At 35.4% G+C, this 62,178-nt stretch overlaps 4 protein-coding genes and 1 pseudogene across 4 annotated transcripts; 4 read left to right on the top strand and 1 right to left on the bottom strand.

Moving 5' to 3' along the window:
- Positions 1–1,342: 1,342 nt before the first annotated feature.
- Positions 1,343–3,937, top strand: LOC139884272 (metacaspase-3-like). The gene is made up of 5 exons (XM_071868328.1): positions 1,343–1,446; positions 2,467–2,796; positions 3,308–3,422; positions 3,638–3,791; positions 3,927–3,937. The coding sequence occupies exons 1-5, from the start codon at positions 1,343–1,345 to the stop codon at positions 3,935–3,937; spliced, it is 714 nt and encodes a 237-aa protein (XP_071724429.1).
- A 35,248-nt stretch (positions 3,938–39,185) lies between these two features.
- On the top strand, positions 39,186–44,266 carry LOC139884271 (metacaspase-1-like). Its single transcript, XM_071868327.1, has 6 exons — positions 39,186–39,406; positions 40,784–40,923; positions 42,355–42,685; positions 43,416–43,527; positions 43,763–43,972; positions 44,207–44,266. The coding sequence occupies exons 1-6, from the start codon at positions 39,186–39,188 to the stop codon at positions 44,264–44,266; spliced, it is 1,074 nt and encodes a 357-aa protein (XP_071724428.1).
- A 380-nt stretch (positions 44,267–44,646) lies between these two features.
- On the bottom strand, positions 44,647–49,270 carry LOC139884274 (outer envelope protein 64, mitochondrial-like; annotated as a pseudogene).
- A 128-nt stretch (positions 49,271–49,398) lies between these two features.
- LOC139884270 (tobamovirus multiplication protein 1-like) lies at positions 49,399–53,993 on the top strand. The gene is made up of 12 exons (XM_071868326.1): positions 49,399–49,648; positions 50,332–50,459; positions 51,303–51,393; positions 51,555–51,607; positions 51,674–51,766; positions 51,899–51,970; positions 52,095–52,167; positions 52,597–52,642; positions 52,764–52,827; positions 53,293–53,346; positions 53,444–53,521; positions 53,901–53,993. Exons 1-12 carry the CDS (start codon positions 49,399–49,401, stop codon positions 53,991–53,993), a joined length of 1,095 nt encoding a protein of 364 aa, XP_071724427.1.
- Positions 53,994–57,474: 3,481 nt separating this feature from the next.
- On the top strand, positions 57,475–62,166 carry LOC139884273 (calmodulin-binding transcription activator 2-like; the record flags this gene model as incomplete). The annotated part of the gene is made up of 10 exons (XM_071868330.1): positions 57,475–57,514; positions 58,065–58,184; positions 58,443–58,558; positions 58,738–58,826; positions 59,202–59,244; positions 59,354–59,522; positions 59,738–59,863; positions 59,954–60,177; positions 60,288–61,486; positions 61,593–62,166. Coding segments are annotated over exons 1-10 (2,700 nt in total), but the record flags the coding sequence as incomplete, so codon positions are not given.
- Between the last annotated feature and the right edge of the window lie 12 nt (positions 62,167–62,178).

Raw genomic sequence — 62,178 nt, 5'->3', positions numbered from 1 at the left:
AGCTACTGCCGCCAAAGCCACCACCAAAAAATTGTTCAAATATATCAAAAGGACTGTGACCACCGCCACCTCCCATTCCTTCTTTAAGGCCATCTTCACCGTATTGGTCATAGATTTCTCTTTTCTCTGGGTCACTGAGAACTTCATAAGCTTGAGCCAACTCTTTAAACTTCTCAGGATCTCCACCTTTGTCAGGATGGTTCTTAATTGCAGCCTTCTTATAGGCCTTCTTCAACTCCTTTGGAGCAGCAATCTTGGAAACACCAAGTACTTCGTAATACTTGGTATTATCACTGGTTTTCCTGGGTCCACCACGCCCAAACATGATTCAAGCAGCTAATTCACCTTACTTGCGTAATAGCAGGGAACGTATAGAACATACAAAGATCAAGTACAGAGATTGTTTCAGTGAAAGAGAGAGCTTGAGAGAGATTTATAGTGAATCGCCCCACTCCCTCAAGTTTCTCTACTCCTGAATCGAAGAATAGAGAAGAAGAAGAATAAACAGTTGCTTATAGTACAGAGAAGAAGAAGAATGGGTGTTGAATTGAAGTGAATTTTGAGGGAGTAGTCGATCTATGAATTCGACGACACCACAAGCACGAACTATGAGATCTAGAAATTGAAAAATAGATTAAAAAGAATGAGGAGAAACGAAAATAACCTAACGAAATCGAAGACTAATTGACTGAGATATTGACATCAAAAGCCATGGCAATCAGTGACGATGAAGACGGAGAAGAAGAGATGAAAAACAAATCAGGATCAAATGAATGAACCTAAAGCTCAAGATACCATATTGAAATTTGGAGACGGAAGAACAAATTGAGAGAAAGAAAATCAATCTAACACAATTTGAATTTTACAACACAGAGAAAAATAAAAAAATAAAATTTGAACTTAACATTAACACACAAAGATACATGATTATATAGATTGTGTAGTGAAGATTGAGTGATTTGGTGAAGAGAAAAACAGCTTGAAGTATGGTGGAGTTGTTGGCTTGCATAGAGGAAAATATGGCAATGGTGGTGAGTGAGCTGTTCATGATGGCGTGAACTCCATCTCAAAATCAGAAAAAGGCATGTTGGTGAAGTGATGTAGGAGACGGGCTGAAGTTGTGAAGTGGGCCAAGGGTCCAAATTTAAAAAAAAATCATTCTCATGCATCAAATGCCAGAGCCAAATAAGCCTAGAAAGCTTGAAAAACCTGACAGCTCGATGCCCTAATTGCAACTCTAAATCCTAAAAACAAACTTGCCAAACACGTCCAAACCCGAGTAAGGGAGACACGTGCCGATTTTATGCATAAGGTTCTTGGTACTCACTACCCGAAAGGAATTATGACCCTCAATTGCTCGCCGTCGGCTTTGGTTTCCTCCGTCGCCACGAAGAAACATCCAAGGAAACGTGCATTTCTATGTGGTGTTGGTTATAGATGGAGCAAGTACATGCTTACGGGAACCATTACAGATGTAGTCAATATGAAAGACTTGTTGGTTAAGTTCTTTGGATTCATGGACAACAATATTCTCGTCATGACAGGTATTTTCCATATTTATTAACAATTTGTTTTATTGAAAATTCTTAGTTTAATTTCATATGATAGATTTAGTTTTAGGTTTAGTTTTATTAATAGGGAGAAGTTGAAATACCTAATTTGTAATTAAAACTAGCATAGAATAGTTATATTTAGAAGTGGGTGGTCTAACACCAGAATTAGACCTTGTAAAGTTCCATAAATTTAAAGGTAAAATATCTCAAATTCGGAAATTCTAATGAGATGATATGTGAAATTTTGATTGCATAAAATCCTAATTTAGAGATGCGATTTATATCTCATTTAATATTCTAAAAAAATACACTAACTTTATATCTTAATAGATGTGACTTTGACACTTCTCACACATACCAATATCATTAACTCAAATACATAAATTATCCTTTACAATTTTGTCATTTCTCTTTCTTTATTAAATTATTAATTGTAAGTGGGTGCAAAATTAGTAGAGCGATAAAAATGAAAAAAAATGCATCGATATTCTCAAAACGTCAACTATTTAAATACAAAAGAAAAAAAAATCAAAAACGTCATATGTTTGTATACGGAGGAAGTATTTCACATTCTTACATTATATTTATTAATTGAGGTGGTGAGTCACGTTGTGACGTTTAGCAATAATCTTTGAATAAAAATCTAATCCTCTAAAGTAAGATCATGAAGGGGTCAAAACTATAGTAGATGTGATTGTCATTAACATTATCCATAATTCGACTACTTAAAGGATAGAATGATTATTGAACAAAAAAAAGTTTAAGGTTACAACTTACAACGGAAAGTCATCAAAAGTTCTTGACAATAGTTACATATATATACAGCCATATAGAAAAGTCACTTCCTGTTGAATTGATTTTCCGTTTCGTTAATATGACGAAAAAGACAAACCGAATCCTAATTTTTGAACAGATGCAGAAGTAAGTGCAGAGCTAAAACCGACGAGGTTGAACATAGAAAAGGCTTAAAGTGGCTTGTACATGGCAACTCCTTCGGCGATTCACTTGTATTCTACTTTTCGGGACATGGCTTACAAAGCGATGACGAGGATGGGGATGAAGTCGATGGATCTAACGAAGCTATATGCCCTCTTGACGATGATGACAAAGGAGTCATTCTCGATAATCAGATCAATTCCATGATTGTTAAACCGCTAAGAAAAAGCGTCACGCTCCATGCCATAATGGATTGTTGTCATAGCGGATCTGTGCTTGACCTCACTTCTATTTACCACCACAAAAGGTAATTGGTTAACTTGTAAGTCAGTGTTTTGAGTGACCTTTTCATTTATTTTCATTATTATCACAAGAAATTTTCACCCTCCGGTAGGATTACTATCTTTACTAATAGTCAATACACTGTATATACAATTGACAAGTGACACTCTCCCTATCTAGCATTTTTTCATTCCTAACCTGACACCTGAACAATAAATTAAATATCTAGTAGGTTGCACGGACCCCTGATAAAACTAAATATATAGAATTTATAAACAGACTTTTCTGTACATAATTTCAAAATTGCTCTAGTGAAATGTAATTCTTTCCTTCCAGTGGGTATAAGCAGAATTTTCTCTCTCAGAATAAAATGGTAAATTAACCTCGATGAGCTAAGTCTCCCTACTTTGGTATAGGGCTAGGAGGCCGTCTAACAAATACTGGGAAAACAAATGCAAATTAAGTTTTAGTAAGACTTATCGTGTCTGGATCGACTTAAACCTTTTAATCGTTCCATTTTTTCGCTCCGAATTCAGGAATCAATGGGTGGAAGAGTTTCCACCAAATGGTACTTTCAAAGGAACAAGTGGTGGCTTAGCGATCTGTATCAGTGCCTGCAAAGATGATCAGAATGCATATAATGAACAAATGGTACGTAGCATCTTTATGATGACATGTTAGGAAATTTATAGTTAAGAATTTCTTCTTTTACTAACTAATGATATAGATTTACGTAACATCTTATTAGTAATTAATACACTTGCTTGAAGTTTGTTCTAGTGTTTGTATCCGGTTCTATTCTCAATTTCTTATTATACATGAACTTAATTATAAATTTATCGAATGACTATGCATATCGATCCCAGACTTACACTGGATTAAAGACAGCAGCAGGTGCCTTGACATATTCTTTCATTCAAGCTGTTAAGAAGAACCCTAGGACGACATATGCTGCTCTCGTAAACTCAATTCAAGACGGAATCGAGGAATCAAGTAAAACACACGGGCGTAAAATCATAGGCAAGCTTCTCCCAAAACCATCCCAGCTAATTATTTATCAATATTTAATTAATACATTATAGCCATTGATTCTAGCATGCATGACTCGCTAGATTTTTCTTATTTTCAATTTTGTTTATGAATAAACTTCATTAGCCACACTATGAAGTTATGGGAGTGGGTTATTGAGCGTAGAGTGAGGTCTACCACTACAATTTCCGAGAATCAGTTTGGATTTATGCCCGGAAGATCGACTATGGAGGCAATCTTTCTTGTGAGGAGCCTGATGGAGAAGTATATGACAAATAAAAAAGATTTGCACATGGTTTTTATAGATCTTGAAAAGGCATATGATAGAGTCCCTCGAAACATTCTTTGGTGGGCTTTGGCCAAACACGGTGTCTCTAGTCAGTATATCACCCTCATTCAAGATATGTATGAGGGAGTACGGACTAGCGTGAGGACAAATGGAGGAGACACGTCGGATTTTCCAATCACCATAGGCGTGCATCAAGGCTCAGCTTTGAGCCCATATCTTTTCATGTTAGTGATGGATATATTGACTCGACACATCCATGACGATATACCATGGTGCATGTTGTTTGCGGATGATGTCGTCTTGATTGATGAGAGCAGAGAATGAGTAAATGTAAAGTTAGAGTTGTGGAGGGAAACCTTGGAGTCAAAAGGTTTCAGATTATGTCATAGTAAGATGGAGTTTATGCATTGCGATTTTAGTGGACAAGGAAGGGGTTAGTCTAGTAACATTCAGTTGGGAGGAGAAGATGTACCTAGATGTGATAGATTTCGATATCTAGGATCTATCCTACAACAAGATGGAGAGATTGACAAGGATGTCACTCATCGCAAACAAGCGGGATGGGAAAAATGGAAAAAAGTAACCGGTATCTTGTGTGATAGACATATCTCAAGTCGGCTCAAAGGGAAGTTCTATAGAACAGCAGTGAGACCTGCTATTCTATATGGGAGTGAATGTTGGCCGAGGAAGAAACAACAAGAGCACAAGGTTAAGGTTGCAGAGATGCGGATGTTGAGATGGTCGAGGGGACTTACATTAAAAGATAAAGTTTGAAACGAGACTATTAGGAGCAACCTTAAAGTTGCACCTATAGATGAGAAGATAAGAGAGGGTAGACTTAGGTGGTTCGGGCATGTGAGACGTAGACCTATAGATGTCCCGGTTAGAAAGTGTGAGGACATAGATATAGGAATAGATAGGAGAGGGAGGGGAGACCTAGACTCACGTGGGAGATGGTAATTAGGAAGGATTTAGAGTTATTAGATATTTCAGAAGACTTAGTAGAGGAGAGAGGGGAGTGGAGGAGTAATATTCATGTAGCAGATGCTTTATAGATAGTAAAGTTGAGTTATGGATTGATAGGTTTATTGGTAGGTTTATTTGTAGGGTATATATTTTAGTTATAGGTTAGTACTAGTTATATATGTTTTTATGTTTCATTAGATGATTTTCCTATATATATATAGCATATTACATGTATTATATATGTTTCGGAACACGGCATGTGAGTTATACATATTTCTTGTGCTTAAAAGTTGAGGACTCATATAGCCGACTCCACACGGTGAAATTGAGGCTTATTGTTATTGTTGTATTGATCAAGTCAATATTGTGATGCAGAATGTTCAACTATCATCATCGGAGAAGTTCAATGTTAACAGCCGAGAATTCAGGTTGTAGTCCCTCTCTACGTGCTGCTATTGCACGAATATTACCTTGCGTGTAACCTATAGCGACGGATAAATAAATGTATTAAATATATATGTCGGGTACACTAAATAATAATAATAATAATCATGTGCATTTTTTAGTGTCTTCTTCTTCTTCTTGCGCCAATATTAATATATACTTCAGATTTCAAGTTGAGTTTCACGGAAACACTCCCTCTTTGCTCGCAAGTGTAGGAAATTATTCATCCTTTTAAGTCACTTAAGATCCAATCGTTTTTCATCTCGAGCATGCTCCAAATAAGAATATTTGAACGTAATCTTAACGAGAATGATGATAACTGAGCTCTTCTTGTTGATTGTTTTTTCCCTCCATAATTCTGTTTATAGTGCAAGAATTTTAAATTTTCATGAAAACCCTTTAATTAGATGAACATAAAATAATGGAAGACATCTTGCATTAAGGTGGCCGAGAATGCCGAAATCGGCCATCCCCGATCCGCTGGATGAAACTTGAGGGTGATTAGCCAAAAACCGTACGTGATAAGAGACGGCATCCTATTAGGGCACTCTACCAATTGAGGCAAGGCTCGATCGATTACAAATAGCGTTCAAAGTCAGTAAAGAGAGAAGCTAGCTATTACAATATCGTGTTAAATAATGGACTAGAAAAGGTAATCTTAAAGCTGCTATGAAGTCCTCTAGTATATGTAATCCAGGCTTGCCTCACAAGCAAATCAATATCTTGAAGAAAGAAAATGCCGCTCAGAATCAGCTCACTATAAATTCTTCTAATCTTCCAGATAACTATACCAATACTCTTGCAACCCAAGTAATGATCTGCTGTTATCTCCTACTCTTACACAGCTTCATATCCTCTCCATCGGGGTCTGAAAAGATGAGAATTCCGTCAACAGTACCATGATCAGGGCCTTCAATAACTTGCTACACATTTATTTAGTTTTTCAGAAATCTTACCTCTTCAACAATCTTAAGTCAGCTAGTAAGAAATAGAAATCAGAGTAAAGTAGAGAAAAAAAAAAACTTCCTTTTTTTTCCGGTTTAGGATTGCCATGCATTAACGAATAGAAGAAGATCCCAAAATATATCCCATTATTGGATATGGGATGACCATCAACGAATGCCCACGGAGTCCCGTTTAATGCCACTCCCAGAATAATTGAAGGATTGGTCTATAGCTTTAAACCATGAGACGGCTCTATGGAAAATAAAGATGTGTAACCCGTACCACCTCAGATTTTTCTCATTGTGAACCAACTGATTTCTTTCTAACCAGATGGTCTAAGCAGCCCACCAAATAGAATACATAGAGATAGAAATGTCTTTTGAAACTTGCTGGAACGTATAGCTGCCTAGTGCGTGATAAAATCTGCAGAATTATGTGGCACACAAAAAGCTATACCCCACCATTTAAACAGTTTGGCCCAAACAACCCACGACTGATAGCAGAGGAATATGAGATGTCTGTATCTTCAGTATGGTCTTGGCAAAAAGGACAAATATTATCTCTTTCAGGGATAATTTTTCGAGAACATAGGAGATCGCGAGTTAATTGCGATTCTGAGTGAATTGCCAGAAGAAAATGTTCACTTTTGGAGGGGTTTTAGTTCCCCAGATAGTAGTGTAATGGTAGGAGGCGGGACTCTAATAAGGTTTTCCAGAAGATTTAGACCTGATTTGACTGAATAGGATTGATTAGAGTCATGATTCCGTAGAATCTTAACTGTCCGATTTAGTCAAAGATGGGCAATTGATGTTGAGAATTTTGAGTAGTGTTCCTTTACCATATCATTTTCCCAATCTCGCAGTGGTCTTCGCCAAGTGAATCTCCAGTACCACCTTGCTTGGGCAATGGCTTCTTAATGTTCCTGCAAAAAGTAAACACTTTTGGAAGCTATGCAATGAGATTTTGGCTGTAAAAGATGTATTCATTAAAAAAACAATTGTTGTTGTTCCTTTGTGTGTTTTTTGTGGAGGAGTCTTTCTTGCATAATTTTAGGGATTGTTATTGGGCTACTGAAGAGAATTTTTCTGTGGGGCAATGAATGGAATAGAGAAGAAGTGTGGTTTAGAACAGAGGAAAGCAGGGTTGTGGTTTTGTTAATTTATTTATACTGATGGTGATATGAAGGTTTTTTATTTTTAAATTCGAGGAGTAAAACGTCAGTTAAGAGATTGAGTTATAGCCGTACACATGTAAGATAGCATGAGAATCTGTGGGTTCCGTAGAATCGGCACCTTATATGGTTAGGATTGGAAAGTCTGTACTCACTATTCTTTGCCGTTTTGCTTTCCAAACCCTCTATGCGATCTCTGGTAGCGCAAATGCGTGCTTCTTAGATCTATTGTTCTAACACTTCTCAAAGGAAGTTTAGCACCAAGTACATAAAATCTTTTCTTCTATTTATAAAGGAGGGGATGTATGGTACATAATCTAATGTGTAACCACACAAACAAGATCTCTTCAACAGTCGATGACCATACAATAACTGCTCCGCATAGTGCAAAATATTCACCATGAGATGTAAATTCCAATACTCGGCGGAAAGAAAGATATTTGAGATTTTATATTTTTTTAAATCTAGTAACAATACTTACCTCATACTCATACAATAACATTAATAAATACTACGTCTGTTTCACTATACATGATGTTTTGCATGTATAGTGGCAAATTATCCTTCTCAAGATGGTATCGAAACTCATGTCTATTTCCGATGGTATGGATTATCATGTTGGGTGGACATAACTCACATTCTAAAATTCATTGAGATCTAGCCCGGTGTGTCAAGTCCCATGTACATCGGATTCAAACCTCCTTTATAAGAAGTCATGAGCAATCCTCCCTCCCCTCGAGTCAGTTTTAGAATTGAGTTAGACTCATAAGTATTCTCAAGAAAAGAAAAAAAAATTCTAAAAATAAAAGTTTACGGTCAATATCCATTTTGTTGACAAAAAAGTAAAAGATAGAGTTTTTTTTTTATAATAGTTAAAGAAAGTACATAATAGAGAGAGAAAACCTCAGATACAGTTGAGAATTCTCTTGAAAATGTGATGATATGTCCCATTTAATATTTTTTATCTTTTTAAAAGCAAATGCTCATTACCATATGCTCTAAATATTTTGTCAAATTTGGCGGTAAATTATAATAGTATACTACAACCCTCATAGCTAGACATGAAAATGAATATTTGTGTTCACCTGAACATTTCTACCATTTCCGGATTCCCCGTTACCGGGATAATTAAGCCTAATCACGCAATTAACTATTCTCGGTGTTGCGAAATACGGGACTGTATTCCCGGTGCTGAGGTATACGGGATAAAGGGGGGAGCGCCGCATGTCTCACATGCATGAAACGTTTGACCCGGTGTTGGGAACACCGGGATTAAGAAATTAAAACTTGATCCCGATTTCTTCATCTTCTTCAGCTAATTAAGGTAGAATAGTAATTAATTAAGATAGAATCTTCTTCATCTTCTTCAGCTAATTAAGGTAGAATAGTAATTAATTAAGGTAGAATCTTCTTCAGCTAATTAAGGTAGAATAGTAATTAATTAAGGTAGAATATAGTGTTAGTTCTTCACGTAATTAATTAAGGTAGAATAATAGTAAAGCTTGATCCCGGTGTTGACGTCACCGGGAATGAATCCCGGTGTTGAGGGTACCGGGCATAGAGATTCATTCCGGTGTTGGCGTTACCGGGAATGAATCCCGGTGTTGAGGGTACCGGGAATAGTGTTAATTAGCATTCCCGGTATTGCCGAATCCGGGAATGGTTATGCATGTCCACCTTCTAGAGTTCCGTCATACAACAGTGTCGCACCCTCAAATTTGGTACTCACTAGTCACTACCCAGAAGGAATTCTGACCCTCAATTGCTCGCCATCGGCTCTGGATTCCTCCGTCGCCGGCACGATGACACATCCGAGGAAGCGTGCATTCCTATGTGGTGTTGGTTACAGATGGAGCAAGAAGCACATGCTTCACGGACCTGTTACAGATGTAGTCAATATTAATGCAAGCTTTTTTCTCTTAATAAAATTTTAATCTTTTATAAATAAAAAAATGGGTTTTTTTGGTCTAAAAAAAATGGGGTTTGTTTCTTTTTATTGGTAGAGACAGTAATAATGTAATTCATTCTCTAGCTAAGCTATCTAGTTGTAGTCCTTTTGCTTTATTATTAAGTTTTTTGGTCATCTCCTTTTGCTTTATTTGATGGTAACATATAATTTGCGAGATTTTATCTCTTCGCCAGTCCATTTGAACATTTCTCTGATTTCATACGGATGGTAATAATGTAATTTGGCTAACCACAAGATGTACAAATCACCATATTTACATGGAGTTGGATGAAAATTACACATATAGTAATTCATAATGAGAACAATGTTGTGTATTTAAATCTCCAGTTTAGTATGTTGAGATTGTATTCTGACACTTATCGATAGATTATCGCAAGTGTGCTAACGGTAGCAAGTTGACACAGTATGATAATAGCAGTACAGAAAGTAAATAACACGCGATATGATAACGCAGTTCGGAACACCCAACGTGGATGATCCTACTCTGCGGGGCCTAGCCCAAAGATAAACGGCATTCCACTATTCTTGCAACGATAGGACAGTACACGGATTACAATTCGCAAATCTATAATCTACTTCCTAACTCACTAAGTGGATTCTTCGTCTATACTAAATTGCCTTATCAAAACGGACAAGGACTCTCTTGCAATCTCTCAACTAGACTACAAGGACCGATTACCTTATCAAACGGACAAAGACTTTCTTGCAATCTCCTAACAGATTACAAGCGCTACCACTTTTGCACTTTAACACATAACTCTGTAAGTAGTTGAAATAGTGCTTGATTAAGAATACTCACCCTACAACATTCACGGACACACAAGGTCAAACGATCGTGAACAAAGGTGTAGATAAGAATGTCTTCTCCTCCAAACAGGTCAGCAATGTCGACAGCAAAGAATGCAACAGGTCGGCTTCTCTGAATACTGATCGACAGCAACAATAGCAAATCAGATGTCTTCTTCAAAGCAAGTTTGCAGAATACAGCGCGCGGAAGACATGTAAGACATATGTAGGGATTGTAGAGTCTTCAACCTTTTATATAGAAAACCTACAACCTTGGAGAATAAGACTTCTTCATAGAATAGGAAAAATAATCCCTTTTAGAATAGGAATTGTATCCTAAGAGAATCCTTGACTTCCTCTCTTTTAAGAATTAATTTAGGAATCCTTTTCACAATAGAAAATCCATATAGAATCGAATAAGGTCCGGTTAATAACAAGAGATTCTCAATTACTAGTTTTCCAAAGAAGACTTGCACCGCAAGAAAGAATCGAATCTTCAGTATATTGGTTTTGACGAAAATAGCCAACTCACAAAAACAGGCGTGAAAACAGGTGTGAATCTGGAACCTGTGTACACTCACGGCAGTTTGACTTAACAATCTCCCCCTTTGGCATTTTTGATAAAACCTTTAGAAAAATCTTCAAAATCGACGTTAAACCTTCTAAAACACCAAGTCTTCAAAATATCGTTAATGGAAATGTAACGACTCGTTAAATCAAGCTTAGATAAACGTGTAATCGTGTCGACGTGTCGATAATTTTTAATAAAATAATAATATCGACGCACGTGTTTTACTTCGAGGTTTACGCTACATCAAAATTCGATTTCGACGCACGTGATTATTTTTTTTCGATAACTACGTCAATTGGAAGATTCGATTTTCCACGCATCCATTGCTTATGCGTCAAGTTAGCTTTCTTTTAGCGAGAAATTGGATTCCGAGGCTACGTTAGATAAAAGTTATTCCTACGACGAGTATTGACGCTAGATCGATGAATAGATTCGATTAAATTATGCTTTAATAATTAATGAATATTACTATGCTAAGGAAATTGTGCAAGAAGTAAATGATACAATTATAATAATAAAATTCTAGTTATATAAATATAGTAGTGTTTACAGGAAATCTCTATAACAAATTGATGATACAACTCCAAGATACAAAAATTAAATCCTATATACACTTCCTAGTGTTGCATAACAAGTAAACACTACATGCATTAGCTTAATGTTACAAGTTACAACATATTGCAAAGGATAAATAAAGGTGTCCTAAAATCTAAACAAGCCTACACTATAACACAGCCAGTCAGCCTTAATAATCAACCTAGGGCAGCCCCTAAGCCTGCCAAACTCAGCTCCAAGACCTAGGAAAATACAATATTTTTGACCATTTCCTGCACATAGCACAATAACACAGCAAGCACTATCAAAGATACCTGTAGGACAGATAAAATGCATCACTGCATGACTCAGAACAGTTGTAAACAAGCCAGACAGGTGTAGTAACTCCAGCAGGCCAGAAAACCATGCATTCATGCAGTTTCTCTTACAATCAATGGCTGCCCAGATTTTAGTACTTCCACAATTCAAAACTCAGTGAAACACTCTCAAACTTACAGAAAAGCAGCCAACAATTACCATTTCAACTAAGCTTGAACCCTTGTTCTCATACATTCTCAACATAATCAAATTAGTTTCAAACAATCCCAGCCGGCAGCCATCAAAATCAAACTGTGCATGATTTTACAATCTCAGTCAATTCAACATGCAAGTAATTTTTCTAGCACTGTAATTGAAATCCTATCAGGGTAGCTTCATCACAGAATCATCAACACAGGAACAAGCAGAACAACCAAAAATCAACTTTTTCCAGAAATGAAAAACTTTACCGCAGTCGTGATCTTCATTCCTCACTGATCACCAAAAAAGTCGGCGTTGGGCCGGCAGCAAACAGGAGGTCACTGAGTCAGAGGCGAGTCAGCACCGAGTCACGGACCGAGTCACCAATTCCAGCCAATTCTGGTCGAGTTCCGGTATCCTCAACCTACATCAAAGCCAAACCACATCAGAATAGAACGATTTCAACCGGAACAGTAAGAACCCTAGAACTACAATTTTCAATTCACGTCAAATTAGCCCGTTATTTACATCGATACTTGTATAGAAATGATTAGAAGAAGGAGTAGAGCAACATATATGAAAATTTGACGAAAACCCCAAAACGACGAAGAACCCTAATTCGGGAAATCAAAATTAAAACTTATCTTGTTTGAATTGGACGGAATTGATGATGGATTAATGTTCCTTGTGTTGAGAGGAGCATTTTGGTATGCGGGTTGAGCTCCGACGTTGCCGGAATCGGCACGGACGACGTCGAGCCGACGGAGAGAGTTGAGAGAATCGAGGAGAAGAGAAAGGAAGAAGAAGGAGAAATGACTGGACCGACCGGTCCAGTCCCCTTTTATAGCGAATCAATCAAAATCGATTTTCCTGTTAAAAGACTAGAATGTCCTTTCAATTTTAACGGAATTATAAGAATACCAACGTGAGTCTTTCGGTCAAATGGAAAGTCAATGGTTTTATGGTCATTTTACGGTAAAAAGAATCGGTTCTTTCGGTTTGTTTCGGTTCAAATCGTTTTGATTCCATCTGATTGATACGGTTTGATTTTAAATCATCCGCACCTACGTTTAAAGTTGATTTTAACCTTCTATTTTTAAAGTATTTACAAAGATAACAACGCGTCAGTTTTAAAACAAGGTTTATTCTGGTAATTTTATCCAAAACCGAACCTGTTTTATTTTCCGAAGCAAATTAAATAATTTCTACTTGTCCAAAAATTATGAAATTTATACAGTAAGCTAAAAATGTCCGTTTCTACAGAATATCAAAAGTTCAGAATTTTCCGAAGCCAGATTTAATTTATTTTAATTCCTGAATTAATTTAGTTGACAAAAATGATTTAAAAATAACTAAGTGTCACTAAAATTCTTTTGGGTCATATTTTAATTTAGAAAATTATTTTATAATCATTGTCAACCAGTAGGAATGTTTTATATTTTTTTAGGATATTTATTCTATTATATGTAACATTTAATGAACAATCAAGTTACAAAAATAATCATAACTTTAAAAACACCTAATAAATTAAAGATAAGAATGTTTAGGACGAAACGACGTGTAGGATTAATTTGAGTAATTTCTTTTAAGCGTTAGTATTTACGAGTTAATCAATGATTTTTCGATAGGTGATTAATTGCGACGTCACGCGAGAAGGACAACACGAGATGTAAAGAACGGTGAGTGATACTTTCATTTTCATTACAAAGAATATATAAATTGACGCTTTATGAGATATATATATTACTATGCCATAGTTTCCAATTATCTCGTTGCTTTAAGTTTTATTTAAATATATGGCATAGATACGTATTATATTTTTGAAAACTGGAGAAAACCTTCAAATACCCTAAAAGCAAGTTTGTTCTATTATACTTATTACATATAAAGTAATGTTTAGACGTTTTAATAACGACGAGATTTAAAAGCAAGTTTTGCTTATTCTACATATATATATATAAAGGCGAACCCATATAAATGTTTTATTCGAGGGGATTCGGTCGATTTTGTGGCGACCAATCCAAAGAGAGTACTTGGTCCTTATGTGGCCCCATGTTTACGGTCTGATCAGAGGGTACGGCTTCCCTAGTTCACGTAGCGGAAGTTTTAATTGCGCCCATGTTTACGGGTGCCGAGTTTAAGGATACTATGGTGGGTCCCCCATAGTAGTTATCCTAAAGTTTTTTCACTGAAAGGGGTTCGATAAGTTCATATGTTATCGAGGAATTATAAGTAAAGTATGAATTCACGTTTTACGAGAAAAATGTTTACGAGAAATTTTCCTTTATAAGTGTTTATGAAAAATAAAGCTGTGTTATGACGTGGTCTAATGACAAAACAATTTATGATGTTTTAGAATACAAACGTTTATTATTAAATATTTCATTAAGTGTCTTCAATAGAAAACCTCACTAAGCATTATAGCTTACAGATTTCTACAAATAAAATGTTTTCTCCAGGTTAAACAGATTCAGGTTACGAGGCATGGCTAGGGCCCAGTTTCCGCAGACGATAGAAGGTACTAACGGGCCCCGCACTAGGCCCACATGAGGGGTCGAAATGCGGGAGTCTCAGGAAACTAGTAAAGTGCAAACATTCCCAGGACTGTGAAAACAGACTTAAGTTAACACAGCTGAAATTTGCACACATCGGACTGCTAGATTTGAATGATATCTCCCCCTTTCGTTATGATCTCCCTCTTTTTGTCAATAAAATGCCAAAGCACCATGGAGGAGAGAAAAACTAGCAAATGCATCAGAAAAGCATAAATGGTCCGAATAAAAGTTATTACATAGCCAATTAAAAATTCAGAAGGTGTAAGCATAAATAGAATGTTTAGAAACAAAAGCCAACAAACTCCCCCTGCGAGTTTAACTTCTGGCGAGACGAGCCTCTAGATGCAATCTTTTCTTCCTCAGCCTGTACTCTTGCTTTCTCAGGAATTGCACCATGTCCTTTCTAGTTCAAGTGCTTCCGGAGTCAGAACATCATCTTCTTCCTCGGCAGAATCAACAGCCCGCTCGTCATCTTCATCCTCAGTGATGTCCATAAGATGTTCCCCGTGAGTAAGACGAGAAGTGAGTGCAAGTCGTTCTGGCTGAGTGAAATCATCACTTTCATCAACAGTGAGTCCCTGATTTAGCAAGAGAGTGAAGATAGTTGCTGGATATGCATAACTTTCTTATTTTCTTGATTGTCCAGCAAAAGAAACTATCTTATCATAGGCCAAATCCCCAAGATTGAAACCAATCCTAGTTCCTATCTTGAAGAGCAGCATCCCCAATTTTTTACTAACGCTATTCGTATGCTTGCACGGCATCCAATTAGACACAACGATTTTATGAAGTACGGAATAGGTCGTAGTCATCTCTGCGGGTTTCAGTGCTGAACCACCCCCATACCAGGTTGTCTTGCCTCCTCCAGTAAGCTCAGAAGCAATAGTATTGCAATTTGCTTCACACTTTTCCTCTGGATTCCAGCACTCGAAAGCAGCTCAGGAGAGATTGCATAATAGTTGCCTCTCACATACACTCGTTGATAATCTTCTGACTCAAGGTCATCAACACCAGGAGGCATGTTGCAGTAGAATTCTCTCACAATTTTCTCAACATACTGGGTGTTATGAGTTGCACTTACCCAGAGATTTTCCTCAATCAGCAGATCTTTGAGATTGAACTCTTCCGCCTGATCTCTCTCAAGCACTTTCTCAGCAATCTTTTTCCCAGAGGCATATGGCCAAAAAGCTCTGGCAGCAGCATTTACAAAAGCACCCATCACAGCTGGCTGCTTTGTTTTTCTTTTTGGCTGTGAATCAGAAGCAGACTCAGACTCGGAAGCGACTCTCTTCCTTTTTACACTCTTCTGCTTAGAGCACTGACCAGTAGTATACTGGCTGGGTGTGCTAACAGGCACATCGGCCACATTCTCCTCAACTGGCACCTCAACAGCTTCAACGTCGTCCTCTGACTCAGAAACATTTTGATGCTCCCCCTCAGCTTGAGCACCACTATCTAAAGACTCCTCCTCAATTGGAGCCTCCCCCTCAGTGTGAGAACTAATAGAAGTAGCCTGCTTCTCTGTGTTAGCAGGTTCTGTAGCAACAACAGGCGAACTCACACCTATTCTATTAACAGCTTCTTCTCCTATACAACTAGTTGTTCCCTGACAGTTGTCAGACTCGACATTCTGACTTCTTCCCGCAGAATCAACAAAATTCCTTCTACTGATTTCAACCGAATCAGACTCTAAAGTTGAGAACAAGGATAAATTACTTACTGGGAAGAGTCGGTGTACAACCATCGCGCTTTCAGGGTTCTCCACCTCAAGCTCTAGCTCAGCCATTGTCTCAACCCTAGATGTTTCAGCTACTGCCACGGCCCTAGGTCGTTGTGCCTGGCGTCTGGGTTGTGTAGACCAGGATGTGGATACTTGTCTCGGTGGTGACGGCGATGATTTAGGAGAAGATATGTTTATTGGAGATGAGGGAGATGAGGGTATTATGCGAGCATGTGAAGCGATTCTAGATGATCGTCGGCCTCCTCCTTGGCTCGTCGATCTTCCTCCGCGTGTTCTGGCCATTTGATTTTGAAGCTTAGGGTTTGTAGAAAGTGTTGTACGGAGACAATGTAGCTCTCTTCATCATCGTGTAAGCTTTAACTCTGCAACTTCTCGAGCAATTTTAAAAATTCATGGGAAATTGAATGTGTTTTTCCACTTTTATCAGACAGTGCTAGCAAACAAGGCTTCTCTTCTTATTGGGCCAATTTGGAATATAAAGCCCATTCTCTATCTTTCAGCACATTCGGCCTTCTCATATGGGCTTCAACTAACCACAGCCCATTCTCATTGCTTCTTGAACACGGCAGCCTTCCCTTTTTTTTCATATTTTTATATAAGACAGACATAAAAATAAATGGTATATACAATGATGAAGGCACTTATCTCAAGCTTCAAGTGGTAGAGCAAAGTCCAAGAACTCCTCTCAAGAACTCAAAACGACTTGCATCTAGACTTTTCGTAAGAATATCCGCTAACTGCTTCTCGGTTGAGATATATTCCAAGGCCACCTTCTTCTCTTCAACAAGTTCGCTAATAAATTGGTGACGAACTTGGATGTGCTTCGTTTTAGAGTGTTGTACAGGATTTTTCGATATGCTTATAGCACTAGTGTTGTCACAGTATATTGTCAACACTCCTTGTTCCATGCCATATTCTTCCATCATTTGTAGTTGTGCACAACAACTGCTTGCTGAGATATATTCTGCTTCAGCAGTGGACAATGACACTGAATTCTGCTTCTTACTAAACCATGACACAAGATTACTTCCAAGATAGAAATAGCCTCCAGATGTGCTTCTCCTGTCATCTACACATCCTGCCATATCAGCATCACTGTATCCGGCTAGTACTCCATTTATGTCTTTTGTATACCAAAGTCCTAAACCTGTTGTTCCAGAAACATAGCGCACAATTCTTTTCACAACCTTGATATGTGACTGTTTTGGATTAGCTTGGTATCTTGCACAAACTCCTACACTGAAGCTTAAGTCAGGTCTGCTAGCACACAGATATAATAGACTCCTAATCATGCTTCTATATAGTGTAGGATCAGCATCTTCCCCTTCAATGTCTTTGGATAAATGATCATTCGTGCCCATTGAAGTTCTCATGGATTTGGCAGTTTCTAACCCAAATTTCTTCACCAGATTTTTGGCATACTTCTCCTGTGAGATAGATGTCCCATCCTTGCACTGCTTGATCTGGAAGCCTAAGAAGTAGCTTAATTCTCCTACCATGCTCATTTCGAATTCACTGTCCATGCTGTCAACAAATCTCTGTTTTTCCTTTTCGCTTCTTGAACCAAATATGATGTCGTCAACATAGATCTAGGCTATGGTTCATTCTCCCCCTGTGGATTTGAGAAATAGGGTTTTATCAACGCCACCTCTTGTATAGCCCTGTTGACACAAATAAACTGATAGTCTTTCATACCACGCCCTTGGAGCTTGCTTGAGACCGTATAGAGCTTTTGTGAGCTTGTATACATGATTTGGGAATGCTGGATCACGAAATCCTTTCGGCTGCTCAACATACACCTCTTCATTCAAGTACCCATTGAGAAAGGCACTCTTGACATCCATTTGATACAAGGTAATGTTTCCATATGCAACCACGGCAATCAATAATCGGATTAATTCAAGCCTAGCAACAGGAGCAAAAGTCTAATCAAAATCTACTCCTTCAACCTGTGTGTAGCCTTGTGCAACAAGTCTCGCTTTGTTTCTCGTGATATTTCCCTATTCGTCAGTCTTGTTCTTGAAGATCCACTTGGTTCCAATGATATTGCAATGCTCCGGTCTAGGAACCAACTCCCATACTCTGTTCCTCTCAAATTGATGAAGTTCCTCCTGCATAGCACGTATCCAAAATTCATCGTTCAAAGCCTCATCAACTTTCTTTGGTTCAATTTTCGATGTATAGGCAACATAATTCATCATATCTCTGTATTTTTTTCTAGGCACCCCTCTTGTTCTTCTTTCATCGATGTCTCCAATAATATCCTCTGTTGGATGGTTCTTTTGAATTCGTGTTGATGGATACAGATTTCGGTTTGTGACTGCAGGTGTGGATTCTTGAGTGTTCCCAGAATCTGTGTTAACAAGAAATGCCTCCATACTAGGTGTATTTTCATTACTGCTAACATTTTCTGCTCCTAATGCCCCCACACTAGGTGTGTTGTCATTAGAAAGAAGTTGACCAATTCCAGGTTCGCCGTCCTCTTGATTGTCCACTTCCACCTGCATGTCATCAAACACAACGTTGATAGATTCAGTAATGGTATTAGACTTTTCGATAAATATCCTATAAGCTCTACTATTAACTGAATAGCCAACAAATAATCCCCTTTCACTTTTAGAGTCGAGTTTTCTTCTCTGTTCTCTATCCTTCAACATGTAGCAGGGGCTCCCAAATTCATGAAAGTATTTCACAGATGGTTTCTTATTTTTCCAGATTTCATAAGGAGTTTCTTTGTGTGTGGCCTGAGATACACCCTATTTATGATGTAGCATGCAGTTGACGTAGCTTCTCCCCATAACTTATAGCTTAGCTTCCTAGCATGGATCATGGTATGTGCCATCTCTGTAATGGTTCTGTTTTTCCTTTCCACCACTCTGTTTTGTTGAGGAGTAATGGGTGCAGAAAATTCATGCATAATACTGTTGTGCTCACAGAATGCTGTGACTACAGAATTCTCAAACTCTTTTCCATGATCACTCCTGATTCTCATGGTTTCTCCAGTCGTGTTTCTTCTTTCATTGTTCAGTCTAGTACACAGCTTTATAATAACGTCTGGAGCTTCAGACTTCTCTTTAAGAAAATCTACCCAAGTGTACCTGGAAAAATCATCAACACACAAATACATAAGATTTACCTCCCAAACTTGGAGTTTGCATTGGCCCCATTAAGTCAATGTGCAGGAGTTGCAGAGGTCTCTCAGTAGTGATATAGGGTACTTTGGAGTGTTTTTCCTTTGTTTGCTTCCCCATTTGACAATCTCCACAAGTGATATCAGGATCATATTTGAGAAGAGGTATACCCTTTACAGACCTTGTTTTTGACAGATCAGCTAAATTCTTAAAACCAATATGTCCAAGCTTCTTGTGCCATATTTTTATATTTTTTGTGCTAGTCTTCAAACACTTTATGTCTCCATCAAGAGTGTATATGTTATCAGCTTGTCTCGTTCCAGTCATGACAACTGCTCCATCGATATTGAGCACATTGCAACCATGCTTGTTGAACCTGATTTCACAATCTTCATCACACATTTGTGCTATGCTGATCAGATTGTGCTTAAGATCTTTCACCAATAGAACATGCTTTATTTTTGATTTTGACAAAACTGGTAGGCTTCCTTCTCCGATTATAGCATTTGAATTACCATCACCGTAAGTAACAGTTCCATGGTTCTTGTAGACAACATTCTTCAAATTTTCTTTTTCACCTGTCATGTGCTGAGAGCAGCCACTATCAAAATACCAATCGGCTACCCTTTTAGATGAGAATCTGCACATCAGACCCTTCAATTCTCCTTTCTTCACCCAAATACATTGCTGAGAGTGATTAACAATGTCGAGTTTCTTCTTTGGGTGCTTTCTTGGAATTGAAGAAATAAATCGACGAATGTCATTCTGTCGTATGAAACATCTAGGTCTTATATGTCCAGGTTTATTACAATAGTGACATATGATTTTGGCTCTAGTCACTCTATTTTTGGATCCTGAACTGGTTCCTTTTGATGGTTTGTGGCCTATACCAAACAGATTGTTCTTAGAAGCTAATTGTTCCAGGATTTCATCGAGATTTCCCTTTTCTTTGTTGAACTTCTCCATTGCACGGTTGGCTTGAGCTAATTTCGTCTCGGTTTTTGACAATTCAGATTTCAACTGAGCAATTTTAGTTTTATATTTTTCAATCACCTTGTCGTAAACCTCCCTTTCAGCTGTCAGTTGCTTTACTTCGTCGGAGAGTATGTGATTGATTTTGAGAGATTCAGCCATTTTTCCAGCTAGATCTTCGAAAGCACTGTGTATGTCTTTGTCTTCAAAATCACTTTCTGAGCTCTCATCAGAACTTGAGTTTTCCTCTGTTTTACCTGTGCTAGTAGATCCTGTGGGCACAGAAACACGGGCAGCAAATGCATTATAAGCAGGAAACTCAATTTCACTTCCACTATCACTAGTTTCAGATTGGTCTTCGGATGTCCCATCATCACTCCATGTGGATATAAAGGATTTTTTCTGCTTTTCCAGAGTATTGGCACACTTTGCAGCAATGTGTCCAAAACCTTGACATTCATGGCATTGTATCTTTTCCTTTTTAAACCTGGTTCTTCCTTCACTTGATTCTCCCTTTTTAAACCTTTGACTACCTCCACCTGACTCATTCTTCTTTTGGGGATTCCGACTATTTTTCTAAGGATTGGCTGCAGTGTAATCAGTGTACTTGGCCTTGTTGAACTTCTTATACATCTTTCCCATGTTTTTCATCAACAGTGTCAACTGCTCATGGATTGAGTGTTGCTCATTTGTGCTGGTAGGTACATCTTCTACTCCCGTTTTAAAGGCAACGGACTTGGATTTAGACTTATCTCTATTTCTCATAGCCAAAGTCATCTCATGGGTTCTAAGCTTTCCCATTAGATCATCGAACTGCAGGGTCTCGAGATCAGTAGATTCACCAATAGCATCCACCTTTGAGCTAAACTTCTTCGGCAATGAGATCAGCACTTTTCTCACCAATTTGGATTCTGGAATTACCTCGCCAAGAGCAGCAGATTCATTAGCAATGTAACAAAGGTTCTTTTCAAAATCAGCAATAGTTTCATCATCTTTCATGGTTAGAGTTTCAAACCTGGTGGAGATGAGGTGCAGCTTTGATTGTCGGACTGATTTTGTTCCTTCATATGTGAGTTGAAGAGCATCCCAAGATTCTTTGGCTGTCTCAAAGTTCTGAATAATCTTGAATACACTAGGACGCACGGCACATTGAATGATGCTAACCGCTTTGCTGTTTGCTGTTTCGGCTGTTGTCCATTGATTTTCACTTTTAACGGCTTCAACTCCATCAACAGTTGCAGTAGGAGGTGTCCACATAACCTGTGTAGCACGCCAGATAGCTTCATCCTGACTCTTCAGGTACCACTTCATTCGAGTTTTCCAATAATCATAATTGGACTCGGTAAGTAAAGGAGGACGAGTGGTTGAACCGCCTTCTTCGATCTTGTCATCTATTGTCAGAATACGTATATCTTTTCTCAAGAATATTTCTTGAGCCCGCTCTGATACCAATTGAGATTGTATTCTGACACTTATCGATAGATTATCGCAGGTGTTAACGGTAGCAAGTTGACACAGTATGATAATAGCAGTACAAAAAGTAAATAACACGCGATATGATAACGCAGTTTGGAACACCCAACGTGGATGATCCTACTCTGTGGGGCCTAGCCCAAAGATAAACGTCATTCCACTATTCTTGCAACGATAGGACAGTACACGGATTACAATTCGCAAATCTATAATCTACTTCCTAACTCACTAAGTGGATTCTTCGTCTATACTAAATTGCCTTATCAAAACGGACAAGGACTCTCTTGCAATCTCTCAACTAGACTACAAGGACCGATTGCCTTATCAAACGGACAAGGACTTTCTTGCAATCTCCTAACAGATTACAAGCGCTACCACTTTTGCACTTTAACACATAACTCTGTAAGTAGTTGAAATAGTGCTCGATTAAGAATACTCACCCTACAACGTTCACGGACACACAAGGTCAAACGATCGTGAACAAAGGTGTAGATAAGAATGTCTTCTCCTCCAAACAGGTCAGCAATGTCGACAGCAAAGAATACAACAGGTCGGCTTCTCTGAATACTGATCGACAGCAACAATAGCAAATCAGATGTCTTCTTCAAAGCAAGTTTGCAGAATACAGCGTGCGGAAGACTTGTAAGACATATGTAGGGATTGTAGAGTTTTCAACCTTTTATATAGAAAACCTACAACCTTGGAGAATAAGACTTCTTCATAGAATAGGAAAAATAATCCCTTTTAGAATAGGAATTGTATCCTAAGAGAATCCTTGACTTCCTCTCTTTTAGGAATTAATTTAGGAATCCTTTTCACAATAGGAAATCCATATAGAATCAAATAAGGTCCGGTTAATAACAAGAGATTCTCAATTACTAGTTTTCCAAAGAAGACTTGCACCGCAAGAAAGAATCGAAACTTCAGTATATTGGTTTTGACGAAAATAGCCAACTCACAAAAACAGGCGTGAAAATAGGTGTGAATCTCGAACCTGTGTACAATCACCGCAGTTTGACTTAACATATGTGACAACAAACAAATGAATATTAGAATTATTATTATGCCGATTTTATTTTAAATTAGTTTACTGAACAAGTCTGATGCTTGCCTGTTCAAACTTACAATGTTGCGAGCAGTAAGCCATGTATTACACTCGATCGACGTGGTTACCTTTGGCTTCCATGTTACTTGCATAACTTGAATGCATATTTGTCAAGTCTCACATCAAGTCGTTATCGAATTCAAACCTTCTATAAGACCATGATCAATATCTCTCATCGAACTAGTTTTTAGATGTTAACCCATAGTACTTCTCAAGAATTAAACAATTTTCAAACTTCTCTAGACCTTGTCATGTTGTCCAGGTCTCGGTTTGTCCCGAGTATTAAAACAAAAGATTTTTCTAAAAATAAACGTTCACAATCAATATATTGTTTGACTGATTTAAATTCTTTTCTCCCCACCATGTAAAAAATTTGAAGAAACCAAAGTGAGGATAGAGTTGAATCAGGATCCAAAAATGAAAATTCTCTTGAAAATGTGAAGATATGTTCCATATTAATTATTAAAAAAAGGAAATGCTCATAAGAATATGTTCTAAATATATTATCCAATGTGTTCGACATTAACAAAAAGAAAGATGAGATATTTAGATTCAATATTTGTCGTCCCTTATGGTATGGGGCCAAATACTTCAATCAGGGGTTTGTAATCTCCTGAGTCACTAAAATATTCCACCCTTATCAAATCATGAATAAAGTTTTCTTACAAAAATCATATTAAATCATTGCTAAAGATAATGGGTTAAGAATATTATGCTTCTTAAACACAAAATGAGGCGGCTTCTAAATCTTACTTATGTACTGGGCGTAAGATTACTTGTAGAGATATGGATTTTCATGATTAATTCTTGAAAAAAAAATTGGATGCACTCTATGTAACACATCATCACTTTATGCAAGTAATATATTATGTTGTTGCACCTGTGCTCCGAACTAGGAAGAAACACAAGTTCAAAGCTGTAAAATAGAGAAAACAGAACGAGCAACAAGCACTAGAACTGGAATCTTGTAAATGTTGGATGATAGTCGAATTTGTGCAAAACATGATACAACTGTGGCTAAACTTAGGTATCTAAAGTGTTTGGATCCTAAAAACTAATTTGATTTCAGTTTAGTTCTAAGGTAACACTCAAAAATTATCAATGTAACCTAAAATAAAGCTTTTGAAACTGAAAAAATAAAACAGATGATGAACTTTTTAAAGAAATTTTTTATCTGATTTTCATTAACCTAAAAGCTCATAAGAACGGAAAGAGTAAAGTTAAGGACCTTATATACTGATCCAAAACCATCCTAGACGTCATAAAATTTGATTTACAAAATACAAGAAAAAGGAAATTACAACTCAAAAAATTCTAAGCAAAAGTGCTTTTGGGATCACAAACTAAAAACGCCACATAGCAGTCACAGGTCAAGTTCCTTGGGCACCACTCCTTTCCAAAAGTTTTGACTCATTCAGTAGAGTAAAATGGTAGGTAATCTGCAGTAAAACTTCTCTTCTTCTTCAAATTGCAGATCAATCCACAAGAAACTTCAAATGTTGACTTTGGAGTTGACTTCTGATGCAGCCATGACATATAATAACAACCATTGCAGAAATACTCTAATGACATTCTAAACGATTCTACAACTTCACTTTTTCATTCTCTTTGCTAGAAATAAAAATGACTACTTGACTTGTTTGGACTTAAACTGAAATGAACTAAGACAATGGCCATTCTCATCTTCTCATGCTGAAATCTTGCAGAAATTTCCATAAAAACTTCCAAATACATAATGTAGCTTGACTGAATTGAAAGGAACAAGAAAAGTAGCTTGCATACAAAATCCCCAATTTTTGACAGCAAAACCAGAAAACGAACTGATCGAGCTAGCAGCTTATCCATTACTAGTTAATTGATAAAATTGATCATTCCAGTGAATTCGGACCACCAAAGAAACATGAAATTGGCTTTTGAATCACTAAAATCCATCAACTATCGAGAAAATAACACTTAACCCTAATTTATTGATCTTCAAGTTAAAACTGGAAAAACCCAGACAACGTACCATAACAAGAACCCTAGCTCGATTTAGGGCTTTTTGATCGGCTGTTTTGCGAAGCAATTGAACACAATGTCGTTGTTCTTGAGGTTGTCACGATCATTTCTAGCTATGTCACGACCTTCACAAATCGAAATTATGGCCGGTGAAATCTTAATTGCATTTCTGGCTGGAGTAGTTTCAGAAAAGTCTACAAGGTTCTCAACTTTTAATGTAGAGATGACAAGGTCCTCAACCTTTTGACGATGTGTAGAATCGTCCTCGACAGTCACAAATGCAGAATCTTCCCAATCCTTTCTTGCATTGCTTCCAGCCAACTCTGTCTTTACTTCTTTCACCTTGGAAACCTTCAACTCATTCAAGAATGCTTCTAAGAAGGTTTTGATTCCCACCTTGATCATTTTGTTCATTGAAGAACTCGGTTTCTTCCTCTGCAAGCATGCTTTCCTCTTCTTCTTCTGAACTTTCTTCAGTTCCAAACAAACCAATCTTTCAATGAATTGTTGGAATGCAGGCTCAGCTAAACAACCTCTTCCAACATATTATATATCGGCACATGTAGTATATTATATAATTATCATTGTGCGTTCACAAAATTTATTATACAAAAATATATATAGCCAGCACGGGCAGAATCTCACAAAACTTTATGGTTCTTATTAAATCATCAGCTAGAATATATGGGTTGTCTCATAATTTCAATGGAAATGTCATGCATCAAATGCCAGAGCCAAATAAACCTAGAAAGCTGGAAAAACCTGACAGCTCGATGCCCTAATTGCAACTACAAAAATCTAAATTCTAAAAACAAACTTGCTAAACACGTCCAAACCCAAGTAAGAGAGACACGTGTCGATATTATGCATAAGGTTCTTGGTACTCACTACCCGATAGGAATTCTGACCCTCAATTGCTCGCCCTCGGCTCTGGTTCCCTCCGTGCCACGTCAACACATCCAATGAAGCGTGCATTCCTATGTGGTGTTGGTTACAGATTGAGCAAGAAGCGCATGCTTCACGGACCTGTTACAGATGTAGTCAATATGAAAGACTTGTTGCTTCATTTTTTTGGATTTATGGACAAGGATATTCTCATCATGACAGGTTTTTTTCCATATTTATTAACAATTTGGGCTCTCTTGACTGCCCTGCCAATGTGACGTGTTTGGTTATAATATATCCTGGAAAATCGAAGGCGTGCAAGGAATATGCTAAGAAGACCCCACAAAGAGATCTTTCTTATTACAAGTTTTTATATCATTGTGTTAATTAGATTTTCTCTTTCATTGTATGGAGGTTTATCTCAAAATTAAAGATTTTCTCTTTTTCATTATATGGAGGTCTATCCTCAAAACTTAAACTCTTTATTTTTATTATAAAAAAAATGTCGAATTTATTTTTTGATCATGAGTGTTACTTAAATTTATCAATTAAGGTGGTCGAATCACACTTGTTAGTTATCAATAATCTCTGAATAAAAATATAGTCCTCTCAAAGTGGATCTTGATGGCCCGATCAACCATAGTGCATGGTGATTGTTCGTAAACGCCATCCATAATTCGACTAATTTAAGGTTACGATAGGAAGTCATCAAAAGCTCTAGACAACAGTTACATATATATATATATATACCGGCCCATACAGAAAAAAGTTACTTACTGTTGAACTGATTTTCCATTTCTTTAATATGACTAAAAAGAGAAACCAAATCCTAATTGCACAGATGCAGAAGCAACAGCAGAGCTAAAACCGGCGAGGTCGAACATCGAGAAGGGCTTAAAGTGGCTTGTACAGGACAACTCCTCCGGCGATTCACTTGTATTCTACTTTTCGGGACATGGTACACAAATCACTGATGAGGATGGGGATGAAGTCGATGGATGTAACGAAGCTATTTGCCCTCTTGACGGTATTGACAGTGGACTCATTCTCGATAATCAGATCAATTCAATGATTGTTAGATCGCTAAGAAAAGGCGTCACACTCCATGCCATCATGGACTGTTGTCGTAGCGGATCTGTGCTTGACCTCACTTCTATTTACAACCACAAAAGGTAACTAACTTGTAAGTCAGTTTTTTGTCTCGCCTTTTTCTTTCATTTTCATTATTATCACAAGAAATCTTCACCGTATGGTAGGATTACTATTATATAGAATTTCTAAACAGACTTTTCTGTACAAAATTTCAAAATTGCTCGATCTAGTGAAATGTAATTATTTCCTTCCAATGTATAAGCAGACTTTTCTCCCTCAGAATAAAGTGGCGAATTAACCCCATGTGCCAAAGCTCCCCGCTTTGAGGGGTATGTGGCTGGGAATATGTTCTATCATAATACTGGGAAAATAAATTCTAAGTTTTGATGAGACTTAACCCTAATGGCTCGATCGACCTAAGCTTTTAATCGTACCTTTTTTCGTTCCAATTGCAACAGGAATCATTGGGTGGATGAGTTTCCCCCAAATGGTAGTTTCAAAGGAACAAGGGGTGGCTTAGCAATCTGTATCGGTGCCTGTCAAGATTATCAAACTGCATATAATGAACAAGCAGTACGTAGCATCTCGATCTATAATGACCTGTTAGAAAGTTTCTAGCTAAGAATTTCTCCTTTTACAAACTAATATAGATTTCCGTGAACTTCTTACTAGTAATTAATACACTTGCTTGAAATGTTCTAGTGTTTGCAACCGGTTCTAATCTCAATTTCTCATTATATATAAAACTTAATTATAAATTCATCGAATGCCTATATATATATATATATATATATATCGATCTCAGCCTTTCACTGGATTAAAGACAGCAGCCGGTGCCTTGACATGTTCTTTCATCCAAGCTGTTAAGACGAACCCTAGGACGACATATGCAGCTCTCGTCAACTCAACTCAAGATGGAATCGAGGAATCAAGAAGAGCGCGATCGCGTAATATCATTGGCAAGTTTTTCCCCCCAAAATCATCCCAGGTAATTATTATCTATAAATTAATTCTATATAGGCATTGATTCTAGTATGCATCGACTCGTTAGAATTTTTCTTAATTGAGTTTTGTTTAAGAATAAACTTTATGAATAAAAATAATATATATTGATCAATTCAGTATTGTGATGCAGGATGTTCCACTTTCATCATCGGAGAAGTTCAATGTTAGTAGCCGAGAATTCAGTTTGTAGTCCCTCTCTACATGTGCTATCCGATCAAGAAGATATCACCATGCGTGTAACTTAAAAGAATAATTATTATTATTATAATCATGTGCATTTTTTAGTTTCTTCTTCTTCTTCTTCTTCTTCTTCTACTACTACTTGTTCTTGTGCCGATATTAATATATACTTCAGATTGCAGTTGAGTTTCACGTAAACACTCCCTCCTTGTTCGCAAGTGTAGGACATTATTCATCCTTTTAAGTCACTTAAGATCCAATCATTTCGCAAGCTCCAAACGAGAATTGAACAAAACCTTAATAAGGTATAAGGATGATGATCTTTACTGAGCTGATCAAGGCAGCCAAGTTTCATGATTCTAGTGTTGGCAATTTTATATGGTACAAAACCTGAATAAGGATGATGATCTTTACTGAGCTGATCAAGGCAGCCAAGTTTCATGATTCTAGTGTAGGCAATTTTATATGGTACAAATGAGACGCCCGCTCCCGACTCTACTTGCGAGGATCGAGATTGGTGTCCCATTGGTACCTGTACATGACGTGGACCTGACATAATAAGCGGAAGTGGAACCCTACTTATGCCTCGTAGCCCGAATTTATCCTGTTTTTCTAACCTGGAGAAAATATAAATATGTTTTTGGGAAACTGTAAGCTTTCGCTTAGTAGGAGTTATTATAAAAACATTGTGTTTTCATATACTGAATAAAATAAATCTAGAATGAATATATCTGTAAAACCAAATTGAAATCATGGAATTATGAAATGTTTATTCAAACATGTTATGAATAAATCATAAAATAATTATGATGATTAGCTGATATATTAATAGAATATATATATTTATAAATATGTAGTTTACGCGTTATATAACAATGCTGGAATATATATTTTATGAATATATATTTTATGTGTTGTGTAATCATACTGGAATATATATATTATGAATATATAACGTGCCGTATAATCATGCTGGAATATATATATTTTATGAATATATATATATATATATATTACGTGAAGTATAATCATGCTAGTATATCTGTATATTTACTAGTTGAATATATTTATGAACTCATATCTGTGAAAATCATGGGGAAACACTACTATAGTGGCCAGACTATCATAGTGTTTCCTGCCTACCGTGGGGTATTAGAACACATATCGATAACCATACTAGACATGAGGCCAACATCTGATGATGGCGTACCATCTGCGCAGACCTAAACTAAGGGGTCACCTGGTTGGACCTGATACTTCTAAATATAAAATCATGGATAACTAGGGGTTCTTATATAATTTATATATATATATAATTATTCTGTAATTATATATAATGCATGAATAACTGAATATTTACTATGTAGTTTATCTAAACTATAAATGCAATCATGATTAAAATCTAATTATATTTTTAAAGGTCTCCAGGCCATTTACGGGTATTTAGTTTTTAAAGTAATTATGCCATACCATGAAAATCGTAAAATCATAAATCATGCATAAATGATAGGTATGGTATAGTGGTCTAAAGCATTCATCAAGTATATACGAGTAACATACTGTAATGAAATTATAATAAACTCACAGTCGTTGAAGTCGTGTATTCGTGTTCGTCCTCCGTAGAGTAGCTTGCGTGATTCTGTCTGAAATCGATACTAACATTAATAACTATCGAATTCTACATGATAAAGAAATTTTGTATTCTTAAAAAGTTCGATGCTAATTCGTTGTTAGATATTACGACTCGTCTCGATCTGCGTGAATTACTGACTTAATGACATCAATAATTTGTTAACCGTAATTCTAAACTAATGACATCGAAATAAGAATAATACGTGGGATTCGTACGTCTTACTTGTTAGATTTCTACTCGCATAATTAAGCTGATAATTATGAATTTTAAATTAATGATTTTTATCCTTTAACCTATTTGATCACAAGTCGGTTAATTAATCTCTCATGAAAATATTATTTTGAAAAATAAATATTCTTAAAAATTTTTAGGCATGAAATTTTATCTTAAACATAAATATTCTCATATTTGTCTAGTTCAATTGTACCTTGAATTAATTAAATAAATTAAATTACAAACATAGAATTATTATCTAATTGAACATATTATTTTATTTTTAAAATCAAGAAATCATTTTGACCAAATTTTTACAGAATCAGGTTTCAAATAATTAATAATAATTATTGTAAAGATTTCATGGGTTCGGAACAAATAAATGAGGTTTTATTAGGTTCGGAAGATTTAAAAATCTAGTTTTAGGGTTGAGAGACTGATTCTGCACTGAACCGAATTGATTCGGTTTGAACCGATAGTTTAAACGTGAAATGATAATTATATCCTTGGTCCATTTTCTGACGTGTTGGTTATCATGTGATTACTTTAAAAACTGAGAGACAGAGTAGTCATTTAACACTAAAACCAAGTATAAAAGAGGACCGAACCGATCGGTTCAATCATTTTCCTTTCTTCTTCCTTTCTTCCCCGATCCGCTTCGTCTCTCTCTCTCGAGCTCCGGCGAGCTCGAGTTTTCCGGCACCCAAATCAACCGATCCAAGGTTGATTCTTGATCTCCTCGACACGTAGATGACAATTCTAGGGTTTGTTTCCTCTAATTTCGCTTATATTTCTCTTAATTTTGATTTTAGGGTTCGGTGAATAGAAACTAAACTTTAGGGCTTTGATTCAATTTTAATATATGTTGTTCCTCGTTGTTTCCTGAGCATTCTAATGTTGTTTTAGTGTTAATTGGTAGGGTGAAATGGTCGGAAAGCTTACTTGAAGATTCGGTATGTCGGTCAACGGCTTGAGATCGTCGTTTCCGGGGCCGTGGCGGCTTCGTCGTCGTGGATGCTCCCTCCTCTACGAACTCGGTCCGAATCGGCATGACTCGGGTCAACTCGGCCTGACTGAGTTGACTCAGTTCGGACTGAGTGGCGTCTCCTCCGTTCTCTGTGCTTCCGGAACGATTTTGAAGCTTTTCTGGTTCGTGGGTAAGAAGAAATTGGACAGTATAAGGTTTTTTTCAAAAAATTTGTTTCTCTATTTTTCCGTCAGGCAGTAGGTTAGTGTTTGGAAATTCTCTGTTTTTCTATTCTGATTTCTCTGTAATTTAGGGTTGAAGTTTAATGACTGGGTTGTATATAAGATTGAGTTTGGACTGCATTTTCTTGATTGATTGTATACTGAACTTGTTTAATTTGGACTGTATTGTAACTGGATTGAGTATTGAATTCTGTCTTCATGTAATCAGTTATTTATTCTGATTTTTGGCGTGCTGAGCTTTCGGTGCATTTACTAAGTCTATAGGATGTTTTAGCTGTTGTCTCCCTAGCCTTTTTGACATTTAGAGGGTGGATGCATGTGTTGCTGTATTTTGTTGAAAATAGTAAGCTGTGTAATGGCTGTCTGAAAAGGTAAAATCTATATGGAGGTGTTGACTAGTTGTTAGGAAAAATTTGGCAGTTAATATACATGTAGGAGTTTGACAAAGTGACTAAAATGTTTCATGAGTGAGTGGAGTGTAGTGTAGGATTAGGTATAGTAGAAAATGAGTGTATAGGGTGTCGGCAGAATTAACTTTTCGTTCCGTCACGAACACATGTATTTTTATCTATTATTTTGGGTCCAACATCCGATATTCGACGTAGGAAATAAATACCCAAAATTGATTACTGAAAAATGAAATTAATCGCTTAGGCAACTTAGGTCTCGAAACTGCTACACGGTGTTTTTTTGAATGTCAAATCTGAATTTAATAATATTTGCGGCTAAAATAGAATACGAAATAAAATATGTATCGAATACGTATTGAATCAAATAAACGCAACTTAATCCGCAACGTCAACTACACGTCAAATCAAATGCACGAAATCCAATGCTCGAAAAATTTCGGATTCGCTACTACACGTCTATGTCAATGGCGCGATTTTCAAAGTCGTAAAATCGGGTCGTTACAACAAATTTAACAGTTTACTCCCTCCTCTCCCCTTCAAGTGTCTCGTAATGAAATCTGCTTTGATCCACTTTAAGTGTTGTTTTATGAAATTCATGCATATTTGAGCACTTTTTTCATTCTTACCCTTGCATTTATTTCAAATAAATATTCCATTTTGAATAAACATTTATGACTTTTTAATAATAAATAATAGATAGACATGTAATTTTTCCTATAATTAATTATTTTCTTTAAGATTCGCAACTTTCATTATGAGATACTTGAAGTGGACCGAAGAGAGTGTATAATATAAGTCCTTGAACTAGATAGGTAGTAGGAGTATCTTGCCCTAGCGAAAAGCGATTGTTCTTGTTGATTTGATTTTTTTTTCTCCATAATTCTGTTTATAGTGCAAGAATTTTATATTTTGATGAAAACCTTTAATTAGATAGAGATAGTAATAATTTTATAGTTCATTCTCTAGCTACGCTATCTAGTAGTAGTCGTTTTGCTTTATAAATTAGCTTCTTCTTCTTTCTTTCTTTTTTTGTCATCTCCTTTTGCTTTATTTGATGGTAATATATAATTTGCGAGATTATATCTTCGCCCGTCCATTTGGGAAATTTCTCTGATTTAATACAGATGGTAATAATGTGGTGATAGTGATGTAATTAATTTGGCTAACAACAAGATGTACAAATCAGATTGTCGTGGCCTACCTGGATTGGAGTTTCAGATATTCCTACTAGGAAATATGTCTACTAATATGGCTAGATAGAAATGTTTCTTATTTTAAGACAAATAATACTATTGATTGAATCAATGTGGAGTGCAAGAAAGTAAACTATATATCATCTTCAGAGAAGTTCAACCTTATAAGTAGCAGGGAGTTCAGTCTGTAGTCCCATTTTACATGGTGTTGGATAAAAATTACACATATAGTAATTCCTAATGAGAACAATGTTGTGTATTTAAATCTCCAGTTTGAACCCTTTCTTCGCTCTTTCCCGCTTAACTGAGAAAGTCCTGCGAGCGAGAGCTGCCATAGCTTATGGCTAGATAGGAGGGACCCCCTGGCAGAGTCGCAATTTGATCCAACCGGTCCCACTCGTTATTCGTGTGTGACACTACAAACAAATGAATAATAGAATTATTATTATGTCGATTTTATTTAAAATTAGTTTACTAAACAAATCTGATGCTTAATTACCTGTTCAAAGTTACAATGTTGCGAGTAAGCCATGTACTACACTCGACGTGGTTACCTATGGCTTCGCACATTACTCACATAAGTTGCATGCATATTTGTCGAGTCCCACATCGAGCCGTTATCGAATTCAAATCTTCTATAAGACCATGATCAATCATCTCGCGTCGAACTAGGTTTTAGTTGTTAAGCCATAGTACTTCTTCAAGAAAATAAATTATTTTTCTAAAAATAAAAGTTCACAATCAATATATCTCTTGACTGGTTTAAATTCTTTTCTCCCCACCATGTAAAAAATTAGACGAAACCAAGTAGGGATAGTGTTGAATCAGGTTCCAAATGAAAATTCTCTTGAAAATGTGATGATATGTTCCATATTAATTATTTTTTAGAAAGGAAATGCTCATAAGAATATGTTCTAAATATATTGTCCAATGTGTTCCACATTAACAAAAAGAAAGATTATTGAATTAAATTAAGCAAAAAGAAAAGATTAGATATATATTTAGATTCAATAATTATCGTCCCTTATGGTATATGGGGCCATCTATACATAGATAGCCAGCTGGATGATCATCGCTATAGATATCAATGATTTGGACCAAATACTTCAATCAGGGGTTTGTAATCTCCTGAATCACTAAAATATTCCACCTACCAATAACTCCCAATCATAATAAATTTTGCATTCGAATTTTAATAGTCCAACATTTTATCAAATCATGAATTTTTTTTTTTAAAAAAAAAAATCATATTGAATCATTGCTAAGCTAATGGGTTAAAAATATTATTATGCTTCTTAAACACAAAATAAGGCGGCTTCTAAATCTTAATTTTGTATGTATTGGGCGTAAGATTACTTATAGAGATATGGATTTTCATGATTAAGTCTTGAAAAAATTCTTGCAAGTACACTCCGTAACACATTATCATTTACAAATGTACATCATATATCGATACGTGTATTTTTTTTGGGTCCATAAAAGATAAAATATATCTTTCTCCCTTTCTCCACAAGAGTTCACAATTACCCTATAAGATATAGTATCATTATTGTGCGTTCACGCAATTAATTATAAAAAAATATTTATAATCAGCGCGTGCAGAATCTCAAAAAACTTTATCGTTCTTATTAAATCATCAGCTAGAATATGTGGCTTGTCTCACAATTTCAATGGAAAACTCATTCTCATGCATCAAATGCCAGAGCCAATTAAGCCTAGAAAGCTGGAAAAACCTGACAGCTCGATGTCCCAACTGCAACTACAAAAATCTGAATTCTAAAAACAAACTTGCCAAACACGTCCAAACCCGAGTAAGAGAGACACGTGTCGATTTTATGCATAAGGTTGTTGGTACTCACTACCCAAAAGGAATTTTGACCCTCAATTGCTCGCCGTCGGCTCTTGTGTCCTCCGTCACCACGACGACACATCCGAGGAAGCGTGCATTGCTATGTGGAATTGGTTATAGATGGAGCAAGGACATGCTTCCCGGACCTGTCACAGATGTAGTCAATATGAAAGACTTGTTGGTTAATTTCTTTGGATTTATGGATAGCAATATTCTCATCATGACAGGTATTTTTCATATAACAACATGGACTATTTTATATTTCCAACACGGAATTAGAATTCGTTATGGTTGTGTAAATTAATTTATATTTAACACGTCTCAAATTAAAAATTCTAAGAAGTGATATATCTTATTTAAAAATCTTAAATTTGAGACGTGTAGGGATATATGATCATGACTCAATATTTTTATTTGATAGTCAGAGTTAATATTGAAAGATGATGATAGTTACAAACCTAAAAATCCAGGAAGGGATTACGTTTGCGACGCCATCAATAAGCAACCAACCCCAAGGATATTTTGACTTTATATATACGAACATCTGTATATACATAATTAATTCCTAACTGATCAATTATCAAAAAAAAATTCCTAACTGATCAGATGCAGAAGCAAGTGCCGAGCTAAAACCGACAAGGTCAAACATCGAAAAGGGCTTACAATGGCTTGTAAAAGATTGTTCCTCAGGCGATTCACTTGTATTCTACTTTTCGGGACATGGCACACAAAGAATCGACAGGGATGGAGATGAAGTTGATGGATCTAACGAAGCTATTTGCCCTCTCGACTATAAAGAGAACGGAGTTATTCTCGACAATCAAATCAATTCCATGATCGTTAGGCCGCTATCACAAGGTGTCACACTCCATGCCATAATGGATTGTTGTTGTAGTGGATCTGTGCTTGACCTCACTTCTATTTACTACCACAAAAGGTACTTCTGCCAGGTTTTTCTCTCGGCAATCTTATTTACATTTTTTTTACGACCAGAAAATGTCCACCCATTGTAGGAAAATTAAATAGAAATTCTATGACCATAAACATACTTTTCTTTATAGAATTTCGAAATTATAGAAATAATTTTTGCCGCGGCGATAATCGAAAGGGCCCCCAAACTTTTAAATCGAATATAGACCACGACCTAATTATCTCAAGGAAAGATATCTATATAGAATCTACACTTGCTTTGAAAATGTTACCAAATATTCCAACAATCTAATTAAAATTATCGATAGAAAATTCTTACTATAAACTTCTAGTTTAGACATGTGAATCATCTTTTGTCATGCGTGTACAAAGAGGTGATCACTAGCATTATTTATCATCTTCTTAAATTCAATAGAAAAGGTTATATTTTCCCCATAAATGACTTTATCCTAGTTGGAATAATTAAATTTATTGATTTGAAAATGTAATAGAAATCAATGGGTGGATGAGTTCCCACCAAATGGTAGTTTCAAAGGAACAAATGGTGGCTTTGCGATCTGTATCAGTGCCTGTAAAGATGATCAGATTGCATATAATGAACAAGTGGTACGTATAATGACCAGATTACGTATAATGAACAATTAAACTAACATTATATCCGGTTCTATTCTCATTCATTCTGATATAGTTTTTTTTATATATATAAAATGAATCTATATGTGTCTATCCTAGCCTTTCACCGGAAAGACAGCAGCCGGTGCCTTGACATATTCTTTCATCCAAGCTGTTAAGAAGAACCCTAGGACGACATATGCTTCTCTCGTCAACTTAACTCAAGAGGGAATCGAGGAATCAAGAAAAACACAAGGGCGTAAAATCATAGGCAAGTTGCTCCGCCCAAAATCATCTCAGGTATGTAATCAAAATCGATTCCAACCGTGGCATTAGACTCCTGGGAATCAAATATTGGAAATAAAAAAATTTATAGGTAAATTGTATTAGGTATTATGTCGCGCCGCATGCAAAATTGCCCAAATCCGTAAGTTAGATCATAATTAAATTGATGTGACAGAACGTGATTAAACGTGTTTCCTATTTAAAATTTCTGAATTTACAATTAGGTCTTCTAGCATGACTCTTTCTCTCTATATATATATATATATATATATTTTCCTCCTTTTTTTTCAAATTGTTTATGAAAGAATCTTGTGTAAAATATATTTTAATATTGATCATGTACAATATGGTGCAGGAAGTTCAACTATCATCATCAGAGAACTTCAATGTTTGTAGCCGAGAATTCAGGTTGTAGTCCCTTCTACATGATGTTGGCTTGGCATACTAATTACTCTTGAAGAGAGATATAGAATATTATATATAGTACCTCGTGTGTAATAATCTATATATATCCAAGGATAAATGTATTACAAATGTGACGTACGTTCATAAGTACTAAAGAATAATTGTGTCTTTTTTTTTTACTTCTTCCTGTTGCAATGATATCAATACTTCAGATTGCTTGGTTAATTGACATCGCTTCTCCATTTATTAGGATTGCCTGGTATATAGATCTAGGAGTCACTTGAAGAAATTTTAGTTTAATTTATAACCATCTGTTAAAAATCTTGAAAACTCAAGTAGGTGAAAGCCTTCTTTACATTTTTGTTTTTGCTTGAAGGAGGGAGTTTTATTGTTATTAGTATATTAGGATTGTGTCCGTGTTCGATTATCCCCGGCTAGATTAAAATCGTAGATGTTGAAATTTAGAGGTGGAACACAAAAGAATTGAGAGAAACTACTTGTTGATTATTTCAACTTAGAAATTACAATGCTATGGTTGTTCTATTTATACACAAATTGTTGATGGAAAGAAAGAAAAACAAATGATATATGTCTAATCTACATCCATACTTGTGATTACAATCACCTCCATGCTTAGGAAAAGAGAGACCATGCTTGGAATGGTGGGTAAGTCACAAGTATGGTGGTGATAGGAAGTGAGTGATTGTTGCTTGCATTGCAAGCAACAGCTGATGGTGAAGATGGCTTTGACTTGTGCTGCAAGTCACCTCTGCTGCAAGAGAGTGGATTCGGTTTGGGCTGAGTAGCAGGCGAGTTGGGCTGCCGGAAGTAACTGACGAGTTGGGCCGAGCACGCATGAGGCAGTCCAACAGCAGATGTGAAGTACAGAAGAATGAAGCCCAACGAGAAGTGAAGCCCAACGAAGGAAAGCTGACTTGAAGTGCAGTGGTTGGGCTGAGGCTGAATGAACTGGGCCGAACGAAACTGAGGCCCAGCTGAGCAGACCAAATCCTGCATAAAAGAAGCAAAAACAGACTGAAGACGACGTCGTTTTCTCTCTTCTTTCTTTTCTTCTTCGGCAGCATTCATCCCCAATTTTCACAAACCAAATCCCTAATCTCCTTCTTCTCTTCTTTGTGATATGATTCAACACCCAAATTTCAACAGATATTATCGAACGACATCATTCACAACTTAACTACCGGGCAAATTATGATGAAAGATTGAAATAAACAAAAGGCATTGCAGCCAGGTACAGATACCTACGAGTGAAGCTCTATACAAATACGACATGGCATCGTCTATCGAATAATGAAGTACAAATAGAATTGGCTCAGAAGCATAGTTCGCAATCGGAAGTAAAGCAGAGAACCATCAAGCAGCCTTCCTTAGTTTTATATTTGAGCTTCACTTGGAAATCTGATTAATATCATCTTCCAGCTAATAAATGGGAGCTATTTTTTCATTCTTATATCTTAGACGATGGGAGCAATTTTATATGGTACAAATTTTTACAGTTTACTGTTATATAATACTCCCTCTATTTCACAATTAAGTGCCCAAAATCACTTCCTTACCTCATTCATAAAGGCATGTATTTAGACAAAAAAAATTGTATTGAAAAGAAAATAAATTCTGCATTTTCCAAATTCAATTTTTTTCCTTTTTCTATTTAATCCGAAAAAAATCCTTTTTATATAAACAGTTGACAGGATTTGATCCCTTATCTCTAGCTAGTTGCCAACAAACAGAACAAAAAAAGAAATATCTATGTCGGATGACAAGAATTTTCCTTTTTTAGAACCGAATCTCACATCCTTTCCGATTCCAAACAATATCTTTTTCAAAACTTCAAAGACAAGTAAAACAATATTATCCCTCTCAATAAGGATTCGTATTTTGTTAAAAAAGCCTACAAGTGTCGTGTATCGTTATGAAAATTCTCCATTTCCAGTCAGTGGCTAAACTAGTCCTCAATATTTTGATTTCATCCCATCTTGGCCCTTCAGTTTGAGTAATCTTAACCTATGTTTCCAATTTCCTTCATGCGAAAGTGTCCATATATAGTATCTTTTCAATCCACGTACGAGCTTTTATTTATACCAGTCGTTAATCGGATTTGACCATAGTTGGTCGATTCTTCCCGAACTTAAATTTCTAGACCACACAACTTCAAGTGATGGGTGATCGAAATTTCTTAGAGTACAGTTGTATCCATTCATGATGACAATACTTAACTTTCATCAAATTTTAGAACGTTCAAGAGAATTATATTTTCATGTCAATAGGAGAGATGTCAGGATCAATCTGGGCAGATGGGGTGTGAGCGGAAGCTGGCGTTTCAGGGGCAGCGGAGGATGCTTTCCATTCAGAGACAGGCGATTTTTTGGGCATCACAATCGGGCTCGACAGACATTGTTTTGGAGGGAGATTGCCAGGTCCTGATTCAAGAGCTGAACAATCCTGGAGATTGCTTTTCCAATTGCGGATTAATAGTTGTCGTTTTAGTTTTGTTAAACATGATGGAAATAAAGTGGTGCACTATTTAGCACGTATTGACGTTAATCTCTAGTCTATTAATTTATTTATTTTTTCTCTTTCGAGTCTTCGATCCTACTCATGTAGCTAACTTAGTCCTTTTGAACTCCTGAAATTAATTTTAATATTGGACCTATAACAGTTTCAGTTTCAGATCAAATCTTTTCAGAAAGAATATATTTTATCTCATGATAGCCTGCTCCAGTTCACTTTAAGAAACGAAATGTCACAACATTTTTTTTATACAAATCAAAGTGATGGAAATTTTTTTATATATCCACCATTTCAGGAAATATAAAAATACGTAAATCTTAAAAGCTGGACATGAAAATAAGGGTTTTTGGACGAGGTAAACATATATATATTTTTCGGGTATACCATTCCCAGGAATCTTAATTTAATTACAAAGTTAACTGAAATTAAGTAATTTCCGAGTAATACTATTCTCGGAGAATTTGTGTATATGTGTGCTTAATTAATTATTTTTTTAATTAATGACGATTAACTGTCCCGGAAATGGTATATCCGTCAACATGTAAATCATGTTCACCTTCCTATGTCGGAAATTACAAAAGTGGCGGACCCTCCACCATTTAGCAACTTTTTTTGCTGCTTAAATGAAATTCCCTCTCCCTATTGTAAATATATATCTCGAATAGATTGTTTGTTGGGATATTGACCAGCCTCATATATATATATATATGTTGAGATACTTTGAATACCTACAAGATTATCTATATATATGTTCAATGTATGGAATTGACTTACTAATCAATGTGAAATTGGCCATATTCCTTAAAAAATCAACTCAAATTACATCAACTTTTCAAAAATGTGTGTCACGTCCAATATTCCTACAATTCTAATCGTTCGTACTTGAGCATATATCCCACAAAAGAAACCATTTAAAAAATGAAACTTCAAACCAATTTGCTTCTATTTTGAGTTCAAATTAAAGATACTTTTCTTTCATTATAGCCATCCTTACATTGTACAAACGTATATTTCTACTTAACATATCTATGTGCCCATTACTCAAATATGTCGACCCAGAAGTATTTCCATCGGAAAATCATGGAAGAAAATAATCCATCAAAGCAAATAATGAGCTACAAACGTCCATCGATGTGCGAAATCTGTCGAGAAAAATTTCTTCCGACGACGACGGCATCAAAAAAATGCTTGAGATGTCAAACGATACTCGAGACTTCAAGATCAAGACGACCTGAAACGGCACCATTTCGTGAAGGAAGCTTAGGGCAGAAACTTGGGATCCCATTGCCGTCGATGAGTAAAAAATCGTCGACAGTGTCAGCATCCTATAAATCGCTCAACCATTCCCGTCTGCATGGGTATCGTCATCATCGGCGGCGAGGAAGAGAGCGCTTCTTTGTGGAGTGTCTTACAAGAAAGGAAAGCATAGGCTTAGTGGAACTATAAATGATGTGACGAATGTCAGAGATTTGTTGATCAACACATTTCAGTTTCGACCGGAAAATATTCTTGTTCTTTCAGGTATTTATTTTCTTAACACGAGCAAAAAATATTATAGCTTATATTCTTAGTCATATTTATGCATCTTGACCTAAATTATAATCCAAATCGTATAAAAACATTTTTTAATAAATAAAATATCAAATAATCTGAACTATATTGATTAGATAAATACATTTTACTGTGAGCAGAGAAATAGTTCAAATTAAAAGTGGGAGGATCGGATCTTAATGCAAATGAAAATGATAGATTAAAAAATATATATTCAGGTTCCTTGGAAACATAAATTGCTTTACAAAAGAGATTACATATTCCTTTCTAGAGTATAGCCTTTTTAAAGTAAAACAAATTAATTTAATATATGGGCACCATTCAAGTTGTAATCTTCAGGAATATATTATAGCACCATAAATATTCTAGGCTCATGATATGTATATACATATATTGTTTTATAAAAGATTACATTCCCTTCTAGTGTAGCCTTTAAGTAAAGAAAAACAAATTTTATTCAAAAAAAAAAAGTAAAACAAATTTGATGGGCACCATTAAAGTTGAAATCTTCAAGAATATATTCAAATTAAGCAAATAAATATTCAAGGCTCATAATATGTACTATCATGTCTAGGAATAAATAAGCTAACTTTAATTTTGATAATAGATTTCGTCTAGGCATGCATAGAAGAAATAAGTTCACTTTCTATAAATATTAAAAGAAAAGGGAATAAGTTCACTTTATCTTTGTCTAGGAAAGTTCTTGTTCACACTCAAAATGCTTTTTTAGTTGAGAAACTGTTTCAGTTTAGTTAGTTTAGTTAGTTAAGGGACCTTTCCTTTTCCGTCTCGTCTCGACTCCTCTTATCTTGATTGTGTTTGTATATATTTTTTGACGATTGAGTGTGATTTTATTTGATTTGATAAGTTAAGTGAATCGGTTTTTTTTTTTTTATAGTCAGTTAAGTGGATCGTTGATGTGTGGTTAAACATATATTATGATAATATAAGTATAGTGTAGTTAAGTAATAGATTATTGGGGTGTGATTAAATATTATAATATTATCAAAAGTTATAAAGTATGTGATTTGACATAAAAAAAATATAACCTATAATTTATTTAATTATAGTCAAGTGATTTAAATTAAAGTTATATTTTGAGTCAAAATGAAGATAAAGTGAAATAAGATAAAGTGAGACAAGATGAGATAAATCAAAGCGCAATGAAAAAGAACTGAGCCTAAGGAATCCTCTTTAACATTTTGTCAAGTCAATTTTGTGATGTAAACTCTCTTAAATCTTGATAAAAAATTTATAATTTTACCCATTCACAAAGGCTCGAAATTGAAACTTTTGTTTAGTTTATTTTCTTAGTTTAGATGTTAATTTCTTTTAATTTGAATATTATTAGCTATAGTAGGAAAAAACTGAATCTTCTAGATCCAATATAATTAATTGCAGAGGAAGAGTCTGAAGCAAACCTAATACCTACTAAAAACAATATCATCGAAGCATTAAAGTGGCTAGTGAAAGACAACAAGGATGGTGATTCCCTAGTGTTTTACTTTTCCGGGCATGGTTTACGACAGCCTGATTTTAGCGATGACGAGATCGACGGATTCGATGAAACAATATGTCCTGTAGATTTTATGGAAGCGGGGATGATCCTTGACAATGATATCAATAAGCTTATAGTGTCTCCATTGAAGGAAGGTGTCACTCTTCATGCAATTGTTGATTCTTGTCATAGTGGAACTATTCTTGACCTAGAGTATATCTATGACAGACAACAGTAAGTACCCTTTTATTTTAACTAATTGTATTTCATGGAATAATATTATAGCACATGTACTCTATCGTCCAACTAAAATACGGTCGATTAGTTAAGGCACTCTTCCAGGGCTGGCATATAACCAAACTCAAAAAGAAAACTTTAATCTTTTATGTAAACTATATAAAATGATATCATAACTTATATAAAAATGACCCTATAGTCTTAAAATTTTTAAAAAAAATCATGCAAATGAACCCATAACGTATTAGCTCCGCCATTTCATTTCCCTTCCTCCTAAGGAAGAGGTTTTTTTTAAATAAAAACTAATAGTAGTAGTATGCACTTCACAATAGGGCTTGACTTATGTGCAGTTCCATAGGTACCTTGCGTCTCTTTCCATGCTTTAAATGGTTGTAAAAAAAGTAAGATGCGTATGAAAATGTATCTAAGTTTTCCCTTCACAATATGGTGAACATATTGTAATGTATGATATGGAAATATATCTAAGTTTTTTCCCTTCACAATATGGTGAAATGTGTAACTTATCATTAAACATCTCTAATCGAACAGAGTAATTTCAGATATCGAGATTAAGAGTACCTACATTTTCTCTCCAATGATATATGACACCTCTAAGATTATTATATCAAGTTAAACATACAATTTATCCCCTTAAGTAAGAGTAAAAATGTACATTAATTTGAAATATCTTCGGGTTTTGCAACTAAACATGTTTGAAACTTGACAGAAAAGCTTGGGCAAATAACCATTCTCCATCGGGAAGATTTAAAAGTACAAAAGGCGGATTGGCAATCTCCATCAGTGCTTGCAACGATGCTGAATTCGCCGCTGATACTTCTGTAAGAACCCTCTATATATACCCTTTTCGTGTTAAAATGCATGATACTGTATTTTACATTTTTAGTTCCAGTTATAGTAAAGAGTATGGACTAAATATATTCTATATGAATACGAATGAAACGGGAAAATACAAAACATTATGTATTTTGATACAGAGTGAGTATATATTAAAACTCGGCTTAAACAATGAAATTAAATTATACTACTAGTATATTGATATTTGATTGTTTGCAGGCATTCTCCTCCGGGAAGATGAATGGAGCAATGACTTATTTGATGATAGATGCTATTAGAAAGGAATTTGCTAATAATAATAATAATAGCATGATCACATATGGACATTTGATCGACAAAATTTATAGTCAAATCGATGAAGTCAGCCGAACCGGATGTCTTGGCAATGCCAGATTAATTAGAGGAATATTTGGTAAAAGGATAATACAGGTCAGTAAACCCTACTTAATTCCATTTTTTTACTCATCTAATTATAGTTTTTCTAGTTTTATACTCCCCATCTTCAAATAGATGACGTTTTGTCTGTTTAGATTCATTTAAAAAGATATATTTAGACATACATCAATTTTTCAATGAATCTACAAAGTCAAAACGATATCTATTCAAAGACGGTGGTAAGAATTATTTATGGATGCTTTATTTATTTAATCATTTTTATTGCAGAAGCCACAACTCTCATCGTCTCAACCATTTCCGGTGTACGAAAGATTATTTAAACTGTAATAACATGGAAGCAAAATGAAGCATTTCAATGAGCAATTTTCGTCATTTACAAGCAAGACCACATCAATTAACTAATGTATATCATACAACGTCTCAGTTTCACATCTTTAATACTACCTCCGTCCCTAATTAATTGTCGCTTTAATTAGGGACGGAGGGAGTAAGTTGTAAATCATTGCATAATGTATATTTATTGATCGAAAAACAAAGAGTAAATAAAACTTTTTTCCCAGTAATTTCATTTCTTAGCAAAGTCCAATTGGATCAGCTGAATTTTGTTCAATCTTCCTATTGTAAGATATAAGATAAGATATACACAAAATTTCGGGAAATACTAAAACCGACTTTCTTCCGACAATGTTTCTGGTGATGGAAGAATATTAATTCGTCAGTTTTCTTAGCCTTCGTTCGGCAACACTAGCGACCTTGTTTCTCGGTTCCAATACAAGTGCATGCTTGAAGTCTACCAAAAGGGAAAAGGAGAAGGATTAAATAATAATTATCTGTATGAGAAATTATAATAAATATCATGCAAGAAAAAACATTAACCAAGAAAAACATGGTTTTAGATGCAATGAAATGATCAGGGAATACCACAATTATGATTCAAATATCGAAAGTCATGAAGGTTGTAAGAAATAAATATCTGCTAATATTTTCCCGACATCGGAAACACAAATGATGTGTAATTTACTTTTTGCCATCGTTGTTTCCTTGTATCGGATGCAACGCCAGTACTTCATGTGTTCATGTTGGTAAAAGAATTTAATCCATCAAACAAGTATTATGAATTATTGAATTTAGTAACAATCATCAATTAACGAATTCTAGTCATTTATGCATCTAGCTTACTTTTCCTAGTCTAAACCTTGTGTAAAACCGAAGAGTCTGCCCTGAACCAATTGTATGGTAGTAAAAATGATACATTAAGAAAAAAGAAAGTTGCATAGTGCGAGAAATAGGAAAGTAAGTGATGTTGATTCTTACCCTCAGCAGATTCTTTATAACGTAGAAGCGATTCTCTGGCAGTTCCACGTCTTAGATATGCCTTAACATTCTGCAGATGAGAGTATTAATCCTATGTTATTGACTGTAATACAAGGTTTCTGCGTGACAGTAAAAAGACTACTTTATATATGAAACTAACTTTTGTAAAAAAAGCGAGGCAACTCACCTTTTATCAAGTGATATTGCCTTTGTGCAGTCTTCTTCAGCTTCTTGAAAGCTGCAAGCATTATAATCAATGAGACGAGATGGGTAAAAAACCAAAATAAACCAAAGCACGCTAAAATGTGTCGACAAACCAGGAAAACAACATACCATCCTAATTCTAAGTAAGTCATAGCCCGGTTAGAAAAGTAGGTGGCATTTGTATCATTCAATTTAATAGCTTTGGTGTAGTACTTCACAGCCTTATTCCACTGCTTTCCCTTAAAGGCAGCATTACCCTGCCAAACTAAAAGTTTCGCAATCAGTAAGAAGAAAATATGAGCAATGAATCGTAATAAGAACTAATCTCAGGTGTCAGATTGAGATCAGATGTCTAGACGATGCCAAAGAAACAAAAAAACATGTTTTCAGTCATCATTACCACAGTTGTCAACATTGTGAATCAATTGTTGGCTTAACAAGTTAATTGAAACGAGTTTGACTCATGCCAGCTCAAACTCTCTACTGACTCAGTTTTGTTGAGTCAACTCGCTAACTCATACGAGTCAAAGAGTTGACAACCATGCCCCTCCACGAAAAAAATAAATCATAAATTAACAGTTTTTGGTGCCTTCTAGACATCTCAATCTCAATAAGAACTAAACAAACTTCTCACTAGAAGCAGCTTCATGAAGGCCAGAGAAGCAAAATACTATTCAGCAGGATGAAGATGCACTTTTTCAATTTTTATTTTAAGTAAAAATAAACATAAATATGTGTTTACAATGGGAATTACCCTTTCGAACTTACAAAATTTAGAGTACTCATGAGCATAAACCCTTACGTGAATTGAAAAATGAAACTAACAAATGCAGCCAACTTACGGAAAAGAAGGATGGAACAAAAACATGGTAGGAAGTATTAGCTTTTACAATGGGCTAACAAAACGGACAAGGGGAAGAACAAACCTTTTCCTTCAAGAGTTCAGAGGTTTCCATATTGCCATTGGTGTCGGGCAACGGTGCAGAATTGGATGCAATGCTGGCTTGCTCTTGCAGAGTTGAGTACATATCCAAAACGGTATCTAGAAGGAACTTATCTGCTCCATGGTTGGAGATAAAAGAAATGGCAACAGGAAACCCATTGTGATTTCCCAACGGAACAGTAACCTGACAATAAATTATATGGATGAATGCTAGAAAAGTCATAGGGATTGAAAGTAATGCAAAAGTGTAAAATTTTCCAACACTCAATTACCTGACAGCAACCAGACATACTTGCTATACTTGATAGTGCAAATGCTCTATCACAAAACTCATCAGAGTAACCTTTCATCGTTTTAAGCTTTAATGGAAACTCCGCAACCGTTGGAATTACCAGTATTCCGTCATTCTGCAATATTTCAAAGTTGAGATATAGTGAAAAGAGTAGCATATAGCTGATTATTCTAAAGAAAAAATTATGTGAGAGGATATAAAACAATGAAATAAATAAAGAGACATGCAGTAGACCAAAGTAAATCTCAGCGCAGGAACGATCAAGAAAGTCAATAAGGTGAATTCTTCAAACCAATCAGCTATGTAAATAGCATGAATGATCAGAGTACTTTACGAACTATCAACCACGTAATTCATTCAGACAACGGTAAACAAGCTCAAGAAAATGAGTGCGCTTCAATCCCAATAACAAGAAGTTGAGGAAAGTGGGATACCTTCAAGAGATGTTGAAACGCAATACGCATATCAGTTTTGACTTTGTACAAAGATTTCATGTTCTCGCATGTGCTGTTAACTGCTGCATGAACGATGTTAGAGATACCCCGCCGTAACTTAGGTTTTACTGATTTAACCCATTCTTCGTGGTTTGTTTTGAATTCATGCCTGAAAGGCAATGTTGAAATATAATAAATGTTGGTTAGATCCTGTTGTTAGTAGAAAAGCAATTCCATGTCTAGCACAAAACAAATGATCAGAGAGAAGGGAAAGACACATGGCAGATGTAGGGTGTTTCAGTCTTGCACACGATAGTGAATGCCAATAAATATTCAAAACTAAATAAATGCAATTGAATTAGTACAGATACACCTAATGAAGCTATAACAAGGAGGGATAATTTAATATCCTATAGCTTACTTAATGAGAAGTTATTCCCCAGTTATGTTATGTTATTAGACAGTCTTAATCCTTCAATATTGATAATGACAACTTTCAAGCTTCAAGGCCGCTACAAATGGCAATAAATTTGGAACCTTTACCGACATTTCGACAAACTGTGGAATGACCATATGAGATTCTGAGAAAAAGGTATACCTTTGTAACAAAATCATCACAGAGGAGAGAGCTTTCAGACTAGAGGCTGGAATCTGCTGGCTTGTAGATTGCTCATGGAATTTATTCAAACTGGGTACATTCGACGTAATATACTGACCGACATTTATATGATTTGGAGTTTGGTCTGTCCACTCAATAGAATATACCACGTCAAATACAGGATAGCAAGTAGCAGGAAAAAAAGTAAAAGAAAAAAAAGGTCGACAATAAACAGAGATAAATAAAATGATGCAGCTTACATTCAGATAGATTCTCAATAACTTTGCTAACAACATGTGTTGTCTTCTGACTGGGAACAACAGAAAGCTGGAAAACATCATCAGCAAAAATAAAGCGTCTGGCTCTTTTGGGTTCCACTGCATTCAGTTGAAGTAATACATGGCCCACTTGTCGAAGAATTGAAGGATCACGGGCAAAAAATCCTGAAAAGAACGCCAAGTAACAGTAATAACATAAACTGACCTGGAATTAAAGAAATTGCAAAAAAGTATGAACACTAAGTTCCCAGCGCTTGGAATTTGGCAGTTCATACCAACAGTATCCAAGCTTTGTGAATTTGGCAGAACTCCAATAGCAGACATGGCTCCATGAGACGGTCGGAACCCAAGAATCCCACAATATGCAGCTGGAATTCGCACGTCACCAACTGTATCGGTACCTACAAAGTTATAAGAAACCTCACAAGGTCAGATCATGTTTTCAAAGAAAACAAATAGGGGCATAACAATACTACCCTGTACTCAACACATACACAAAGCTTCTGCCCGCAAAATCAAACATGCAACAGAACTTAGCATACCAAGAGCAAAGTCGACAAGTTCAGCTGCGACAGCCACAGCTGATCCACTCGAAGAGCCTCCAGGTATATACAAAGGATTTTGAGGATTGATGGGCGTTCCATAATGCCCGTTTTCACCAGTTATCCTAGTGTTTCACAATCATAATAACAATATTAACGAATCCATCAGACATGAAACTATTTCCTTTGCACATAGAGAAAGAGTCGAAGAGCGCATACCCAAAAGCTAATTCATCCATAACAGTCTTTCCAACACAAGTGGCACCATTTTTCAATAAAGCAGTCACGGCCACAGCCGTCTTCTCCGCAGCATCATGCGTTCTTTTCCAGTCCGGACTGCCAAACCCAGTAACATAATCCTTCACATCAAACCTGTCAAAGCAATAAAAAGCAATCAAAATCAATAAAAACCCATTTCACAATCACAAATATACCAACCCATGCAAGTTAGCGATAAAGAGAAAATGTGACGAACACGTCTTTCACGGCGAAGCTCAATCCGGCGAGCGGCTGTCTGGCAGCAGGAGGAGGCGGCTGAGGGAAAGGAAGGAGCTGGAATCGTTCAATAAAAGCCCCATAATCCTCTCTTGATAAAGTCTCCGCCTTTTGCCTCCGCCGTCTAGTCTCCGCCAGAACCACAATCCCGGCCACCGTGACTCCAATCACTACAACCCACACTTTTGGGTTTGAAGCATTCTCCTTGATCACACTCAGTGCTTTTGACATAGTTTGATTTCCGATTTCCGATTGACGATCAATGGTCAAGTGTAAAATTGGGGTTTATATATGAAGAAAGAAGAAAAGGGTTTTAGGCAGGGTTTTAGAAATGCTAATTTTTGATCGGGTTTTGGTCGATGGCGCGTGGAATACGCGCGAATTGTCGAGTGGTGACGTTTTTCCCACGGCTAGAATCGGACCGGACCGGTTTAATGTTGCGAACCGAAATCGGCTTTTTTGGCGTGTTTCGCTGGGGAATTAATGAGTGTTTGGTTATGCAGATAATAATAGTGATGGCAATTTGGATCCCATCCATGGATAAACAATCCGATCCATTAGGAGCGTATTCGGATCGAGATGTCCATAAATTGGATACGGATAGAGTCAGTATCCGATCTGATATGCTATAATTAATGATGATCTTATAATATTAAATAAAAGTAATATTTTTATAAATATTAAATAATTAAACTATTTTACATAATTTTAAAACTAAAATTTCGGAATGGAGCGGATTTTTCTTGATACGAATTGGGTAATCGACATGAATATTTGTGGATCGGATCAGATGATAATTTTCTTAATAATTTTGGATGCATTTATTTCGTGTTTGGTACATGCTTGAGTATGATCCCACATTTTCAAACAGCATACATTTTATTAAAAATGAAAAAGAAAATTTATAAAAATATTTGAAATATGCTCAAATATGTTTCATACACCAAACCAATGCACCCAAAACTCAAACTCGTATCGGATTCGGATCGATCCACATGTCCCTAGCAGAGAGCAAGAATAAAACAAACCTTTGCCGTTACAGCAAGTACACGTGGCACAAACCCTTTACATTAGGTGTCCACATTCTCTAATTTCCACTTGTCCTATAAATTTTTTCCCCAATATATATCTCTTTTCTTCTTTCTTTGATCGTGATCCAAATAAACTGTTTTCTGTAAAAATATCATCTTTCTACTGATCAAACTCCTTAAATTAGAATTAATTTTATTTTGTGTCATTAATTATTTAGAGGGAATTTAAGAACAAAAACTTTTATATACAGAGAAGGTGAGGGCTTTTTGATAATGGCGGCCATGCAATATTTGAATGGTGGAATGATAATGGAGCTGTTGATGAATCTCAGAATAGCATTTACTATGCCCTGAGTGTGTCCTATGCATTCGTTTCCGTTGTTGCCTTGGTATTAATTTATATATATTCTTATTATTTTATTTTTATTTTTTATTTATTTATTTATTTTAATATCGAATTGATTCGATTGAATAGATCGTCTTGATTAAACAATGGAAAATTTCATTCAGTATATATATAATAGAGGAGAATGATTTGTTTGGATATATATTGTTGAGGGTGTCTGAATTGATGATGGAAAATCGATTGAGCAAGGCAGAACAACTTACTAAATAAAATCGATTTTAAGGGTGTATGGAGTAAGACGACAACTCAAAAATTATACATTAGAAATTGATTTGCACTTTACTTAAGGCTCACCTAGCTAGAAAGTTTTCCTCTTTGCTTTTAGGGAAAGAATAAATTTTAGTTTTCATTGGTTTGCAGAAGAAGTGATTCCAAAATTCTACTTTTACATGAATGGATTTTTTTATACAATGTAGGAAAATATAAATAGACAAATTCAGTTAATTGAAACATCACCCCCAACTCGATTTCTCGGGTGAATTAAGCAAATATTCATACATTCTTATTAATCAAATATTCATATTCTTTAATTGTCCTATTTGAGTAACGGTTTTAGAATTTTGAAAAGCTCTATAAGCCTTTGCTTGGATGAGTGGTTACTTGGGGTCCGTTCGTTTTGCGGTTTATGGATGCTCGAGCATGCTTAAGCTTGCTCCAAACTGTCTCGAAAAATATGTTTTTTGCATTTTTAGTAAAAAACACGTCTTTTGAGACAGTTTGGAGCAAGCTTAAGTATGCACGAGCATCCGTAAACCGCAAAACGAACGGACCCTTAATTACTTTTGGATTAAGGAATATTCATTAGACGACTTTTTTCATTTTCCAGGTACAACTTATTCGCATACAATTGAGAGTACCAGAATATGGCTGGACAACTCAAAAGGTCTTCCATTTGATGAACTTCATCGTGAATGCAGGTTAATTAACGCCGTCAGATGGTCTTTCATTTGATCGATTTTTTTTATATGTCTAATTACATTCTACCCACCGGTCACTGAAATCGAATCTATATCCTCATACATGAATAAATAGATCGAATTGTACATCCATAGTTACTTTCATTTTTATTTTTTTACAGTGAGAGCAGTCCAACTGGGATTTTACGAGAAAGTTTTTCTAATTAGGCCAAAGGTAGTTTTTCTTTTTTACCCTACTAGTAAAAATTATGCTATTATTAAAAAATAATTATTGGTTCAGGCACTAGAACTAGTTCTTCTGGATCTTCCTACTCTTCTATTCTTCTCCACATATACATTACTGGTATTATTTTGGGCAGAGATATATCATCAGGTATATTTTATACAATTTGATTGGGTAATAACGTTTTCACCCCTTAAGTTTTGACCTATTCGAATGATTTCCCCCGTATGTTTCGAAATTTCCAATTTGACCCTTTATTTTCTTTTTGGTGCATGCGTTCAGGCAAGGAGTCTTCCCACCGATAAACTTAGACCGGCTTATTATATAGTCAATGGAATAGTGTACTTCATACAGGTTAAGTTTATATATATATATATGCTATTTTTATTTTTTTAAATTTCTATAAATATAAATTTTTATTACACTTGTATTATGTATAGTGCTTTTATACCTTTTATATATTGTGATAATGTAACAGGTTTGCATTTGGGTTGCAATAAGACTAAGTGGAAGCAGTTTCTCTATCGAACTAGCCAAGCTCTTCCTTTCAGGCAAGTATGCTCAACTCTAAGCTGACTGATTACTTATATAATGACAGGAAAATTAAATAGAAAAATGAGAATTTCAAACCAATAATTGTAATATTTTTATTTTTTATTACCAAGTACAATGAAGAAAACCATGTGATTTATTATAAGTAAAGTAATGCTACATATTTGGGAAAAAGGGATACAGTACATATAATATCGCGATACATTAATAACTTCATACATTAATAATTTCGTATAACTAGTAAGTTTTAAAATTAAATTTTTCGTATAATCGTAATCGTAGATCAATCAATAAATTAATATCCTCGTTTAATTAGTAAAAATTTATAAAATCATATAGATCCTGACTCTTTATATTATAAAGAGATTTATTCACCTGTATATGCAATATAAATTTCATTGTTCCATTACTAATTTATTTTCTTGCAGTAATTTCATTATCTGCGGCGGTGGGTTTCTTGATATACGGTGGGAGGTAAGTAATTAAGAGTAGGTGAAATTAACATGCTAAGAATTTATATATCCGTGATTTTATTTGTCATATACACATTGTGTTCAATTCCTTAACGAATATTTTAATTATGTGTATTTTTCAGGTTGTTTGTCATGCTGAGGCGATTTCCCATCGAATCAAGAGGACGTCAAAAGAAATTATATGAGGTTCATTTCCATCAAAACCTCCTTCTTGTTCCTTCCATCCGAAAATACCCGTCGAATCTTAGTGACGGGTATTTTCGGATGGAGGTAGAATTTGTTTGTTGGCATTAATTCACACTTCTAAAGACACAGTTTTTGGCCTACATGATTGGTACCAGACAATTTTCAATAATTATCACTATTTTTAGTGTTTTCCATGAATTTATCGTTTTTTTTTCTTTAGTCTTAATAGGAATTATTAGTCCTTTTTGGCGAAGGAGAAAAAAAATAAATTGATTCGTGGAAAATTAAAGTTTGAAATTTCCAATTTTTGGTTAGACATTAAATTATAGCACACTGTATACTTAGTACCTTTTTTCAATAAATTTGAAATAAAAATAGAAAACTTGACTTTTACAATGAAAACGATATTTTACTGATCACTGGCCATTGTTTACATATTTTTTCTATTTTTTTCCCTTCTGGCAGGTGGGCTGCGTGACAGGAATATGCTGTTCTTGTTTTCTAACAAGATGCATAGTGGTAAGTGCTAATTAATCCACTAATTATAATTACATGTGCTAATTACCTGACTTTTTACTGTAATTAAGGTATAATTATATATATATATATATGTCAGGTGACTCTCTCAGTTTTTAACGAGAATTCTGATCTCGACGTCCTAGATCATCCCGTCCTAAATTTTATGTATTACGCTGTAAGTCGTTTCTGCTACTCTGTTATTCCTCTCCATTTATACACGAGAGTGTGTTCGTTTTGTACACATGGATTATGCTCTGTTTTACTCGAGACAAAGAAAAATGCAAGTTTTATGAGATAAAGGTGACTGAAATTTTGAATTACTTATTAGAAATTTTTCCATATATGGCTGAATTTTCTCCGGAAGAATACAAATTCACAACCTAATTGATCAAAAGCAACCCCACTCTAAAGTCCAAGTTTTACATTTTTATAAATAAATAAATAAAATGGAACCATATATACTATATGATCATGTTGAAATTCAAAATATATATTACTATCATGTTTTTGTTAGTGCTAACGGAAGATTTATCTGTACGTGTATCGATTTTCAGTTGGTGGAGATCGTTCCATCCGGTCTGGTACTCTTCATCCTCCGGAAGCTGCCTCCGAAACGTGTCTCCGATCAATATCATCCTATCCAATGAAACCACGGGACGCGAACCATACATACATCATACATGCATGTCATGTCATGTCATGTCATCATGACGAGTTAGCAACATGTCCGAGATATTGTATGTTGAAGAATTTAGCTTTCTTTAAGAACTTCCATCTAGTATAACTAACGTACATATTGGCGATCATGAAGCTATTGTAGGCTTCTAGCTCGCATTTTATCGGATCATGCAATATGTGTAATATTTAGTGTAGTAGTTCATAGAACTTTAATTTATTTTATTTTTATTTATGCATCTCCTTTGGATTTAAACATCTACTTAAACATACCAAACAGAACGTAAAAAAAAATTACTTCATTGTATTAGACATATATGAAAGAAAAAAAATGTGTACTTAAACGTCACGATCCTTATGGTCGACTTTAGAATTAGGGCTAGTTTTTTGTTGTTGTTATCCACTTTTTCGGTCCATTTTAAGTATTTCGTAATGAAATATGTTTTGATCAATGTCTCTTTATGAAATCATGAAATCTATGTACATTTTGGTTATTTTTTTCAATATTTTTTTTTATTTTAATTAATATTTTATTTTGAATAAATATTTTTGAATAATAAATGATGGGTAAATAAATAACTTTTTATATCATTAATTATTTTTTTAAGATTCACAATTTCATTACGAGACATTTGAAAATGAATTGGAGGGAGTATATGTTGTTTTAATGAAATCTTATTGTTGAATAATATTAATTCTGTCTTTAATTGTTTTGACTTTTTAGATACATTCAAAAATTAATTTATTTAGACCATAATCGGAGAATATATAATTAACATCGATGATGTCGTATTAACGTGGATGATGAAGACATATCAAATTTTCCAAAAATAATTATCTAACTTCAAAAAAAATATACATAGAAAAAAACAAGTTTCTAAAAAAGAAGTTATTTCACAAATTAAATTAAACAGTAGGACCCACATAAAATGATGGTAACTAGACGAGTATACCTACGAGACGTATAATATAAGAAGGTTCGATCGGTCTCTTTTAGATCGAGCCAGCCTGAGAGAGTACGAATCGTAAACGACTAGATTGTGTAGATAATACTACATCTCAAACTCAAAGTCAAACCAAATTACTAGCCGTTGGATCCAGCATTGACCTGGCGGCTATATTATAATTATACACATAGAATTAGCTGGACAGGTAAGTTCGAATTAAGTCACAACGAGAATTTTTTAAAGCTAATAATTGACCTTAATTTTTGTGAAATTAATTAATGGATAAAATATACATGATGTCATGTTGAAATAATAGGATTTGATAAGACAAAAATAAACTAGTTAGCAATTACAGTACCACTTAGAGCGAGACTAGGGCATTTTTTTCGCTCTTTAATTAAAAAATGATAAGTGGACATTTATACTTGTATAATAGGTCGTATATATATTATCATTAAGAAAAGAAAAAATAGGTCGTACATTGCCTTTTCTTGCTGAATTGCCTAACTCCTTAGCGAAATAACCGACTCGTAATCAAGGAAATGGGTAAAAATGGAACTTATTTAGGATAGCATATGGGTATCTATTCGAGAAATTTTTGTGTGTATATTGTTTACTTATAATCTTTTGATATGTAGAATTTCTAGATCCATAAAAAATTAATTACATTGCTATATCCTAATAAGGAAATTGTGAACTCCGAAAATATTTTATCTTTTTTGGAGCCTATTATATGATATGTGTGTGTAAATTTGATGATGCTTATACAATATGTACATAAGAATTTTTATAAATAGTCTCCCTTGTAGGTTTTACATCGATTGGAAACTTGATATATGTCGTTGACGTAAAGTATAGGAGACATGGACAATAAAAAATTGATTGGTCTTATCTATATCAATAAATCCTAACTTATCTTAGGAAGATCTTCGATAGAAACTGTAAAATTAACCGTATGTAAGTATATATTTTGACATTCTTCATTCTTATTACGAGCTTTTAGAGATTTATTTATTTATTTAGTATTTATTTTTTATGTCTAGCAAAATAAAAGGCCAGCATTCTCTAAATTAACGTGACATTAAAGGAATCAACGATGCCCTTAAATTAAGACATGAAGTCGTGTTTCTAGCCCTTGAAGATTAATTAAATAGTCTACTACAAATGGAGTATATCCTAAAGACATAAATAAACATTAATCTTTATGACAAACATTTTATGTGTTTGTAGGTAAATAAATCTTCGAGCTCCATTTATTAATTAAGTAAAGAATTACTACTCCAAACTAATTTCATTCAAAAGTTTAACCCAAAAAGAAAGGAATTAATGAGCTCAAATGGAGCCGAATTCAATGGCGTTTTCATTAAAAACTTGATGTTAGGTTAATTTAGAGATTTCTAAGGATTAAATGTACTTTGAATATCTTACTTAACAACACGGTGAATAATTTGTTTTTCTAAAATTAGAATTGAGATGTAAAAGAACCTTTCTACGATGATTTTTCTATAAATAGGACTTACTATTATAAATTTATGATATCTCAAGATGGATGAATTATATGTATGTCAATACTCTCTAATTAACTATCGGGTTTTCTATACAATTTACATAGAAAACGTGACAATTAATTAGGGACGGAGGTAGTACTAATTTGTATGTTTCATGGAACAAACAATTAAGTTTATACCTAAGAATAGTTTGTAATATTAGCGGTTAAAATATTTTTCCTTTCTATTTTCTTCAATTCACTTCAAATGTCGTGTAATACTTTTTTCGTGTTTAAATAGATAATATTTTGCTTTTTTAGATTCACTTAAAAAATAATGTATTTAAATTACAATAACGACTGCATACATCAATTTTTAAATGAATTTAAAAAATCAAAACGATATATTTTTAAAGACAAAAATAATAAAATTTATTTTTAATCCACTTTAAATATCGTTTTATGACATCAAAATATATTATAATTATTCAATAATACTTTTATTTTAATAAAAACATACAAAATTATTATTTCAATGAACTAATCATTTTCATAATATTAATTCAACTGTTCAAAACTTTTATTATGCCTGAAGCAGAGGAAAAGTAACCTTATACTGTAAAAAACAATCCTAAAAATAGTTGACATATTTACCTGGAAGATTCAATTTTTCCTTTTTCAAGGATGTAATTTTCAGAAACATTGACTAATCCAACTAACATCTTTAAGCAATTATATATTTATAAATTAAATTAAAAATCATACAAAAATACTAAAAATAAAAATCGCTTTCCTACCTTTTTCCTCTTTCACACTTAAGAGAATTTTTCGCTCAACACTTCTATCATATAATGCTTTTCTGGTTTCATTAGAAACCCAATATTGACTCACTCTCACAATCCCTAAAAAACCAATTTTTATTTTATTTTTTCAGTCAAAACTCTAAAAATCAATCTCAAAATCCCTAATCGATAACCCCATCATCAATCATTATCGTCAGCTCAATTCCTTCTCTCATTCATGGCAGATCGTGGATCTTACGGCCTTGGTCCTCGATTAGGTCAGCTCAAATACTTTTAGATCAGTTTGGGTATTATTGTTTTGATTCAGCTGTATATCTTTGACTCAATTGGGGTTTAGCTAAAATAATTGGGATTTTTAGTGTTACCCTTTTTTCTTTCACTCCATGAGCAGAACGAAGAAAGTTGATTTTTTTGTCGATGCATGAATTGGGATTGAGTTTAATCTTATGTCACTTTCGTTCTGCTAATTTCAGTGGCTTTTTGGTGTCATGCATTCATTTTTTTTACTAGGAAAGTTGAGGTTTTACTGGTGATTGGTAGCTTGTTGCCGAATGAAATCTAGGTTACGAATGAAAACTAATGTTTTTGCACCAAGAAAAATGAGGTAAAAGGGGGAAATGATTGCAGTTGGCACAACTGTCTTCCTTCGATTAAATGATCTCAAAATGATCTCAACTTATTGGGCAAACAAAAAAGTGCATCATATGTGATGTATAACTTATTTCTGGTCTTATATTAGCCATGGACCAATGAATGGTCTATTACCTTGGTATTATTATCTCATATTTTTGTGTCTTGTATGTGCAGACATTCAACAATTGCTAGCAGAAGCTCAGCATCGTTGGTTACGGCCAGCTGAAATCTGTGAAGTACTTCGTAACTATCAGAAGTTTCAAATTGCTACAGAGCCTCCAACCAAACCACCTAGTATGTCCTCTGAAGCTAACTTTTGCTTTTGTCAGTCCATGTCACTTACAGAATGAGCAGTATCGAGTTTCCAGTCGGTTTTGAATTGTTGCATCTAATGCATTGAATATGTAGTTTACCTGTGTATTGTTGCTGGTTTTGATCATATAAACTTGATACCATTTTTGCTTAGACAGATGGTATTTGAGAGTATTCCTTTATGCTTTGGTATTTTATGATCAGAAAACACTGAAACGTGACCTACATTTTACATTCCAGGTGGTTCGCTTTTTCTTTTTGATCGAAAGGTTTTGAGATACTTCAGGAAAGATGGGCATATTTGGAGGAAGAAAAAAGACGGGAAGACAGTGAAGGAAGCTCATGAGAAGCTGAAGGTAAGCTTGGATATTTTTTTATCCTTGATTTAATCTATGGTTGTCAGCACCGTAACTGTAACGACCCTTGATAATTGAGATGTTTATATCACATACTAGACTCGTAGTTTAACCGTATAAAAGCAGTTGAAAATCTGAATTATGATATTCTGATAGTAACTTCGGTCATGCGGTTTTAGGTGGGAAGTGTAGATGTTTTGCACTGTTACTATGCCCATGGAGAGGAGAATGAAAGCTTTCAAAGACGCAGCTATTGGATGCTTGAACCGTAAGTAGAATGGTTCTCTCTTTTGAACAGTTTTGATGTCTTCTAAATGCCATCCTTCCTTATTTTAATAATTGAAACCTGGTATACTGATTTCAAAGATTTAGAAATCGAGGTTAATGGCCATGAGAAATGTAGAGTATATGTTACTTCTGTTGGATTCCACGCTTTCTTCTGAAGAAGGTTTCTATTTGCTTTTCTTTGCTGGCTCAGTTATTGATTACAGCTTTAAGTAAGCAGAGTAGTGCTAGGTTTTCATGCTGATTGGTATATTGGCTGTGAAAGTGTGTTAGAGATAATTGTCAACTTTATCAGTCTTTTTTAGTATGAATACAGCTCTTTAGGTTTATTATATCACGAGCTCGTTTATCTTTGCAGGGATATGATGCACATAGTTTTTGTCCACTACTTGGAAGTTAAGGTACTACTTTCTTAATTGATGGCCATCATAAATTTCAAACTATTATCATACAATTTTTATTTGCAAATAGCATTTCTTTAAATTTCTTTCTATTTTATCCTTCTTCTAGGGTACTAGGAGCCATGCTGGAGTCAGCAGAGAGACCGATGAAGCTTCATCAAGCATGCATACGGGCAGTGCTGTTTCATTTAGTGTTCAAGCCAATCATGCCAAAGCTCCTTCTGATGCCACTAGTCCGACCAGCACCCTTTCGTCTTTATGTGAAGATGCTGATTCTGGTAAGCGCCTAAAATTTCCATTACAGTGAAAATATAGTTCGATTTCTTGCGTTCTTTTATCTAGCTTGAAGTTAAGCCTTGGTGGTGTTGTCGTTTAGACTAATTAATTTTTTTCACGATAATCTCAAAGGCAATTTTGTTTGAAAATCAAGTCAAAGGTAACTATGGTAGGCTTGCAAATTGCAAAGTATGTGATGTGAAATTATTCGTTACAGGGGATAGTCACCAGGCAAGTTCCAGATTCCACTCATCTCCAGAGTTACCACATATGGGAAGTGCTCCTGTCATGGACAAGATGGGTTCAGGTCTCCCGAGTCCATACTTTGTACATCCTCCTGCTGGTAACCTTTTCTTCTGCAATTGAAAATTGCATTCCTCATCAATCTTACAATTCGCATTTTTCTTCACCAACTTTTGTAATTATATGCTAGATGGAGATCAGACAGCATACCCTGGAGTAGATCAAGTTTCAAATGCTCATGCATACAACATGAGAGAGTATGAGGATGGTAATAACAATGTGGAAGCACAAAGAACACTTAGTTTGGGATCCTGGGAAGACGTACTAAAACAAAGTATGTCTGGTGGGGAACTTTTAGTAAGTCAAGATACTCTTAAAGGAAAGAATCTGCTGCATAACCAATCAAATTGGCAGGTATTATTATCATTTATGTTTGGCATGAACTAACTTTCCTTCTGCTATTTTGGTTTGGTATCTATCTTCTTACTTTTGTGTTCATTCTCTGGCTTAATTTTATCGTGCAGATTCCATATGAAGACAATTCCTTGGACTTGCCAAATTGGCAAACGAATCCTTCATCAAACTTGGAGTTTTCATATAATCTTGAATCGGGATCACTCGAGCAAGGAACAAATGCTTCATACACACAGAATGCTTCACAGCCATTTTCTAGTTATTTTGACCAACAGGATCAGCAGATTTTGCATAATAATCTTCAACTGCTGCTTGCTGGCGGTGAACCTCAATCTGGGAGAAGAGAAAACATTGAGAATGAAATTCTTAACGAAAGAGGTGTCAACAAAAATTTCCCTGCCAAGCATTTATTAGATGGAGAAGAAAGCTTGAAAAAGGTTGACAGCTTCTCTCGATGGATTAGTAAAGAACTTGGAGATGTAGAAAACTTGCAGATGCAGTCATCTTCTGCTATTCCTTGGAGCAGTGTTGAAGGTGGAAGCGTAGCAGACGATTCCTCATTGAGCCCCTCTATCTCTCAGGACCAGCTTTATAGCATTATCGATTTTTCGCCGAAGTGGGCATTTACAGATTCCGAAATCCAGGTTCTAATAACTGGAACATTTTTGAAGAATCAAGCGGAGATCTTGAAATATAATTGGTCTTGTATGTTTGGGGAAGTGGAGGTTCCTGCTGTTGTCTTGTCTGATGGAATTCTTTCTTGCCGTGCTCCTCCACACAATAATGGTCGGGTCCCTTTTTACATTACATGTTCCAACAGACTTGCTTCCAGTGAGGTGCGCGAATTTGACTATCGCTGTGGCTCTACCAGAGACCTCAATATTTCAGATATGTATAGCAGCCGTACAATGGAATATCTTCTCCATACACGACTCGAGATGCTACTAACTCTAAAATCTTTCAGTCCGCCTAGTCATCTGTATGAAAACAGTAGAGAGAAGCAGAATTTGATCATGAACCTAATATCATTGAAGGAGGAAGAAGAATGCTACCAGATAGTAGAGACAACATCCTATGAAATTCTGCAGAAGTTGATGAAAGAGAAGTTGTATTCGTGGCTTCTTCACAAGGTTACTGAAAATGGTAAAGGGCCAAATGTGTTAGATGATGAAGGTCAAGGTGTGCTACACTTAGCAGCTGCTCTTGGTTATGATTGGGCGATAAAGCCTACTATCACTGCTGGAGTTAGTATCAATTTCCGAGACAGTAAAGGCTGGTCTCCCCTTCATTGGGCTGCATTCTGTGGAAGGCAAGGACCTCTTAACGCTCATAGTATAGCAATGGTCTTACGAATTCATACATTTAACCTTCTTAACTCAGTTTTTGTCTTCTTCTTTTTTCCCTTCAAAATTCAGGGAGAAGACTGTTGCTGTCCTCATGTCTCTTGGTGCTGCTTCTGCAGCATTAACTGATCCGTCTCCAAGTTGTCCATCGGGTATAACACCTTCTGATCTGGCTTCTAGCAATGGACACAAAGGAATATCAGGCTATCTTGCAGAAGCTTCCTTGACAAACTGCCTAGAATATCTTACAATGAATGACTCCAAGGAAGTTGTCCCTGAAAGGAAAGCCGTACAAACAGTTGAAGAGCGAACTGCTACTCCTGAGAATGCCGGTGACATGCCGGACGTTTTATCACTGAAGGATTCCCTTACCGCGGTGCGAAATGCTACGCAAGCTGCCGATCGTATTCATCAAGTGTTCAGAATGCAGTCATTTCAGCGTAAACAACTGAACAGCAATGAATTTGATGCGTCAGATGAGGATGCTTTGTCGTTAATGGCTGCTAAGATGTATAAATTTGGACAAAAACAGAATGATGGAGTTGCACAATCCCATGCTGCTGCTACACAGATCCAGAAGAAGTACCGTGGCTGGAAAAAGAGGAAAGAGTTTCTGTTGATCCGTCAGAGAATTGTGAAAATTCAGGTGTGTAAATTC

This window comes from Rutidosis leptorrhynchoides, unplaced genomic scaffold (genome assembly GCF_046630445.1).
Source record: "Rutidosis leptorrhynchoides isolate AG116_Rl617_1_P2 unplaced genomic scaffold, CSIRO_AGI_Rlap_v1 contig528, whole genome shotgun sequence".
Classification (NCBI taxonomy): Eukaryota; Viridiplantae; Streptophyta; class Magnoliopsida; order Asterales; family Asteraceae; genus Rutidosis; species Rutidosis leptorrhynchoides.
The sequence above is the reverse complement of the archived record's forward strand: the minus strand, read 5'-3'. Positions and strand labels throughout refer to the sequence as shown.

What these genes read in the sequence shown, in the direction of transcription:
- LOC139884270 (XM_071868326.1), top strand. Translation starts at nt 49,399, where the DNA reads ATGGCGCGTGGAATACGCGCGAATTGTCGAGTGGTGACGTTTTTCCCA. An exon ending in TTTTTCTAATTAGGCCAAAG is followed by an intron (nt 51,608 to 51,673) that starts GTAGTTTTTCTT and finishes TTATTGGTTCAG; the next exon opens with GCACTAGAACTAGTTCTTCT. An exon ending in GGGCAGAGATATATCATCAG is followed by an intron (nt 51,767 to 51,898) that starts GTATATTTTATA and finishes GCATGCGTTCAG; the next exon opens with GCAAGGAGTCTTCCCACCGA.
- LOC139884272 (XM_071868328.1), top strand. Translation starts at nt 1,343, where the DNA reads ATGACCCTCAATTGCTCGCCGTCGGCTTTGGTTTCCTCCGTCGCCACG. An exon ending in GTTGGTTATAGATGGAGCAA is followed by an intron (nt 1,447 to 2,466) that starts GTACATGCTTAC and finishes ATTTTTGAACAG; the next exon opens with ATGCAGAAGTAAGTGCAGAG. An exon ending in TCTATTTACCACCACAAAAG is followed by an intron (nt 2,797 to 3,307) that starts GTAATTGGTTAA and finishes CTCCGAATTCAG; the next exon opens with GAATCAATGGGTGGAAGAGT.
- LOC139884271 (XM_071868327.1), top strand. Translation starts at nt 39,186, where the DNA reads ATGGGGTGTGAGCGGAAGCTGGCGTTTCAGGGGCAGCGGAGGATGCTT. An exon ending in AAATATTCTTGTTCTTTCAG is followed by an intron (nt 40,924 to 42,354) that starts GTATTTATTTTC and finishes AATTAATTGCAG; the next exon opens with AGGAAGAGTCTGAAGCAAAC. An exon ending in TTGGTAAAAGGATAATACAG is followed by an intron (nt 43,973 to 44,206) that starts GTCAGTAAACCC and finishes TTTTTATTGCAG; the next exon opens with AAGCCACAACTCTCATCGTC.